The 71,023-nt window shown below is 43.9% G+C and overlaps 5 protein-coding genes and 2 pseudogenes across 6 annotated transcripts; 3 read left to right on the forward strand and 4 right to left on the reverse strand.

The window, feature by feature from the left end:
- Positions 1-20,062: 20,062 nt before the first annotated feature.
- LOC123440940 (glutathione transferase GST 23-like) lies at positions 20,063-21,124 on the forward strand. The gene is made up of 2 exons (XM_045117476.1): positions 20,063-20,474; positions 20,559-21,124. The coding sequence occupies exons 1-2, from the start codon at positions 20,148-20,150 to the stop codon at positions 20,937-20,939; spliced, it is 708 nt and encodes a 235-aa protein (XP_044973411.1). The 5' UTR covers positions 20,063-20,147; the 3' UTR covers positions 20,940-21,124.
- Positions 21,125-28,452: 7,328 nt separating this feature from the next.
- LOC123440941 (probable glucomannan 4-beta-mannosyltransferase 6) lies at positions 28,453-32,174 on the reverse strand. 2 transcript variants are annotated; one of them, XM_045117479.1, is made up of 5 exons: positions 31,677-32,174; positions 31,336-31,434; positions 30,960-31,212; positions 30,495-30,596; positions 28,453-29,297 (listed from the first exon to the last, which is right to left on the reverse strand). In XM_045117479.1, exons 1-5 carry the CDS (start codon positions 32,052-32,054, stop codon positions 28,510-28,512), a joined length of 1,620 nt encoding a protein of 539 aa, XP_044973414.1. In that variant the 5' UTR covers positions 32,055-32,174; the 3' UTR covers positions 28,453-28,509. The 2 variants fall into 2 exon arrangements, with proteins under 2 accessions (XP_044973414.1, XP_044973413.1); XM_045117478.1 differs by having other exon boundaries at positions 30,960-31,434.
- Positions 32,175-39,721: 7,547 nt separating this feature from the next.
- On the reverse strand, positions 39,722-41,653 carry LOC123445497. Its single transcript, XM_045122487.1, has 5 exons — positions 41,478-41,653; positions 40,818-40,932; positions 40,507-40,622; positions 40,282-40,403; positions 39,722-40,183 (listed from the first exon to the last, which is right to left on the reverse strand). Exons 2-5 carry the CDS (start codon positions 40,912-40,914, stop codon positions 39,925-39,927), a joined length of 594 nt encoding a protein of 197 aa, XP_044978422.1. The 5' UTR covers positions 40,915-40,932; positions 41,478-41,653; the 3' UTR covers positions 39,722-39,924.
- Positions 41,654-43,462: 1,809 nt separating this feature from the next.
- On the forward strand, positions 43,463-45,960 carry LOC123445496 (protein COFACTOR ASSEMBLY OF COMPLEX C SUBUNIT B CCB1, chloroplastic). Its single transcript, XM_045122486.1, has 4 exons — positions 43,463-43,860; positions 44,479-44,603; positions 45,233-45,385; positions 45,484-45,960. The coding sequence occupies exons 1-4, from the start codon at positions 43,552-43,554 to the stop codon at positions 45,671-45,673; spliced, it is 777 nt and encodes a 258-aa protein (XP_044978421.1). The 5' UTR covers positions 43,463-43,551; the 3' UTR covers positions 45,674-45,960.
- Positions 45,961-46,678: 718 nt separating this feature from the next.
- On the reverse strand, positions 46,679-51,642 carry LOC123445494 (annotated as a pseudogene).
- A 1,711-nt stretch (positions 51,643-53,353) lies between these two features.
- LOC123445498 lies at positions 53,354-55,119 on the forward strand (annotated as a pseudogene).
- Positions 55,120-55,733: 614 nt separating this feature from the next.
- LOC123445499 (pyridoxal phosphate homeostasis protein-like) lies at positions 55,734-58,227 on the reverse strand. Its single transcript, XM_045122489.1, has 7 exons — positions 57,886-58,227; positions 57,717-57,783; positions 57,053-57,099; positions 56,783-56,870; positions 56,361-56,494; positions 56,177-56,275; positions 55,734-56,021 (listed from the first exon to the last, which is right to left on the reverse strand). The coding sequence occupies exons 1-7, from the start codon at positions 58,114-58,116 to the stop codon at positions 55,941-55,943; spliced, it is 747 nt and encodes a 248-aa protein (XP_044978424.1). The 5' UTR covers positions 58,117-58,227; the 3' UTR covers positions 55,734-55,940.
- Positions 58,228-71,023: the final 12,796 nt, after the last annotated feature.

Here is a 71,023-nt window from a genome sequence, read left to right on the forward strand (position 1 = left end):
GATTTTGAAGAGGCTTTTTTCTAAACTTGCCACATCCAGGAATGTCCTATATATAGAAACAAATGATCAACATAACATGTATGAACTATAATTACCATCGTAATGGAATATTTGTGAACACTCACCTTTCTCGCCTTCTTCCACCACTCATTGTCCATGACAATAACCCCCATCGAACTGTCCCAACCTGTTCCAGTTTGTTTCCTCATTAATTTATTCCAACAAGACCAATCACCCTTTAACTTATCCCACTTGTTCTTCAGTTGCATCTTTGATAAACTAATTCCAGTCATTTGATAGAACCTTTCTGACACTGTATTATAAGCTGAAGGGTTCAAATGAGTGTTGGGACGATTCCCTTGTTCCACTTGTTCGGCCATCAAGGAACAAATGATTTGGACGTACTCGTCGGTCCACTCCATTGAATCACCCTGAACATAATAGTATGATTCAGTATGACTTTGCATCAATTTTGTGTATTCTCAAATTGCATTGCAGTGTTCATGTATCAATTTTTGTGTATTCTCAATTTTCCTCTATTATTTTGCCATACACGCTCATGGATGTCTACTGTGGCCATCTCTACTGTACATACCCATGTAATTTATCTAATCATCTATAACGAATACAACTAAAAAAATTTATATACCTGCTCTTCCTTAGGAGCTGTACGTTTCTTCCTGTTGTTCGTGCCATTCTTGGTGCTGTTCGTGCAGGTGGTGTGCACCGAATCCATGCCGGCAGCAGCAGCAGGTGCGGAATGGGTACTCCCAGAAGAGACGAACGCCACACCGGCCATCCCTGCTGTCGTCGAGGATGGATCGGGCCGGGAGAGGCCGACCCTCACCACGGGCGCCATGGCTGTCCTCGCTGCTGCTGCTGCTGGGGGAAGGCCCGACTGCTGGGGATGGAAGGAGGAATTGGGGGGAGGTGGAGGAGGACCATCAGATCGACTCATTCCGGTGGTCTCCTCACCGCGGTCGTACTCCGGCCGGCCGATCCAGGTCGCGGCAGCGGCGGCTGGAGCTCCTGCGTTCTGTTCTGTTCTGGCGGCTGGAGGTCGTGCGTTGTGGAGAACGAACGAGCTAGGGTGTCGCTGGGCAAAAAAAAATGAAAGGAACGAAACGGTATATGACTTATGGGTGGCAGTGGTGGGTAATTATCTCACAACTTCACGTCTAGTTATCAAACTACAATTTTCGGAATACCCCTTGAGGAGCTTCACAGAAAACACGAAGCTGGCCCTCAGATTCGAGTTTTTTCGTGGAGTTGGACATCGTGGAGTTGACCCGTTTGGCTAGCGATTTTAAGAACAGAGCTGATTTTTCTGAAGTAGAGCAGTCCCAAACAGGCCCTAATCTCCCAACAAATAGGGAATTCCCACTGTAAATGTCGGGTCGCCCAACCAAACCTAGCTTTGGGCAGGGCCCATAAGAAATGCTATATAGATGGAGAATGGTGTTTTGGAACTCGGTCTCTATAGAGGCCAAAAATTTTGAAATTGTTTTTCGAAAATTTTAGTTTCAAAAAGTCTAAGAAAAATATACAACTAAACAAGGATGTGATCCGTGTGTGTGTGTGTAAAATTTCAGGTCAAAATACTTTGAAACGCGACCTGTATAAAAAAGACAAATTCATGGTCTAAAATGATAAATAGTAACATGTGTTAAAAAGTTTCAGATTTGTCTTTTTTGCACAACCCTCATTTCGACGTATTTTGTTCTGAAAATTTAAACACTTGTGTATTATACGTTTATCTATCTATGTATTTTTTCAGAATTTTTTGATATATTAAAATATGAATTTTCACGAAATTTAAAGTCTGAATTTAAAGGCCTCCAAGGAGCTCGAGAGCCAAAAGCAATTTCCGCATATATGTGCATCTATATAGTTCGCCAGGTCTATATGGCACGCAAATATCAAATTAGCGGGTACCCTTTCAAAAGGTTTTTCCGATGGACACATGCAGGAGGGTTCCTGTGTGTCGAGTTGTGCGACCGAGGCCGCCACTTGTCACGTCTTGGTTCACACATGCGGGAGCACAACTTATTTATTTTCTACTCCCTCTGTACTGTAATATAGGTTGCTGGAGCCGTAATATAGGTCGTTGGAGTAGCTAAAGTTTACCTACTCCAGCGACCTATATTACGGTACAAAGGGAGTATATGTGTTTTTGCGATGTTGAATTTTCGTCACCACTAGATTTTTTTTTGAGGGGAGGGGGGGGGGGGGGGTTTGCGGGTTCCACTAGATAAGGTGAGAGTGCCATTGCAAGAGTGTGTTCTAATAATTATTCCCTCTATTCTTAAGTATAAGTTTTTTTGATAGGTTTTACTAAATATAAGTTTTTAGATATCTCACGCGATGCGAGAAAGAGCTGTCTTAAGCGATATAGCAACTGGGCCGGCCTATCAAGTGGGTTTTCTGTGCATGTGGGTAGTGTTTGTTCTTATTTTGCGCATGGGCCTTTCTTCTGACTGATGTGCTTCGCATCTGTTTTATGTCTTTTTTTGTTTTTTTACTCCTTTTGTTTTCTTTTTCTTTTTCTTTTTGCAGTTTGTGTTTCTGTATCGGCTTTTCTCAGTGTTCTTTTTGGGGTTTCTTTACCGGTTTACTTCTTTTTTTTACATTTGCTTCAAAATATGTCTATTTTTTCATATACACTAAACAAATATACATGGGGAAAAAATTCTGTTTCATTTTCTTGATGAAAATTATTCAAGTACATGGTCTGATCATTTTGATGAATATGGGTTAATTATTTTTCAATTGCACGTTGAATACATCGTTTGCATGATACGGAACATTATTTTTGAACTATGTGAACTATTTTTACAATGGACAAAACTTTTTTTAGTATGTCAGGAACATCTTTTTGAAACACGTGGATGTCTTTTAAATGGAAAGCACATTCTTGATTGGTATATTAGACATTTGTGGAAAACAAATGTCCACATGTTTTGAAAACATGGCACGCATATTTGAATGCTCGCACGTTTCGAAAAAAATGTACGTGATATTTTGGAATATTGTTATGCTATGTAAAAAACATTGTGTGATTTAAAAGAAAAGAAAATGTTTCGTACCCCTCAAAAGAAAAATTACGCTCAATTTGAAAATGTTTGAAGAGAAAAGTGTGATTAAAGTGAATGGAATGATTTCATTGATAGTGACTGCAGGTATTTATATGTCCTGAACAGTCGTGAGTACATGCCGGGTACAATAGTTGCGTCGTTTGGAAAAGGCACGACGATGGTTGAGAGACACAGCGTATGGACAAAGACAATATCCTAACTGCTAAATAGAATATTACAAGGAATATGCTAATTGCGTAATTAGCCTAAATCTAAAGATATTTTATTCCTAACACTCCCCCTTGGACAACGCTGTTATTAATCTTCATTGTCTTGAGTGCTGGAAAATCTTGCATTTTCTTGATTGTCTTGATCTTGTAACTTCGAGAATCCTTGATCTTATATTATCTATATTTTCCAAAACAAATCCTGAAAAAATAAGGAAACAAATAGCATTCGATATATACTGTTAGGATAATTAATTATCTCATTCAACACTACATGAGAAATCCGTTGGAAAGCTCATAAGTTTAATTCTAGGAAATTTCTCCCCCTGAATTTTGCAAACTTCGTAGTCGTCTCATACCAATGCCATGAATGCATTTTTCAAATGCTGTTGTAGGTAAAGACTTAGTGAACAAATCTGCAAGATTGTCACAAGATTTTATTTGCAAAATATTAATTTTTCCATCTTTCTGTAACTCGTGAGGGAAAAATAGTTTTGGGGAGATGTGTTTTGTGATATTACTTTTAATATATCCCATATGCATTTGGGCAACACATGCAGCATTATCTTCATAGATAATAGTAGGTGATTCTAATGAACCAATACCACATGATGTCTGAATATGATTTATCATTCTGCGGAGCCATACACATTCTCGTGAAGCTTCAAATATTGCAATTATTTCAGAATGATTAGTGGAAGTTGCTACCAATGTCTGTTTTGTTGACTTCCATGAAATAGCAGTTCCACCATATAAAAATACAAACCCTGTTTGTGACCTGGCATTATGGGGGTCGGAAAGATATCCAGCGTCAGTATAACCAATCAGGGTCATGTCTTGATTTTTCCGATAGAATAAACCAAGATCTTTAGTACCTTGTAAATATCTGAAGATATTCTTTACTCCCGTCCAATGACGTTTTGTTGGAGTTGCACTATGTCGAGCCAGTAAATTTACTTCAAAGGCAATGTCTGGTCTAGTACAATTTGCAAGGTACATTAGTGCCCCTATGGCACTGAGGTATGGAAACTCAGGTCCTAATACCTCCTCGTTATCATCCCTAGGTCTAAAAGGATCCTTATTCATATCAAGGGATCGGACGACCATATGTGTTTTGGACGGATATGATTTATCCATGTTGAATTTTTCCAAAATTTTCTGAATATAAGCGGGTTGATAAACAAGTATTCCTGAGGGAAAATGCTCAAGTTGTAAACCTAAGCAGAATTTGGTTTTCCCCAAATCTTTCATCTCAAACTCCGTCATTAAATGATTGCATGCTACAGATATATCTGTTGCGTTGTCAATGATGTTGAGATCATCAACATATACTGATGCCCTGTTTGGAACCACCCAGATTATTTAATTCAGTTTTTATAATCTATTCTGTCTCCAAACAGGACAGCTTATGGTGTAGATTATAAAAACTAGATGGGTAGATTATTAAAAACTCATAATCTACTCTATACCAGCTAAAATCAGATTATGGATTGTTAATGACTCATTACCCTTGGAAAGTTGGAGATAATTACATTCCTACCACCGCCAGCCTCCTCTTTTTTTTAAAAAAATAGAGGGCTGACAAGTCATTATGCGATGTAAAACCTGGATTACAGTTTATATAATCTGGTTCCCAAACATGTCCACCTAGATTATTTTTATAAACCAGATTATATAATCTATCTTCATAATCCAAATTATCATAATCTATTATGGTTCCAAGCAGGGCCTGAGATGATGCAAAATCCATTTGAGGATTTCTTTATAAATACGCATGGGCAATCATTGTTATTCGAGTATCCTTTACTGAGAAGGAACTCACTAAGTCGGTTATACCACATTTTTTCCGACTGCTTCAAGCCATAAAGTGACTTTTGTAATTTATACAATACATGTTGCGATTTATATTAGGATTCGGAATTTTAAGTCCATCAGGGACTTTCATATAAATTTCTGCATCAAGTGACCCATATAGATAAGCGGTCACTACATCCATTAATTGCATTGATAGATTCATTTGTACCGCCAAAGATATTAAGTATCGAAATGTAATTCCATTCATTACAGGAGAATATGTATCGTCATAGTCGATACCGGGTCTCTGCGTAAACCCCTGAGCAACTAGTCTCGCTTTATATCTCACCACCTCATTGTTTTCGTTCCTTTTTCGAACAAAACACCATTTAGCTCCCACAGGGAAGACTTTATGAGGAGTAGGCATTATTTTAGAAAATACCTCTCTTTTGTTAAGCGAGTGTAATTCTGCCTCAATTGCTTCCTTCCATTTAGGCCAATCCGAGCGCTTGAGGCACTCTTTCATAGATTTTGGCTCTGGATCCAATTGAAGGGTTTCAGCAATTTTTGAGGAGAAATCTGTGTCGATAACTGTAGTGCTTCTATTGTATGTTTCTCCTGAATCAATATAATTTATGGATATTTCATTAATTTCTTCAGGCACCGTGTGATTTCCCATAACAACGGAGTCTGATTGTTTCGATATTCCAACATTATAATTTGTGTGCACATTTATGTTGGGTTCTTGATTTTGAACATCTATTTGTTGTCCAACAACTTGAGGTTGATTTATATTTACTGTCATAGATTTTGATTTTCTCTGTTTCCGCGGAGGCTTTAGAGAAGCCTTTTCCCCTGTGACCAGATTTCTCCCCCTTTTATTTGTAATTGGGAGTTGAGTAGTTTTAGTTGGTACCTCTACTCGTTCTGGTGCATTCACAACGGAGATATAAGATTTAGTGACACCTTTGTGATCAGTAAATGCGTCTGGCAGGTTATTTGTAAAGTGTTGCAAATCTATAATTTTCTGAACTTCAGATTCAGATTCTTTTGTACGTGGATCTAAGGACTGAATGCGTGTAACATTCCAATCTATTTCCAGGCATTCTTTGTGGTTTGTTTCTCCCCCTAATGCCGGGAAATGGTCCTCATCAAAGATTGAGTCAGCGTACCGAGCTGTGAACAGGCCCCCTGTTAGGGGTTCTAAATATTTTATAATTGACAGAGAATTATATCCCACATAGATTCCTGGTTTCCTATGAGGGCCCATAGATGTACGCTGCAGTGGTGATATCGGTACGTATACAGCGCAACCGAATTTTCGCAGATGGGAAATACTTGGTTGATTGCCACGTACTATTTGAAACAGGGAAGTTTCATGATATGCAGTTGGTCTGACTTGCATCAGATCTGCGGCGTGTAAAACTGCATGTCCCCAACAAGAGGTTGGTAAATTGCAATTCTGTAATAGTGGTCTAGCAATTAATTTTACTCTTTTGATTAAAGATTCAGCCATTCCATTTTGAGTATGAACATAGGGTACTGAATGTTCTAGATGGATTCCTAAAGCCATCCAATAATCATTAAATGCGCGTGAACTAAATTCAGCAGCATTATCCATTCTTATTGTTTTTATCCCGTGTTCAAGATGATTCGCTCTCAATTTGATAATTTGAGCAATTAATTTGGCAAAGGCATGGTTACGTGTGGATAATAGACACACATGTGACCATCTAGTAGATGTATCGATTAGCACCATGAAGTACCTAAATGGTCCGGATAGAGGTTGTATTGGACCACATATATCTCCATGAATTCTTTCAAGAAAATTAAGTGACTCATTTTTAACTTTAAGATAAGATGGCTTAGTAATCAATTTCCCGGTAGCACACGCGGTGCATACAAAATCTGATGATTTGGGAAATCTTTTAATTGGTAAATTATGACCAACAGAATTACTTATAATTTTTCTCATCATACCTATTCCGGGATGACCAAGGCGATCATGCCAAGTCTTGAATTTATCTAGATTTTGAAAAAATATTTTGTACGCAACATAAGGTACGGGTTGTTGGGGAACGTCGCATGGGAAACAAAAAATTTCCTACACGCACGAAGACCTATCATGGTGATGTCCATCTACGAGAGGGGATTTCCGATCTACGTACCCTTGTAGATCGCACAGCAGAAGCGTTAGTGAACGCGGTTGATGTAGTGGAACGTCCTCACGTCCCTCTATCCGCCCCGCGAACCGCCCCGCGATCCGTCCCACGATCTAGTGCCGAACGGACGGCACCTCCGCGTTCAGCACACGTACAGCTCGACGATGATCTCGGCCTTCTTGATCCAGCAAGAGAGACGGAGAGGTAGATGAGTTCTCCGGCAGCGTGACGGTGCTCCGGAGGTTGGTGGTGATCTGATCTCAGCAGGGCTCCGCCCGAGCTCCGCAGAAACGCGATCTAGAGGAAAAACCGTGGAGGTATGTGGTCGGGCTGCCGTGGCAAAAGTTGTCTCAAATCAGCCCTAAAACCCCACTATATATAGGAGGGAGAGGGGGGCCTTGCCTTGAGGCTCAAGGAGCCCCAAGGGGGTCGGCCGAGCCAAGGGGGGGGGAGTCCTCCCCTTCCAAACCGAATCCAACTAGGTTTGGAAGGTGGAGTCCTTCTCCCCTTTCCCACCTCCTCTTTTTTTTCTTTTCTCTTTGATTTTCTTCCCATGGCGCATAGGGCCTTCTTGGGCTGTCCCACCAGCCCACCAAGGGCTGGTGCGCCACCCCCAAGGCCTATGGGCTTCCCCGGGGTGGGTTGCCCCCCCCCCCCCCCCCGCCCGGTGAACACCCGGAACCCATTCGTCATTCCCGGTACATTCCCGATAACTCCGAAAACCTTTCGGTAATCAAATGAGGTCATCCTATATATCAATCTTCGTTTCCGGACCATTCCGGAAAACCCTCGTGCCGTCTGTGATCTCATCCGGGACTCCGAACAACATTCGGTAACCAACCATATAACTCAAATACGCATAAAACAACGTCGAACCTTAAGTGTGCAGACCCTGCGGGTTCGAGAACTATGTAGACATGACCCGAGAGACTCCTCGGTCAATATCCAATAGCGGGACCTGGATGCCCATATTAGATCCCACATATTCTACGAAGATCTTATCGTTTGAACCTCAGTGCCAAGGATTCATATAATCCCGTATGTCATTCCCTTTGTCCTTCGGTATGTTACTTTCCCGAGATTCGATCGTCAGTATCCGCATACCTATTTCAATCTCGTTTACCGGCAAGTCTCTTTACTCGTTCCGTAATACAAGATCCCGCAACTTACACTAAGTCACATTGCTTGCAAGGCTTGTGTGTGATGTTGTATTACCGAGTGGGCCCCGAGATACCTCTCCGTCACACGGAGTGACAAATCCCAGTCTCGATCCATACTAACTCAACGAACACCTTCGGAGATACCTGTAGAGCATCTTTATAGTCACCCAGTTACGTTGCGACGTTTGATACACACAAAGCATTCCTCCGGTGTCAGTGAGTTATATGATCTCATGGTCATAGGAACAAATACTTGACACGCAGAAAACAGTAGCAACAAAATGACACGATCAACATGCTACGTCTATTAGTGTGGGTCTAGTCCATCACGTGATTCTCCTAATGATGTGATCCAGTTATCAAGCAACAACACCTTGTTCATAATCAGAAGACCCTGACTATCTTTGATCAACTGGCTAGCCAACTAGAGGCTTGCTAGGGACAGTGTTTTGTCTATGTATCCACACATGTATATAAGTCTTCATTCAATACAATTATAGCATGGATAATAAACGATTATCTCGATACAGGAATTATAATAATAACTATATTTATTATTGCCTCTAGGGAATAATTCCAACAGTCTCCCACTTGCACTAGAGTCAATAATCTAGCCCTCACATCATCATGTGAATTACATTGTAATAAATCTAACACCCATATAGTTCTGGTGTTGATCATGCTTTGCCCGTGGAAGAGGTTTAGTCAGCGGGTCTGCTACATTCATATCCGTGTGCACTTTGCATATATTTACATCCTCCCCTTCGACGTAGTCGCGGATGAGGTTGAAGCGTCGTTTGATGTATCTGGTCTTCTTGTGAAACCGTGGTTCCTTTGCTGAGGCAATGGCACCCATGTTGTCACAGAACAAGGTTATTGGATTCAGTGCGCTTGGCACCACTCCAAGATCCGTCATGAACTGCTTCATCCAGAAACCCTCCTTAGCCGCCTCCGAGGCAGCCATGTACTCCGCTTCACATGTAGAATCTGCTACGACGCTTTGCTTGGAACTGCACCAGCTTACCGCACCCCCATTAAGAATAAATACGTATCCGGTCTGCGACTTAGAGTCGTCCGGATCTGTGTCAAAGCTTGCATCGACATAACCCTTTGCGGCGAGCTCTTCGTCACCTCCATACACGAGAAACATCTCCTTAGTCCTTTTCAGGTACTTCAGGATATTCTTGACCGCCGTCCAGTGATCCACTCCCGGATTACTCTGGAACCTGCCTGCCATACTTATGGCCAGGCTAACGTCCGGTCTAGTGCACAACATTGCATACATGATAGAACCTATGGCTGAACCATAGGGGACGGTGCTCATATGCTCTCTATCCTTATCAGTTGCTGGGCACTGAGTCTTACTCAATCTCGTACCTTGTAAAATTGGCAAGAACCCTTTCTTGGACTGTTCCATTTTGAACCTCTTCAAAACTTTATCAAGGTATGTGCTTTGTGAAAGTCCTATCAGGCGTTTTGATCTATCCCTGTAGATCTTAATGCCTAGAATGTAAGCAGCTTCTCCTAGGTCCTTCATAGAGAAACTTTTATTCAAGTAATCCTTTATGTTCTCCAGAAACTCCACGTTGTTTCCAATCAGCAATATGTCATCCACATATAATATTAGAAACGCTAGAGAGCTCCCACTCACTTTCTTGTAAATACAAGATTCTCCAACCACTTGTATAAAACCAAATGCTTTGATCACCTCATCAAAGCGTTTGTTCCAACTCCGAGATGCTTGCACCAGTCCATAAATGGATTGCTGGAGCTTGCACACCTTGTTAGCATTCTTAGGATCGACAAAACCTTCGGGTTTCATCATATACAACTCTTCCTTAAGGAAACCGTTAAGGAACGCCGTTTTGACATCCATCTGCCAGATTTCATAATCAAAAAATGCAGCTATTGCTAACATGATTCTGACGGACTTAAGCATCGCTATGGGTGAGAATGTCTCATCGTAGTCAACTCCTTGAACTTGTGAAAAACCATTTGCCACAAGTCGAGCTTTATAAACGGTCACATTGCCGTCAGCGTCCGTCTTCTTCTTAAAGATCCATTTGTTCTGAATAGCCTTGCGGCCCTCAGGTAGTACTTCCAAAGTCCACACTTTGTTTTCATACATGGAACCTATCTCGGAATTCATGGTTTCTAGCCATTTGTTGGAATCTGGGCCCACCATTGATTCTTCATAATTTGCAGGTTCATTGTTGTCTAACAACATGATTGACAAAACGGGATTACCGTACCACTCTGGAGCAGCACGTGGTCTCGTCGACCTGTGTGGTTCGACAGGAACTTGAACCGGAGTTTCATGATCATCATCATTAACTTCCTCCTGAACCGACGTCACAACGACAGAGGTTTCCCCTTGCCCTGCGCCACCATCTAGAGGGATGAGAGGTTCGACAACCTCATCAAGTTCTATCTTCCTCCCACTCAATTCTCTCGAGAGAAACTCCTTCTCGAGAAAAGCTCCGTTTTTAGCAACAAACACTTTGCCCTCGGATTTGAGATAGAAGGTGTACCCAACTGTCTCTTTTGGGTATCTTATGAAGATGCACTTTTCCACTTTGGGTTCCAGCTTTTCAGGCTGAAGCTTTTTGACATAAGCATCACATCCCCAAACTTTAAGAAACGACAACTTTGGCCTTTTGCCATACCACAGTTCGTATGGTGTCGTCTGAACGGATTTTGATGGTGCCCTATTTAAAGTGAATGCAGCTGTGTCTAATGCATAACCCCAAAACGATAACGGCAAATCGGTAAGAGACATCATAGATCGCACCATCTCTAATAAAGTACGATTACGACGTTCAGACACACCATTACGCTGTGGTGTTCCAGGCGGTGTCAACTGTGAAACAATTCCACATTGTCTTAAGTGAGCACCAAACTCGAAACTCAGATATTCACCCCCACGATCAGACCGTAGGAACTTGATCTTCTTGTTACGATGATTTTCAAGTTCACTCTGAAATTGCTTGAACTTTTCAAATGTTTCAGACTTGTGCTTCATTAAGTAGACATAACCATATCTACTCAAATCGTCAGTGAAGGTGAGAAAATAACGATATCCGCCGCGTGCCTCTACGCTCATCGGACCGCACACATCGGTATGTATGATTTCCAACAAGTCACTGGCACGCTCCATTGTTCCGGAGAACAGAGTTTTAGTCATCTTGCCCATGAGGCATGGTTCGCATGTGTCAACTGAATCAAAGTCAAGTGACTCCAAAAGTCCATCGGCATGGAGTTTCTTCATGCGCTTTACACCAATATGACCTAAGCGGCAGTGCCACAAAAATATGACGCTATCATTGTTAACTCTAACTCTTTTGGTCTCAATGTTATGTATATGTGTATCACTATCAAGATTCAGTATGAACAATCCTCTCACATTGGGTGCATGACCATAAAAGATGTTACTCATAGAAATAGAACAACCATTTTTCTCTGACTTCAAAGAGTAACCGTCTCGCAATAAACAAGATCCAGATATAATGTTCATGCTTAACGCAGGCACTAAATAACAATTATTCAAGTTCATAACTAATCCTGATGTTAACTGAAGTGAAACTGTGCCGACGGCGATTGCATCAACCTTGGAACCATTTCCTACGCGCATCGTCACTTCATCTTTCGCCAGCCTTCGCCTATTCCGCAGTTCCTGTTTCGAGTTGCAAATATGAGCAACAGAACCGGTATCGAATACCCAGGCACTACTACGAGAGCCCGTTAAGTACACATCAATAACATGTATATCAAATATACCTGATTTTTCTTTGGCCGCCTTCTTATCAGCCAGATACTTGGGGCAGTTGCGCTTCCAGTGACCCATACCCTTGCAATAGTAGCACTCTGTTTCAGGCTTAGGTCCAGCTTTGGGTTTCTTCGTCGGATTGGCAATAGGCTTGCCGCTTTTCTTTGAATTACCCTTCTTGCCTTTGCGGTTTCTCTTGAAACTAGTGGTCTTATTCACCATCAACACTTGATGCTCTTTACGGAGTTCAGACTCTGCGACTTTCAGCATCGCAAACAACTCGCCGGGTGACTTGTTCATCCCTTGCATGTTGTAGTTCAACACAAAGCCCTTATAGCTTGGCGGCAGTGATTGAAGGATTCTGTCAATGCTAGCCTCTTGCGGGAGTTCAATCCCCAGCTCAGCTAGACGGTATGAGTACCCACACATTTTGAGCACATGTTCACTGACAGACGAATTCTCCTCCATCTTGCAAGCATAGAATTTATCGGAGGTCTCATACCTCTCGATCCGGGCGTTCTTCTAAAAGATGAACTTCAACTCCTGGAACATCTCATATGCTCCATGACGCTCAAAGCGACGTTGAAGTCCTAGTTCTAAGCCATACAAGACTGCACATTGAACTACTGAGTAGTCCTCCTTACGTGTTAACCAAGCGTTCTTAACATCCTGGTCAGCCGTAGCGGGTGGTTCATCTCCTAGCGCAGCATTAAGGACATAATCCTTCTTCCCAGCTTGTAGGATTAACTTAAGATTACGAGCCCAGTCTACAAAGTTGCTTCCATCATCTTTCAACTTAGCTTTCTCTAGGAACGTATTAAAATTCAGGGTGACTGTCGCGTGAGCTATGATCTACAACACAAATATATTCAAAGTGGACTTAGACTATGTTCAAGATAATTAGAGTTTAACTTAATCAAATCACTTGCTAAATTCCCACTCAAAAAGTACATCTCTCTAGTCATTTGAGTGGTTCATGACCCACTTACACTAGCTCAAGTCCGATCATCACGTGAGTTGAGTATAGTTTCAGTGGTAAGCATCCCTTATGCTAATCATATCATCTATATGATTCATGATCGACCTTTCGGTCTCATGTGTTCCGAGGCCATGTCTGCACATGCTAGGTTCGTCAAGCTTAACCCGAGTGTTCCGCGTCTGCAACTGTTTTGCACCCGTTGTATGGGAACGTTGAGTCTATCACACCCGATCATCACGTGGTGTCTCGAAACGACGAACTGTAGCAACGGTGCACAGTCGGGGAGAACACAATTTCGTCTTGAAATTTTAGTGAGAGATCACCTCATAATGCTACCGTCGTTCTAAGCAAAATAAGGTGCATAAAAGGATTAACATCACATGCAATTCATAAGTGACATGATATGGCCATCATCACGTGCTCCTTGATCTCCATCACCAAAGCACCGGCACGATCTTCTAGTCACCGGCGCCACACCATGATCTCCATCAACGTGTCGCCATCGGGGTTGTCGTGCTACTCATGCTATTACTACTAAAGCTACATCCTAGCAAAATAGTAAACGCATCTGCAAGCACAAACGTTAGTTTAAAGACAACCCTATGGCTCATGTCGATTGCCGTACCATCGACGTGCAAGTCGATATTATCTATTACAACATGATCATCTCATACATCCAATATATCACATCACATCGTTGGCCATATCACATCACAAGCATACCCTACAAAAACAAGTTAGACGTCCTCTAATTTTGTTGTTGCATGTTTTACGTGGTGACCATGGGTATCTAGTAGGATCGCATCTTACTTACGCAAACACCACAACGGAGATATATGTATTGCTATTTAACCTTATACAAGGACCTCCTCGGTCAAATCCGATTCAACTAAAGTTGGAGAAACCGACACTTGCCAGTCATCTTTGAGCAACGGGGTTACTTGTAGCGATGAAACAAGTCTCTCGTAAGCGTACGAGTAATGTCGGTCCAAGCCGCTTCAATCCAACAATACCGCGGAATCAAGAAAAGACTAAGGAGGGTAGCAAAACGCACATCACCGCCCATAAAAACTTTTGTGTTCTACTCGAGAAGACATCTACGCACGAACCTAGCTCATGATGCCACTGATAGGGAACGTCGCATGGGAAACACAAATTTTCCTACGCGCACGAAGACCTATCATGGTGATGTCCATCTACGAGAGGGGATTTCCGATCTACGTACCCTTGTAGATCGCACAGCAGAAGCGTTAGTGAACGCGGTTGATGTAGTGGAACGTCCTCACGTCCCTCGATCCGCCCCGCGAACCGTCCCGCGATCCGTCCCACGATCTAGTGCCGAACGGACGGCACCTCCGCATTCAGCACACTTACAGCTCGACGATGATCTCGGCCTTCTTGATCCAGCAAGAGAGATAGAGAGGTAGATGAGTTCTCCGGCAGCGTGACGGCGCTCCGGAGGTTGGTGGTGATCTGATCTCGGCAGGGCTCCGCCCGAGCTCCGCAGAAACACGATCTAGAGGAAAAACCGTGGAGGTATGTGGTCGGGCTGCCGTGGCAAAAGTTGTCTCAAATCAGACCTAAAACCCCACTATATATAGGAGGGAGAGGGGGGCCTTGCCTTGATGCTCAAGGAGCCCCAAGGGGGTCGGCCGAGCCAAGGGGGGAGTCCTCCCCTTCCAAACCGAATCCAACTAGGTTTGGAAGGTGGAGTCCTTCTCCCCTTTCCCACCTCCTCCTTTTTTTTCTTTTCTCTTTGATTTTCTTCCTATGGCACATATGGCCTTCTTGTGCTGTCCCACCAGTCCACCAAGGGTTGGTGCACCACCCCCAAGTCCTATGGGCTTCCCCGGGGTGGGTTGCCCCCCCCCCCCCCCCGGTGAACACCCTGAACCCATTCGTCATTCCCGGTACATTCCCGGTAACTCCGAAAACCTTCCGGTAATCAAATGAGGTCATCCTATATATCAATCTTCGTTTCTGGACCATTCCAGAAACCCTCGTGCCATCCGTGATCTCATCCGGGACTCCGAACAACATTCGGTAACCAACCATATAACTCAAATACGCATAAAACAATGTCGAACCTTAAGTGTGCAGACCCTGCGGGTTCGAGAACTATGTAGACATGACCCGAGAGACTCCTCGGTCAATATCCAATAGCGGGACCTGGATGCCCATATTGGATCCCACATATTCTACGAAGATCTTATCGTTTGAACCTCAGTGCCAAGGATTCATATAATCTCGTATGTCATTCCCTTTGTCCTTCGGTATGTTACTTGCCCAAGATTCGATCGTCAGTATCCGCATACCTATTTCAATCTCGTTTACCGGCTAGTCTCTTTACTCGCTCCGTAATACAAGATCCCGCAACTTACACTAAGTCACATTGCTTGCAAGGCTTGTGTGTCATGTTGTATTACCGAGTGGGCCTCGAGATACCTCTCCGTCACACGGAGTGACAAATCCCAGTCTCAATCCATACTAACTCAACGAACACCTTCGGAGATACCTGTAGAGCATCTTTATAGTCACCCAGTTACGTTGCGACGTTTGATACACACAAAGCATTACTCCGGTGTCAGTGAGTTATATGATCTCATGGTCATAGGAACAAATACTTGACACGTAGAAAACAGTAGCAACAAAATGACACGATCAACATGCTACGTCTATTAGTTTGGGTCTAGTCCATCACGTGATTCTCCTAATGACGTGATCCAGTTATCAAGCAACAACACCTTGTTCATAATCAGAAGACCCTGACTATCTTTGATCAACTAGCTAGCCAACTAGAGGCTTGCTAGGGACAGTGTTTTGTCTATGTATCCACACGTGTATATAAGTCTTCATTCAATACAATTATAGCATGGATAATAAACGATTATCTTGATACATGAATTATAATAATAACTATATTTATTATTGCCTCTTGGGCATAATTCCAACACGGGTTTTATGTATGTAAAGTATAATCCGGATGAAAATGAAGGGAATTTTTCAAGAGTTTGTTCCGCATATCCGTTGCTTTTTGTTAAAAGCAAAATTTCTTTGTTATCCACCTCTATTGTTTTTAGATGGAAATTGTTAGATCGGATATCTTTGAAACTTATAAGGGTACGTGTAGATTCAGGATACAAGAGTGCATTCTGAATTACGATAGTAGTACCCATAGGGAGTGTGAATGTGGCTCTTCCTGAACCAATAATTGCTTTGTTACTTCTTGTTATGGTCATAACATTTTCCTTTGTCCTAGTAAGAGTTTGGAAATATTTTGCTTCCCTTAGAATTGTGTTAGTGGTAGCACTATCCACTAAACATAACTCTTCTTCCATCGGATTGTTCCCGTTAAAACTCTATAGATAGAAAAAGAATATTTTAGAATAAATTTATGTTTATTCGTATTCATTAAATTACATACATAATATTTATATTACAATCTTAAATATAAATTTATTACAACATTAAGTCTGATTCACATAATATAATATACATAGTCTTAAAGACTTTATTCTACTTATTGTTATACAATATATAACATCTTGTAGTATTAAATAGCTAAGTGACATCAACTTGTTTATGGAGATTAACTGAGGTCTCCAAAAACATCTCGGGTGTAATCCACAAGCATGTCTTCATCGAGGATGATATCGTCCTTTGGCTTGTATACTTGAATAGCACTTTGAGAAGGACCAGCTTGAGAGTTATCTTGAATAGCGTTGAAGTGAGCTTCAGCTTTATTTCCATGAACTTGTTTGCCTTTTCCTCCATACTTCATGTATAGATCCACAAGGTGCTTAGGAATTCGACATTGGTTAGTACGATGATTCATGCATCCACACCTTTGACAAGTTTGAGAGTTGTCATTTTGATCATTTTTCTTGAAATGACCTTTCCCCTTAGTTTGAGTGTTGGTCTTTTGACCATTGTTCTTTTTTCCATTTCCCTTTGAATTTCTGGAAGTTCCTTTTACGGTTTCCAAATTTACTAGTAAAATGAGCATTAGCATGTGCTTCAGGGATAGGCATGGCACCTGTTGGGGCGAGCATTGTGATTCTTCATGAGAAGTTCATCATGCTTCTCGGCCTCAAGTAATGTGTATATCAGCTCAGAATACTTTGTATATTTCTGTTGACGATACTGTTGTTGCAATATCCTCATCGAGGGATGGAAAGTGCATAAGGTTTTCTCTATTAAGTACGCATCTGAAACTTGTTGATTACAAAATCTCAGTTTGAAGTTAATTTTATGCACGGCAGAATTAGATGCAGCAATAGACTTAAAGTCCTGAAACCTTATAAGAGACCATTCTCTTTGGGCTTCTGGCAACATTACTGCTCTTTGTTGGTCATATCTCTCCTTGAGGGAGTCCCATAAAGCTAATGGGTCCTCCTCCATCAAATATTCAGTTTTTAAATCAGGATGGAGGTGGTGCCTTATGTAGTGCAATGCTGCATACTTTGCCATTTGAGGTATTTCTGGAGCATTTTCGGGGGGTGTGGCAATGCAAGGACCAAGGCTACGTCCACTTAAGAAAATTTTCCTATCCATGGCCCATGATAGATAGTTACTTCCATCTATTTGTAGTTCTTGGAATTCTTTCTTATTGATGTCAGCCATATTTTGTGCATGTATGAGCATGCATTTGATTAATTTTACTTGATAGTAAACTTTATTTTGGTAAACAACAAATATGTTCTAGAGGAACATTTATAATTTGTAAGCCATATATGAGAGAATCATCGAATTTTGATATATTTGGAAGAGCACTTATGGAGGCATAAAGAAAATACCTCTGAATAATAGGCACACTTTAATATACAGTAGAGATGCCATTACTGTGTGATTGCACAAATATAATTCAAAAATAATCTCACATTTTATTTGGCCTTTATCTTATATTAAAAAGAGAATTTTGCAAGAAAAAATATATTTCAAATGCAAAAATAAAATTGTTGTACCGAATAACATGTTATAATATGCTAAAAACAAATATTAATAAACATGTCATATTACATATATTAATAGATATAAGGTTTAAAACATGTATTTACAACACCATACATAGTTAAAAAAACTGGGTGTCCTAAACATAAATTTACAGCACACTTAATATTGCTAAAGGGATAGATTTTCAACTAGAAAATACAATAGTAAATTAACACATCACAAGCTTGATTAGCACATCCCAATCAGAGTGGCCGGTTTGTCCTTTTGTGGCCCATGCATCGTGGCTCATAGCTAGCACCAGCACCGCTGAAGCATCTAGTTAAACAGGAATCGAATGGATAAGGGACAAACCACACCACACATCCATTCTCATTCATTCCAGAATACTACTGCAGGCTCTCCTCCATGGCAGCGCGCAGGGCCGGCTGCTCCTTCAGCGACGGAGCGGCTCATATGTAGAGGAGGAGGGAAGGTCGGCCTCGTGGAGGCGGAGATCCGCGACCCGGCCGGTGAGGCCGAGTGCCTCGGGCGACCAGCTGCCAACGCGGACTCCAGCGGGGCGAGCAGCCATGGCAGATGCAAAGCGGCGCAGTAGCACACGAGCTTCCGGCGAGGGCGTCGGGAGGGCGGATGGCGGTGCTGCTTCGTGGTGTTCCTCCTCCTCCACATCTGATGTTGGGTGGTTGAGATCAGGAAGCATCGGGACAACAACCGTCGGTGCGGCGGCCTCGATCTCCTCTGTCTTCACCTGCGGCAGGAGGTTGATGACGAGCCGGTGCTTGGGCGTGTCCAGAGGGACTGCAGCCGGCAGCGAGGAGAAATCCGGCAGTGCATCATAGCCCGGCGGATTGAAGTGCTCCGTATCTTCGTCGGATGGTGTTGGGGACGGGAGCCTCGACCCGTACCCGTAGGCTGCGCAAGAATACATCAGGGGAGGCGGAGGCGGTGCCGCGAGTTCCTCGTCGGTGAAGGAGCGATCTGGGTCATCAACGAGCCATCCGGCGCTTGGTCCGGCAAGCATCCATTCCATAGGTGCGTACACCGGCGGAGGAGGCGGCAGTTGAGTGGTGATGTTGGAGGCAGATGCCTCATCCTCGTGCTCGATCCTGGCCCTGCAGCGTCATTCGGCACTGCAGCAACCTGTTCGTCGACATCGTTTGGTGTGGCAGCAGCCTCTTGGGGCATGACCGGGACCTCTTCCCTAGGCGCATCCGTCCTGGTACTCGGTCCTGGCGCTCCATGAGGATTACTTCGGTGCACCGAACGGTGACAACTGTGGAGGCGCTGGCGATGAGCATGGCGGCGAAGGAGGCCACCACCAGGACCGTAGCGACGAATAGGAGCATGGTATGGTGCACTGCGGCGGCGGAGGCCACCGTTCCTGTTCAAGTGACGCTGATGGCAACGTCCAAAGTTCCGACGACGAACAACGGCCAGACCAGAAGTCCGGCGAGGAAAACGGAAACGGTGATGCTCCCTGGCCACGAACCTAGCGAAGGCAAAAGCAAGGTCTGATAGCAAATCCATCTCTTCTCACCTTTCTTCTCTCCTGTAGCCTATTCTCTGTGTAAGAGCGATGCGTGCATGATAACGTGAAGAGAAAAGTGTGATTAAAGTGAATGGAGTGATTTCATTGATAGTGACTGCAGGTATTTATATGTCCTGAACAGTCGTGAGTACATATCGGTTACAATAGTTGCGTCGTTTGGAAAATGCACGACGATGGTTGAGAGACACAGTGTATGGACAAAGCCAATATCCTAACTGCTAAATAGAATATTCCAAGGAATATGCTAATTGCCTAATTAGCCTAAATCTAAAGATATTTTATTCCTAACAATGTTCACCATCTCAATAGCATAGGTGATGAAGTGTCACGTAGGATTGCCGTGCAGCACAAGGTCGCCTCCGTGCCGCCCAAGTGACACCGCTCCAGGCCACACGGTGGATGGTCCATTGACCATATTGCTCTGCTCGCTCGTTGTCGGCAGTCGGCACACGGCGACTCGCTGCGGCGGCGGCGAGGGAGGCCATGGGGACGCCTTCCGAGCAGCCGGCGGTGAGGCTCATCGGCTGGCTCAGCCCGTACGTGCACCGCGCCGAGGTGGCCCTGCGCCTCAAGGGCGTCCCCTACGAGCTCCTCAACGACGACATGGCCAGCAAGAGCGAGCTGCTGCTCACCCACAACCCCGTCCACAACAAGGTCCCCGTGCTCCTCCACGGCGACCGCTCCATCCCGGAGTCGCTCGTCATCGTCGAGTACGTCGACGAGGCCTTCCCGGCCGGCCCGCCTCTGCTCCCCGCCGACCCCCTCGCCCGCGCCAACGCCCGCTTCTGGGCACGCTTCCTCGACGACAAGGTCAGAGAACTGTGCGTATTTATTCATCCACTGGCACTGCAATCTTCGGTCCACGAGTTTTGATTTCTCGATGTGCGTGCGCAGTGCTGGAAGGCTCTGTGGGTGGCGCTGTGGGCGGAGCCCGGCGAGGCGCAGGCGGCGGCGGCGAGGGAGGCCAAGGAGGGCCTGGCGCTGCTGGAGGCGCAGCTGCCGGAGGGGAGGAGGTTCTTCGGCGGCGACGCCATCGGCCTCCTCGACATCGCCGCCAGCGGGGTGGCGCGCTGGCTGGGCGTGTTCGAGGAGATGGCCGGGGTGCGGCTGCTCACCGAGGTGGAGCACCCGGCGCTGTGCCGGTGGGCGAGGGAGTACGCGGCCGACGAGACCGTGCGGCAGTGCCTCCCCGACAGGGACCTCGTGCTCGCCGTCCTCACGCCCAGGAGGGACATGTTCGTGTCCACGGCCAAGGCCATGGCCAAGCACAAGTAAAATACAGCGTGTGCACGTTGGAGCTGCCGTGACAGTGGATTCCGATGTGCTATCTGTGAAGGAATCTTGTTGAAAAAATGCACTATAAAGGAATAGCTTATGGGATATGATAACTTACTGTAATGCAGAGGTTGTGGTTTTACTGTAAGATCCAAGCATTTTTGCTGCTCAGTCATTCAACTAAATAATAGAATAGTTTTTTTTTACAAACTTCTCCTCGTTCATTCGCCTAGCAAAATAGTGGCATCGTTTACAAGTAATGGAAGCACCTCATCCAGTGTCGAATCCATCTAGAGAGAAGGAGGAGAAAGCTTAACTAACCTAGCGAGTTTATGAGCTACTTTCTTACTCTCTCCATTACAATAATCACAAATCATATGACTAAGATTTGATGACATAAAATAACAGTCATTAATAATTGCACTTGCTACCGAAGAGGAATTGCCTTCTTTCATAGTGAGAGTGACACTTTCATGTTTTTTTTCTCGAGAAAACACAAAGATTCTTTACGTTTCATTTCATTGGAAAGATGAGGGAGTACAATCCTCCGAGGAGGCTGGTGTTACATGGGTCATGCATCCGATCAATGGACATCCCTGGATGTGGGCAGAACACCCCTGTGCCCGTACAAGTGCCCAACATTTGACTTCATCTCTGATGCTATCCACTAATGCATTGATTGTGGGCCGTGCATTGTTAAAGACGCATTCATTTCGGTGTTTTCAAATCATCCAGGGGACGAGAATGGCGACGGATTGCAAGCCTTTGCGCAACGTCTGGGGTGTATGCTCCTCCGCACTCTGCCACCAGTCCATCATTGTAGGTTCATTGTCTAGGGGTTCTGCTGGTATGCGTGTCCATCCCAGGATAGCATCTAAGTTTGTCGGGCGAACGGGCATGCCAAAAGCAGGTGTTGGATGGTCTATGGGGGCATGCGTGATATTATAACAGAAGTGGTTGTGACATTGGGACAACAAAATAATATGTGAATTATTTCATAAGAATGTTAATTACTTGATAGGATAGGAGTACATGGATCGGGGTTTTTTAGGTCTGCCTTTTCTGTCAATTTCAATATATTGGCACCATTGCAATTAAAGTTGCCATGCCATTGGTAGTTTTTCTTTCACATTTTGCCGTGAAGATGTATAGTATGTATGTGTTTGTATTGAAGGCTATATGTGGGGGACCATCCCAATTCCCGTTTTTGCGATGGTATCATAACATGTGTTTTACTACGACACTTTTGAAACATTTTCAGGAAACAAAGTGCAAGACTTGCTATATTCTCAACTTCTTCCCATGACTCTAAAAAATATATATTTTATCGACGCTAGCCAATACAACCTTTTCCCATATAATATGTAGTACTTTTGCCATCATACATATAGTTGTCTTGAACAATTGAAAATAAATTATAGACTTACCAAGGAAAATATATTAGAGTTACAAGAGCAAATGTAGTAATTTTTTCATGAAAATTTTATTATTTTGATATTGCCTTCATACAAGTACCTTTTTTATCCCACATTTTCCATGATCTACAGAGGTAATTTGCCATGTTTTTTATGGACCATGGCAAATTTGCTTTATGGAGCATGGAAAAATTATTATTTTTGGACATTGGTAATTTTAAGTTATCATGGTTAAACTGGACCATTATAATAAGCTTATGGACCATAGCAATATACTCCCTTCGTCCGGAAATACTTGTCCTAGAAATAGATGTATCTAGACTTATTTTAGTTATAGATACATTCATTTTGTACATTTCTAGGAGAAGTATTTCCGGACGGAGGGAGTATTTCGGTAGATAGACCATGGCAGTTTTATTGTAGGTAGCATGACATTTTCTATTTATTTAAAAATATGGCATTTTATTAATTAAACCATGGCTTTGCCATCTGCACGTCCCCTATATAAGAAAATAATAGTTTAGATGGCATATTTTGCCTTTTTTCCGGTGTGTAAAACGTGGGCAATGTTTTCAATTTGTTACCTAAGTGTCAGATGACAACTTTTAGAAAAACTTTTAGTGATCATACATCAACCGGGGGAGTTTTCTTCTCCGCACATGGAAATTTTTTGGACTTTTTTTCTAATGGTCACATTGCATTTTTTGAACATTCCTTTTACAAAAATTGGCAAATGTTTCTAAAAAGTGTGAACTTAGTTTTATCATACATGGCAAGTCGTGATTTGTTTTCTTAGAGCACGATGGCGAGTCATATGTATGCATCATGAACAGTTTTAGACATTTTTTGGCGGGGTTTCGATCATAATTTTTTTATTAGACATACCATTACAAATATTATAGAGTTATCATGGCAATTTTAGTACAATTAACTAGACAAATTTATTATAATTAGTATGTCATATATATTAATTGGATAATGTCATTTTTATTAATTGTCTATGAGAAATTTATTAGGTAACATATCATCGTAAACTACTTTTATATACTGTCAAATTTATCGACATGGTAAATTTCTATCTTGTCACAAGCACACATTAAATTCTTGGCAAATTTTACATCCATGGCTAGTTTAATTCCAAAATTATGGAAAATCTAGTATATTTTTCCTGGAAAATATATTGAGTTTGTAGGTACTTTTACTAATTGGATCTTGGCATTTTTATTAGTTAAACCATGTAAAAATACTGGAATTACCATGATAAAATAATTTTTATATACTATCGGATTAACAACATGGAATTTCTGTCTACTCACAAGTACTAATTCAATTCCTGCAAGATTACATCCATGGCTAATTTAGTTCCAAAGTTATGGAAAATTGCCTCCTTCTAAAATGGCAATTATTAGTTTACCATGATTTTTTAGCAAATGTTCATTAAATCATGGCAAGCTTTCATTTTTCCCAAGATATATAGATTTTCCAAAGGATCATTTTTGTATGTAAGACAATCATGGCATATCTATAAATTTTGCCAAAGAATTATTGGTCATAAGAATTTGCAGTATTGCTCAAGAATATAAAAAATTGTGAAATCAATGATTTTTGAAATCTAGTCTCATGGCAAATCTATGAATTTTTGAACATGTCACATGTAAAAAAATTAAACTTCTCTTCATGGAAAACCTGTGAATTTTCCAAAGAATTCTTTTTGTCACACGAATTCAAAAGTTTTACAAATTTGTGTATGTCTTTTTTTTTAAATTCTGACCTTGATGTAGAACAACTTTGTAGAAGCATGGCATTTTGTTTGCGTTTGTCATAGCACACTATGTATGTTTTTGAAAAATATGTAGTAGTTTAATTCACTAGAGCATTGCAAAGACGAAAGACAAAAATCTTGTTTCATTTATAATATAGAACTTTTAACATGAACAATGTTATTTGGATGTCTTGGAAAATTTAATTCCAGAGCTATGTTATTTTCTTTGCTCGAGATTTGGCAAATTTTCATATATACAGAAACTCTATTCATCACCCAGGGTGTAGAATAAATTATTCCTCACCCGAGGTAATCTTACGACCATTTCATAAATAAATTAATTTTGACATACAAATAGATACATTTATATTGATTAACTATGAAAAAATTGACACAAGAAAAAACAAAAATATAGGTCATAAGACCAGAAAAATCACATTTTATGTATAATTTACACTATGTTTTTATGCTTGTAATTTTACGTGGAATAAAATATTTTTTCAATCTAGGCACTAATTACCATGGAGCATGCATGACCTTAATCAACCATTAATTGCTGATTTTATCTATCTTGTCTAATCTAGGCATTAAGTATCCATTTGAAGCAATAATTCTTTCCTAATAAAGAGCTAATTGGTTGACCCATTATTGTTAATACTTATTACAGATGCACGCATCTCAATGTAATCCAACGGTTTCTACTCAAGGTGCCCAGGCACCTAGGTCGCGTTATTCGTCACCCTGGGTGAGGAATACTTATTCTTCAACCCCCTCTATTTTCACATTAATACACCATAATTTTACGTTTTTAAATTTTAATTTTATCACATACGTAAAAAGAGACCGTAAAAATAATACATAGTCACCGTAAAAAATATTTTATGTCACATAAAGTTACAAACATGAAAACTTAGTGTAAATTATACAGAAAATGCGAGTTTTCTGGTCTTTATGACCTATATTTTTGTTTTCTTATGTCAAATTTTTCGTAGTTAATCAATATAAATGTATCTATTTGCATTTCAAATTTAATTTATTTATAAAATGATCGTAAAATTAACTCGAGTGAGGAATAATTTATTCTGCACCCTGGATGATGAATAGAGTTTCTATATATACATATAATAAGTCGTTCATCATTCAAATTGCCCTCAAAATTGGCTGGGCTAAGTCATAAAAAACGTTTCACAAAGGACAAATCTCTAGACTGGGCTGGATCATGTAGGAACTTCCTATATTACGCTCTGCACGCTAGGAGAAGTGTAGCACACCAGTTTGGCCGGCCCGTGAACTGGTGACTGTGTTTTTAGTTTCGTTTTTTATTTTTATTTTCAGTTCAATTTTATTCTTCTATTTTAAATAATTTAGAACTTTGAATAACTTTTGAAATTTTCAGAAACTGGGAATTTTCTTAGACAACATATTAAAAAAATTGTGAATTCAAAAACTTCTACGGATTTGTGTAAAAATGTTCGCATATACAAAAAAATGTTTACAATTATGAAAAAAGTTTGTCAAATAAATAAAAGTCCATGATTTTAAACGAAAAGTCCGTGTACTAACAATTATTAATGATATTTAACAAAAAAAATCCTAATGCAAACTAATTTCATGCATTTAAAAAAATATCCTCAAATTTTAAAAACAGTTAGTACCTGTTTTTTAGTTTCGTTTTTCCATTCAATTTTTGTCTGTTTTCTACTTTGAATACTTTAGAACTACAAGAAACTTTTGCAATTTAAAAAACTGGGAAATTTGAAATAAAATGTTGAAGAAAACATAAAATGTTTCTGAATTCAAAAAATGCTCTAGATTTTTGTAAAAATGTTTCATATTAATAAAAATGTTCCTAAATATAAAAAATAGTGTATTGATTCAGAAAATGTTCGTGCATTTCAAAATATGTTCGTGAATTTCAAATCAACATCCACGAACTTTGAAAAATATGCTCGTCTATTCTAGACTTGTTCGCCAATTCAAAAGAAAATACTTAAAAACCTTTCGCAATATTAAAAATATTCTTGATTTTTAAAAATGTTTGTAAGTTCTAAAATATGTTCTCAATTTTAAAATTGTTTCCATATTTCTATAAATGTTCATGCATGATCGAAGGTATGTAGTTAAACAGTAACGCTTCGAGTCTTTGTGACAATATACCCATGTGAATTTTGAAGAATTAACCACCTGGATGGATAGGAATATTATAGTATGTTTTCTAAAAAAAGTTTCTTGAAATTCAGAGTAACTATTTGAATTACCAAGTTTTTTGACAACCATGATATTTTTTCAAAAATGTGAAAATTCCTTCGACTTGTGAATAAATTTAAAAGAAGAAATATTTTCTTGCATTTGTGCAAAAAAATTCAAAATCATACAATGAGATGTGAGCATAATGTGATCATCATCATTGGGAATTATGATTTTTGTTTTCTTCCGTTGCAAGGAATGATCCCTTTTGCTACTGGTTTTTAAAGAGTTGTTTAAGTGGTGCTGATGTCAGTCCTTTTTGGGGCCCATTTTCTTCGCCCCATGCTGTTTTGTATAGCGTCAAAAGATCCAAGATTTATTTAGGGAGCACATATCCATCATATGTTTGAACCTTTCAGACGTGAAGCCTGAACAAGCAAGGCCTAAGCTTCCGGGAAATAAACTGTCCTAAGTGATTTCGTACCGATTTTGGCCTCACTAGTTAGCTGATGTTGACACACTCTCAACCCCTTGGACCGGTGTCCTCGATCTCTACGTTCCAACGGAACACTATCTTGTTCGCATGTTGGCGAGTGAAGGGTTCACATGTTGATGGATGAAGGGGGACGCTACGAAGGCATTATGGCTTCACTCGAAGGTTTGCGCCAGTGTTCCTAGGCTTCGAGGGACGGTGTTGCTCAAACCGGCCACCATTATGTGTCCCAGTTTAGCGGTCTTCATCATTATCGTTCCGGTCTGGTAGGTCGGGATGAGGACCCCTAAATCGGTTCCGACCATAGGCCGTGTTGTGCGGCCAATGAGAGAACACATGAGAACTCTGGAAGCCTTGACATTTAATACAGAGACTTTGTATGTGTGCAGGACTACCCTCAAGCGACATTCAGGTCTTCAACCTCCCGAGGCAGCCACCTTTGGACTCGACGCTAACTGTCGACCTTAATCCCCACAGCCGTTTGATGCTACCATGTGCCACCTCATCGCCCCGCCCTCCCCTGAGTGTCCCCACCATCCCAACCATCCCTCTAAGCCCATCCACTCCCCCTGTTTTGCAAAAACTCTGACAACTCCCGCATACCTGTTAAGAACAACTCCAACGGGCGTGCCGTAGAAAAGAACCTTTTAATGCACGCGGACCCAAGTTGGACGCTCCAGCACGCGCCTAAAAATTACACGCAAGGTAAACTCAATCAAGCATGCGGACCAAAACGGCACCGCGTGCCGTGTATTTGCTGCGCCTGCTCATGCTCCTGCGCGCTGAACCGCGACTTGCCCCAACCGCCAGATCTCACCTCCAGGCACTGGCGCCGCAACCCAGATATTGCCCCCTTTGCTCCGATGACCCATTGGCACTTCCTCCGCCTATCCCCACGCGTCGTCATTGCTTCCTCCACCTCCCCCGCTCGTTGCCGCCCCTCGAATGCACCATCCTTCTCACGGACAGCGCCCAATGGCAGTTTGTAGTTTGGCGCCTACAAGGTGTTTGACAAAACGCTTGCAAGGTATGTACTCCCTCCGTTCCAACATAAGTGTCTTAACTTTGTACTAGGTCTAGTATAAAATTACACTAAGCTTGAGACGTTTATTTTAGGACGGAGGGAGTATACCTCAACTTTATATTTTATAGATGAAGTTGATGCATGTTGTTCATAGTTCTAAACTAGTTTAAATACAAAATTGTAGATGAGTTCGTCTTACGATTCTTTCTATGAAGAATTTAATATGCAAGAGGAGGAATGGTGGGCATGGCATGGTCGTCTAAATTAGTTTGATGTTGTATTGTTAAACTATTTATTTGAATTGTAGTAAATAATTGCACTATTTATTATTGATTTTTTTCTCTGTTTGATCTTCTTGATTTTATTATGATGAGAAATGTTGTTTGACTAGACGCGATGCTGTAAATTTAGCGCGTCTGCTGAAGCGAGTTAAAAAGGCTTATTTCTACGTTGTAAAAGAATTATAGTGTGTCTCTTGGAGTTGCTCGCCTCCGCGACCGCAGCTCGCTACCGCTCGGAGCGTCATGACCGTCTCCGGTGAGGTCCTGGATTGGCCTCGCCATGGCCAACGCTCGTTGGTGCGCTCCTCACATTGCGGTGCCCCTGCCTTCGATCTCAGGCGGAGCTGAAAATTGACTGAAGCGCATTTTTCTTTCAGCCACCCCTAAAGATTATCAAACACGTTTATTCTACGAAGTGTGATGGACGCCCAAGAGATCGAACCCAATGGCAAAGTACATCATGGACTGGGGCAGCGCGAACAGGTAGAAATAGCCGTGCCCGTGCACGCAGTCGTAGCACCCGGACGCCAGAAGAAGCGCGCCGACCAGCAGCTCCAGCCAATGGAGCTCGCGCCGCCGTTTCAGGCCCGGCGGCGTCGGTCTGCTGTTCCCGGACTTGCGGGTGACGATCCACTCGTTGGCCCGGCCGGCCTCGAAGAGCCCGATGAGGATGGCCTTGAACCGGTGCAGCGCCATGGCGTTCTCGAACGCGATCCACGGCACCACCAGGTGCGCCGACCGGCGCCACGGCGTGCCCGCCGAGTTGAGCAGCGTCGTCGCCGTCGGGACGCACACCATCTGCCACGCCGGGATGCGGACCTGCGGGAACAGCGCCTTCGCCGGCAGCAGCACGCTGAAGAAGAAGAAGGTGAAGAAGGTCGACACCACCCTCCGGGTCACGAAGAAGTTGTACACGATGTAGAGCTTCTTCCACGCAGAAACTCGCTCGGCGGCGAGGATCTCCCGGAGCATCTTCTTGAACAGGAGCGCCGGCCCGCACGACCACCGGTGCTGCTGGGACCGGTACGCCCTCACAGAGCTCGGCAGCTCGCTCTTCACCTTGATGTCGCCGACGTAGACAAATTCCCAGCCGAGGAGCGCTGCTCGGAGCGCCAGGTCCATGTCTTCCGCCGTGGTCCGGTCATCCCACCCACCCGATTCCTCGATGGCTTCTCTTCTCCATACTCCGGCGCTTCCTGATTAATAAGTGTACAAAATGTCATACCCATGCCAAGAATAACTAATACGGACTTCCTTCATTCTTAAACATTTGTATTTTTAAAGATTCAACTACGGACTACATACGAAGCAAAATGAATGAATTTACACTCTAAGTTATGTCTATATACATTCGTATGTAGTCCGTAATAAAATTTCTAAAAAACAAATATTTAAAAATGGAGGAAGAACATATTTCAGTGATGCATAAATCCGTTTGAACGGCAATTAATATCAAAAAAGGAGCATGTAGGAGTACGTTGAAATCATTTACACTTTATTAGACTCATTTGAAATGTCAATTTGTAAGGTTCCTTGCTTTGAAAATAGGCGGCAACAAAATAAAAACACATTAAATTATATCTAATGGGTTTTGATGTAAAACCAACTAATCGGAAGAAAAAGAGTCGACCATCCATTATGCATCGCATGGGTCTATTTTGAAGTACAAATGCATATCCATATTTCCCCATGAGCTTGAGATTTTGAATGAACTGACTGATACGTACAGTTATACATGGTAACAGAGCTAAAAGGTTGTAAATCCATATTCAATCTTTACTCATCACATTGAGCTTTTGGATGAACCGGATCCCTGGGTTATATTAATTTTTCTAATGGCTGGATAAAATCTCAAGTCGAAAAGATATTCTTTTTCTAATTTAATGCACTATATTTTATTTACTCACTGGAGGAAAGAAACTTAAAAATCATATTGAAAAAAAATATTATTATCATATTAAAAGCACAAAGTTTTAGTCAACTAAAAATTAGGCAACAGCAAATCCCAAAAATCATTTGCATGTTTTCAAAATGTCCAACTATTGTATAATTATTATAGTGCAACTGGCTAAATAAAGCTGTAAAAATAAAAAGGAAATATGTTAACATATCTAGTAGTATAGAAAATATTTTGCAAATGTTTTTACACACTTTGAACATTTTCAAAGTGCAATAATGCAATATTTTTCAAAAAACAAAAGGTACAGGTAAAAGACCCCAAAAATATAGTTGCACATTGTTTAATGTACAATTGGTGTATATTAAAAAGTTCAATTGCAAAAGGAAAAAAAATAATTTCTCCAAAAGAGAGTTAGGAAAGAAAGAATCGACTGAAATTACTAAAAATATGTGCAATTATTTTCAATTACTAAAAAATTGTCTAGAGTACATACCGTTATATCCGAAGAAGCTGCAGAGTGAGGACCCAGCTTGCTGCTCCACCTTGAAATGGTAATCCATGGACATCTCTTGCATCCTCGTCAGCATACACTCGTCTGCGTTCACTACATATAGTTATAACAAAACAAAACAACAGCTCAAAATTACTTCTCTTCAGCAACTAACCAACCACCACTCCGGCCAGGCCACAAGTGGACATGTGATCTAGGGATAACAATAAAAACATGCCTATAATGAGCTATTTCTTAGCATTCTCTACAATAACTAGATATGTTTTTAAATGTGATGAGACATATTATGTTAAAAGATGATTTCTTAAATAAAAAAAAGACAAGTATTTCTCTTACCTATTCCTGTTCATTCATCTCATCATTTATTCTATATATATATATGTCACTTCTAAGATAGCAGCATTGTACATGCTTGAACAGGTTACCTACGTACGCTACCGAACGTACCGAACTCCCAGCGCGCCTGGACGAGCGCGATGCCGGGGTCGCGGACGAGGAGCGGCACGGTGCGGGCGAGGAAGTCCGACGAGGGCTGGAATTCGGCGTCGAAGATGGCGACGAACTCGCAGCGGCGGGCGTAGGCGTGGCGCATCCCCTCGGTGAGGTTGCCGGCCTTGTGGCCGGCGTTGTCCTTCCGGGCCTCGTACCTCACGTCCACGCCGCCGCTGGCCCACCGCGAGCACTCCTCCCTCACCAGCTCCTGTGTTTTGCATTTGCATGTAGCTACGTAAACTTCAATGCCTGCATTGCAATGGCAAGCAACTTGCAAGTCGATGCGAGAGGTTGGTGGTGGATCGAACGAGAAGAACGTCGGGGCATGCACCTTGATGGCGGCGTCGGTGGAGTCGTCCAGGACCTGCACAATTAATCGGTCTGCCGGCCACGTGAGCCTGCAGGCCGCCCCGATCGATAGCTGGTACACCTGTTTTTTTTTACATTACGATTTTGTCAGCCGGGTGACGTGCGTGCATGCATGCATGCATGCTAGGTTAACTGCTCCGTCCTATGTTAAGTTAATTCCTAGCTACCACGCACGCACTGCCTCTTCAAAGTTTATCAGCTAGCTAGCTCGACCAAGCTCGATCCATCGTCTAGAGTTCAATCTCACAAGAACAGATTAAGTTATTCATCATATAACTAACTAAGACATCGTAGGAAACATACCTCTCTCTCATTGTACATGGGGATCTGGACGAGCACCATGGGGAAGAAGCAGGCCGAGGAGCCTCCACCAGCCTCGACGTCAGGTTGGACGGGGACGTCGTGCGTCGCCGGCCGTCTCTGCCGCCGGCGGAGCACATTGGCAGCGGCGCTGACCGTGCCGAGGAGGACCTTCTCGGCGAGCACCATGAGCGACATGCCCATGCACAGCATCACGGCGCCTCTGAGCAGCGGCACGGAGAGCGCGCTCCACGCCCGGAGCAGCCGCCGCAGGAAGGCGACCACCGCCGGCGACAAGGAGACAGTCAGCCGGTCGAACGACTCCGCAGCGCCGGCCAGCATCGCCGTCAGCCGGTGACGGCCTGCATGATGCTGATGCATGCTCTCTCCTGGCTACTCTGCTTGATGTGTGGATGCTGCCTTGTTGCATGGCTGGGCGTCGAAATGTCGCCCGCTTCGCTGTAGTGCCGGTACAGCACAGAGCTTTGTTGACGACCGATGGAGGCGGTGTAGTCTTGCCGGAGCCGCTGGCAAGTCTTTTTTTTTAATATTAAATAAATAATCGTGGACGCCCAAGTTGACTGACTCCATTGCCCCACTTGTTCTTAGGCGGTTGGCCCACCACAGCCCATTAAACACTACCAACCCAACCCCAACTTCTCGATCGCATATTCGCATCTCCACCCCTGCCCTTCGGCGACAACGTTTTTTTTTTTTTTTTAAAATCGGCGACAACGGTTCTTTAAAACGGACTAGCAAAAGGACACGTGCGTTGTAACGGAAGTAAGAAAACTACATATTGGGCACTTATCTCTTCCTACTAATAATAGAGCAACGATGACTTATGTCGTTCGTGCGTTGCAGCGGGAGACATCATTATCCATCTTATGCGTTCAATTATTTTCGTTTATCTCATCCTACTATCATTCTTCTCTCTCAAATGCCTTTGGATTTGTACAGTTGGTAATAATAGCTACATTTTGGCATATTTGAATGCAACCTAGTATCTTGAATTTGTTTCAACAAAGCCTTCTTTCTTTCTAGGATCTCCTTGGTTCATTTTTTTTCTTTAACTACAGATGATTACCTCCGGATTTCTTTTGCACGATTTTAGGCTAACGATGACAGTGCACCTTGTCCTCTTGGCTTTCCTAGGCCGGTTGCGGTGTCGAGCTTTGGCTTCTATTGTTTGCGAACACCATTGTCAGCATCCACGGCATCACTGGCGTGCAAAGGAAGGTGAGAGTGCTGCACTTCCAGTGAGTGCTTACCGGCCTTGCATTTTGTCGAACACCTGCGGAGCATCCTCCTGCTCCCGCGCGGTTGCCGCGGTCCGACGACCCCCCAACACAGGTTCGAGCCCATCGCTTTCGTCCAAGGATCAAAGCCGGAGCCCTGCGTCAAGTTCTTGTCCCCCAGCCGTCGTTGCCGAACGACTTGACGCCGATCTTGGAGGCGTTCTTGGACGCACAAAACTTTGTCTGTCGCTTGGACACCAACGATGGCGATGCCACCGACTCCAAGTTGTACCACGAAAGCATCCTAGTTACGCCTGGTGGCAACGACGTCCGCCACGAAGGCATCCCCCGCTCGGCGCGCTCCTGCTCGCCGTCGGCCCGGACGTCGAGGGGCAGTTCATGCGGTCACTCGGCTACTTGTTGGCCAAGTGGTGCCTGTTGCTCGAGATGCAATCGGCGCCCAAGCCGCCGGCCAAGCCGACGTCGCGTGCTTGTCGTACGCCACGGAGGTGCACGACTTCTGGGTGCTGAAAGGGTACGCGTCGATGCTCGCCGTTCCCCGCGTAGCTGGCGCAACGTCGACGGCGACGATCACGGCCTTGCCCCATGAGCTGCCGGAGGAGCCGGCGCTGCGGTACGGACTGGTGCACGAGCAGCTGGAAGCCGTGGCACAGGTGGTCTGTGCGGTGAGCGTGCGCGGCGATAGCTTCATCGTTGTCGGCGTGCGCGTCGACAACATACGGGTGCGCGTCGTGCGGCTCGGGTATCGCAAGAAGGGCGACGTTGGAGCTGTCGACGAAGACCATGTGTTGGACGGCGGGACTGCGGGTTAGTTTGGATTAAATATAGGGGGTTTTGTGTAAAATGTAAAAAACGATTTGTTTTCTGACTTAAATCCGAACTGCGGGTTGATTTCAGGAAACGTCAGGGTTTTTTTTTTGCAAAAACGTCACGACGGACGACAGAAGCGCTCCGCGCTTTATTATTATTAGAGGAGAAAACGACACCAGAGGACAGAGGTTGGTAGGAGCAAACAATATACTACTACTCTAGTATTTATTTATTTTTGTGGGAAAGGAGCAAATAAATATGCTTCCACTCCACCAAGATTCTAAACGTGTGATGAAATTAAAGTGAGATTTGCATTCGAAGAAAATTATAGTGAGATTTCCTTAATCTTGGTGAGTACTGAAGTGTTTTCATATAATCTTTTTTTGAGTACATCTATTAAAATGAGTCATAATTTGTTTTTTTAATGCACTTAAATATGTGCAATCGCTCCAAAACAATATATAAGAACCATGAAAATTTGCTTGAAATATTTTTGTTTTTGGAAATTTGAATCACGGTTTGGATGGACGAGCGATGATTTATGTTGTCAGATTATTTGTACCCCTTATTCGTTGGTCCTCCTGTTGATGCTAAAACCGACGTATCTCAGGTAGCGGTGTTCGAAGTTGGTGATCTAAACAAGATGGTAACACGAACAAGAAGGATACCGTACTTATCCAGGTTCGGACTTTTTGAAGAGGCAAAGCCCTACATCATTCTTTTGTTATGTTGATTGTGGATGGGTTATGAAGTACAATATGCTCTATGAGATCATGTGAATGAGTCCTAAGCTCTCAATCTTCTAATTCTCCCTCTACGGACTAAACCCCTCGACTTATATAGGCACGAGGGTATATCCGGGGTTTACACATGATCGGTTACAATCTAGGATAAACATGCCAAACATTCAAATATGGCCCGAAGTGTACGCCAAGTCTTTAGAGGACTCCATCTTGATCACATCGAGGACCATGGCACTTTAGGCCCATTCTTCGGTTACTGGTAGGTCCTTGGCCCGGTCCATGACTGGTGGGCCAACTCGGTGTGCACTAACTAATCCAGGACATCGTCACCTCCCTCGGATGAACATTCATAATACCACAACTACATTCATATCCAGAGTTTCTAGAACAATGTCTTGATTGAATTGAAATTCTGTATGCAAATCAAACTTTAAAATTGACATTGCGGTATTAAAGAGGGAACGACATCACCTGCCACTCACCACAATCAAACACAACTTCCCCCATAAGATACCATTTAGGACTTTCCTTGTACTTATACATGGACGATACCTATTCGCCTTTTTGAGATGATTATAGAATCTCCCGTGTGGTGACCGGGAGGGAAACCCTATACGTCGGCTCCAAGCCCCCCACCGTCCTCCCTTCCCTCCCTCGCCGTCGTCGAACCACGCTGCCGGGCAAAGCCCGTCGACGCTGGTGGTGGCGGGGCTCCTCTTCATCCCGCTCGGAGGCTCTTGGCGCGGGGCGACATCGTTCGGTGGTGCTTCGCGGTGGTAAAGGGTGCGGAGGCACGATGGAGGGCTCTGACGACGGGGTAGCGAGGGCTTAGTGGTGGTGCGGTGGGCTTCACGGGGCGGCTCACATTCGTGGTTGCGGTGGCGGCCAGATCTGGCAGTCCTGCGGGTGCGGGCGCTTCTGTTGCTGCGTGCAGCGCGGTGGTTGGGCTCGGGGCGGTCGCGCGTGCTGGTGGTGGGTGCTGGCCGAGCTCCAATCGGTCCTCTCCTATTCCGGCCCCTGGACGACGACGAGCGGCGCGGGGTGGCTCTCCGGTGAGTGCTCTTAGCTACGGGTGAGGGGTGGCTGGGCGGGCTATCGCTGGCGGCCTCACGTCGAGTTGCGTCGGCCGCCATGGTGAGGCAACATAGGGTTGTGTTCGGTGGGGAGTTCGCACGAGGGATGGAAGGCCTTGATGTGGGGCCACCCGTCAATGGTGCGAGGTGCACCGGTCCGAACACGTCTCCTACTCCCCCTTTCCTCGGTCGTGTGCCCTCTGGTGAGGTTCTGGTGATGTTCGAGGCAGGGCGACAGCTTGCTGCTCCATCGATGGGTGCTGCCAGCCAGGTCAAAGCCAAGCCCTTTGGGCATTCACGGAGTTGCTTGGATGCAGGGCGGCGGCCCTGGTGGTGTGAGGCGCGGTGTTCATGGACGGAGCGTGCGTCTTGGGTGTGGACGGGCAATCATGGTCACGCGAGTGGCGTGGTCATTGATGTTTTGCGTAGCATGGTGGTTTGGCGGAGGGATAACACCAAAGTGCATAACTTGCCCAGTCCTCTCCGGCCGACGATGGCGGCGACCACGGGCATCATTTCCTTCATGAAGACCCCGTCGTGGTGTCCTCGGCTCTCCACGGTTGCTCCGGGCGAAAACTTGATCCTCGCGATCGGGCGGTGGTGACTATCAATGTCGTGCCCTTCTTGAAGGCACCGCCTTGGAGTCCATGCTTCATCACTGTCCCGCTTCACTTCTCGGTGGCTAGGTGTCGGGAGGTCCTCGTCGGCTCCAAGTAGTTCCTTTTGTCTCATCTGTAGTGTGCTTGGTGGTCGATTGTGTAGTGTTGTGGTGCATCGGCACCCTTGTATCTTGCCTTGGCTGTGTGTGTTGTGTGGGGTTGTGACGCGTTGTATCCGAATGTGTGTGTCTCTGGTTGTTGCTTTATATAAAAAACGGGGTGAACGCCTTTTTCGACGAGAATCATAATGGATCAATGTTTACATGTTAAAATGTGATCGATACAAGTCACAACAATCTGATTTAGTCTGATTGATTATGCATGTTAAAATTCCCTCACAATATCAACCAATGCACAGGTACCATGTCAACACCATCTTGGAAGAGGCTTGGTGAGTGCATAACTTGATCAACCGTGGAGATGAATCATACTTCTAGATCTCTCATGGCCACCTTCTCTCGCGCAAGATGAAATTAACCTTCATTATTTTGTGCGAGCATGAAACACGAGGTTGGTAGTGAGGCATGTCGCACCGAGATTGTCACACCATAGGACATGCACATGAGGTTGAGGAACTCATAGTTCCCTTAGCAAAACTGAACCAGGTTACCTCAGTCATCTCATTTGCCAGGGCCTTGTACTCCGCTTCCATCAAAACCGTGACATTGTCGACTGCTTCCGCACACTATACAACATTGTCAGTGCATGTAGATCAAATTTATGTTAGAATGATCTTTATTTTGGACTCAGGTTTTCTTTTTCTTGATAACTTCGGTGTTAGTTAGAAACATGATTTCTACGGCTTGGGAGAGGCATGATGAATGCATCCAAGTTGATCCTCCAAGGAGATGAATCGTACTTCAAGAGCTCCCGTGGTCCTCTTCTCTGATGCAAAATCAAAGCCATCCTCCTTGTGTTTTGCTACATCACGAAACACATGGTTAATAGTGAGATATGTCACGTCGAGATTGCCACTCATATTTCCCTTAGCTAAGACTGCAACTCGGTTACCTCGCGCGGTTGTGTCATTCACCAACGCCTTGCGCTCCGCTTCCGAATAGAAGACCACCACAATGTCGATTGCTTCCATGCACTCCACACCAACATATTTACATTTTAGAAGATAAATCCACGTATACCAATTAAAATCATCCAAGGAACTCACATTATATTTAAACCCATAAAAGTAATTGCGGGACCCCATACATGGAAGTAAGTTCGAGTGGCATCCGATCGAGTAACATTAGTGGGATCTGGAAACGGCATTTGATGACCTTTACATGTTGGCATGCATCACACACACTAGAGTCGAGAGAAGGTGCACAAGTCAATTTATAATACATGGGTGATACTTGATTGCCAATCAAGCAAACTTGGTCCCAGTGGCCAGTGTAAATGGAGAAAAGAGAATCAAGAGGTAGCAGGAGATAAGTTGAGAGAGCATTTTTTGAAAAGTCAAGAGTTTAAAACAGTCTTGTATTTTCGTTGTGTCGGGCATGTTTGACTACTCCCTCCGTTTCTAAATAAAAGTCTTTTCTAAAGATTTCACTACGGACTACATACAGAGTAAAATGAGTAAATCTACATTAAATAAAATATATCTATATACATACATCCGTATGTAGCTCGTAGTGAAATCTCTAACAATATTTATATTTAGGAAGGGAGGAAGTATATGGCAGAGGGCGGACATTCCTCCAATGCAATTATATCACTTCAATATATTTTTGGAAATGTAATGAAATGCCTTGGGAAAAACATGCGCCGACTGTATGTATATATATACAAAACCATGCATACATGGCCCTGTTTTGGCACACCCTGACACAGGTAGCACGCACGCTGCTACTGGTGTGCCGTGTGCGGCCATGGCCTCGGCAATTGACACGAATAAATTCATTTCCTTCCTCGCCGCGAGCAGGCGGCCGGGCCCTGTCTGCCCTATACTCCCTCGCCTTCCTCGGTCAGAAGCCTCATCTGCCCAGGCCATCTCCTTCAAACACCCCCATCCAGTACGCGAGCGCCCCTCACCAGCGTCAGCTTCTCCTTCGTCTCCGTCCACAGCGCCATCCACAGAGAGAGACTTCTTGCACTGCACGCGTGTATGGTGAAGGCTCGGAGTCGGTCGCTCAACCGATGAATCCGGCACCGGTTCAGAGCAGCAGCAGAGCAACCCTGCTTCAAGGCTGGAGAATATCGCTTGGTACTCTTCTGATGCATCCACTGAACCATACCTGTGCTTCAGCCCCTCTCTTCTCCACGGAACCATACCTATGCCTAACTTCAAGTACACCTTTCTTCTTTGTCCCAAAGTCATGGCGCGCCATCTTCAAAGCAGCTACGAGCTTTTCATCTTCATCGCTCAACTCACTCCGGTCCAAGGTCTACTAGTGTTACCACTTACCAATGCAACAAACTCTTGGTTGCTGACTTGCTGGCCTAATTTGATGCCTAACTGAGAGTCTGAGACAGTAGAACAGATGGTACAGACCTGCTGGGGTATAACAATGCGGAACAGACGGCACAAGAATTTTCGAATGTTCGACAATTTGCTCCACAGTTTTCTGTGCATACCAAAAAAAAAAGGTGCTTCATTCATCTCAGGTGCAACAAATAAAAAATCTCAGATAAATGGAACCTAATAGAAACAACAAATAACGCTCCAAACGGATATGACAATAAATGGTACTCCCTCCGTCCCAAAATAACTGTCTTGACTTTGTACTAGCTCTAATGCAAAATTATACTAAGCTTAAGACAGTTATTTTGGGACGGAGGGAGTACTAAACAGGAACAACAAGAAACATTCCAAACGGATACGAGAAGAAGGCAGATGGATCAAGCATGAATCATCATGAATCAGCTTTGATGGTCACAAGCCACGACGGGTACAAGGTTTGATGCTCTCACCAACATGAAGAGTGGATGCTCATGATCAGCTTGATGCTCCAACCACGCCAACCCCCTGTAACTGAAACAGAAGCAGACAATTTACTGACATGGTGTGCAGTCCAACAACTATCATGGACCATCAAAGGATATATCAGCATGCTGCAGTTAACATCACATTAACAGCAGTAGGGCATAGCAGCTTTGAGAAGTCGATCCGGCCCTCCAATTGAGCAGATTTGAATGCCTTTGCTGAACCAGCTGATGCAAAACTATCTATCATTTTCTGTCTGCACAGATCATGAAAAAGGAAAAAAGTGTAAATGCTACACAGATGTGAAAAACAAACGGAGATGAGAGGTTTCATCAAATATGCACTACTTCATCTTCATTGTTAACCATATATGCTTACGGCTTACTGTATTGTCAGTATTACCAAATGCCAGAATGTTCCAAAAATTGGAACTAGCATAGCAAAAGTACAAAATATCTAGTGCTATCTGCACTGGGTATGCAAATTGTCCAGACTTCACCAAGAATATCAGAACAGGTCAAATCAGTGGAAATATCAAAGGCTCGAGCAAACCAGAAAATGGTAAAGGAACAACAGGAAGATGCAAAACTCACGAGATATTACTATTGTCATTCATACTGTGAAATTTACAGGTGTTCATAGCAAAGAAAGGGTGACACCATAAAGACAATCTTAATAGTTAATATCACAGGATTTACAGTTACATCCTTCAGAAGAACTCAGCCTAAGCTATTCAGCCAGACTTAGAAACCAGGGGTGATTGCAATTACATTTGCTAACTTGCTTACGGAACTCGTTTCAACTCTTCACTAACTTGAACATCTGGGCATTCCTGCAACAAAAGCAGAAGGTCCTTTGGAATAGTTTGGAGCTTGCTTTCCTCTGCTTGATGATTATCCTGAAGAATACTCTCGTGAAACAGCCGCAATGCACCCTCTGCTGAAATTTCTTTCACAGATTTGTGCAAATCTTCTAGTTTTCCTCTACGCTGGGCATCGAACAGCAACTTTTCTTTTTGAGTATCAGGAAGACTAGCTAATGCACTGCTTGAAGGACAACAAAACAGAAAAAATGTAATAAATGAGAATGAGGAACTTCATACAAGAAAACTGTTATTTGCATGATCAGAAATGCAATTTACCTAGTAATTCCCCGAACAAGACCCCACTTGTATCCGGCATGCACAGATTGTCTATGACCAAGGTTGAACCCTTCTTGAGCAATATCCTTCTGCCCTTCGGTTATACCATCTCTATAGCCCATCTACAGAGAAACCAAAAGCCTTACTTTCAAACTTTTTGGACATCAAAACAAAGTCATGATTCATGATTAATCAATAACCATGGGAGTCAAAATAATCATGCACCTTATGGAACTGCTCCTGCCTGTGCTCCCATTCTCTTTTTAAATTGGAATCATGCCCTGGAGAATCCGAGGCATCACCCCAGACATCATCATCCGCAGCAGCAGCAGCAGCATTGCCTGAATCAAAATAGGTGGAGAACAACTAGTTGTGAACATGTGATGACATGGAATGCTGGTATTCAAGTTCAAACAAAACCTACATTGTTTAATTACACAGAAACTTGTATCCGAGTAGCATATGTGGCAACAATAGACAGATAAAAAGGTTGTAAAATCTTGTGATACTACAACAGAACAAGGACAGGGCACTACCATGCCCATTGGTTACTTCCTCCCTCGACGGTGATGCATCCACGTGTAGCTCTCCCAGGGATGCTGCCAAACCCCTCACGTCCTCGGACCCGGCCATCACGAAATCAGTCTGCACCTGAAACATGGAGTGCCAAGGAGAATGGTCAGTCGAGAGGCAGGAACTAGTTCTTCTGTTTGGCTCATTGGTCCCATATATGCCAATGATTAACTTGCCCTGCCTCTCTCACTCACTAAGACATAATCACTGAAATGAGATATGCCCTCTTTCTTCCTCAACCACAAGCTGCTCCTAGTCGCGGCCGGCAACCAAGCATAATAGCCCTCAGGTAGCCGCAGAGCAGCGCTTCTTTGTAACAATTTTCTCCAAAAATAAACACGCGTAGCGCTGTACTTGAGACTACAAAATTTTGATCCACATCTTTTTTTTCTACTCAACAGTAGAATGCTCTAATTGATCCGAGAAGAGCGAAATTATAATACATCTCATGGTCGTACAAATACGCACTAATTTCGCATCCACAGTCATGGAAGAGCGCATCACAGTTCACATCAAACCTTCCCCTCGCCCCCCATCCATACTGCAACCTGGCTAGGGCTCGAAGGAATCGCAGAACTCGTGCAGCGGAAGAAGAAGAAAAACGGAAGAGGATGGAACCTTACCTGGCTGCTCGACAGGGACGGCGAGGCCGGGAGCGGAGGGGGGCGTGTGAGATCTACTGGGAAGGCGGCGGCCGGTTAGGTCGGCGGGGTGCCGGAGAAATCCGACGGCGGGGATACGCGGGGCGGGGGCGGCGGCGGCGGGAAGAGTGGAGAAGAGAACCAGCGGCGAGGGGATAGGAGAGTCGTGGACCAGTCGGCGTTGCAGAGAGACCGATGGTGCCCTCCTCTCCTCCTGTCAACCGTCCATCGCATATCCAACGGCCGCGGCCGTCCAGGATTTACCTTTCCTTTTTTTTCCGTCTCTCTCTCGATTATGTGAAAGCATTTTGTGAGACAAGAGAAAGTGCATACCACTACTCCACTAGCCAATAGTCCAAAAAAATAGTACTCGTACCATATAATTCGTGGAATTATTAACCAATAAAAAGGTTCAGAATATGGATATTATTTATTATCTATTTATTCTAATTTTCTTTTGGTTCTACCTTCAATCCAAAGCAACTATGATCGTCACGCCAATTAAAATGAATAGTTGACAAGCACATCGCCTAGAAATGTTACTTGACAAAACTGCATAGTCCCTATAAGAAAAACATAAAATGCTTGCTATTGCGGAGGTATTTTTTCTGTAGCAAGCAAAACCGAGTTGCGTCAATCACTTAACTTATTTCGCAAAAATAGATGAGTTGCAACAAGATATAAAATGATGTATAATCCAGCTTACTAGGGTCACCCAAACAATTTAACTTGAACTCAAAAAAGGCTCCCTCTACCATCACACAAACACAAAAGCCGACCTTCAGAAAAAGAGACTAACCTGCAGGTAAATGAACACATTTTCTCTCCACGGGCTTTGAGTCAGACCCGTTAACAACCTTCTTTGTTAAGGAAGCTTATCATTCCTCACACCAACACGAAAGACACTGATCCGTCGAAAGACGAAGATGATTGCTCATGTATACAGACTCACAATCATCTAAAAGATTGAATATGAGCACCACCGTCGCATGCAATCCATCATGAAAAACTTCATCAATGATCACATATCTACACACAATGAAACAACCGCACGACAAAAGGAATATGTCAGTAGACTTGGCACTTTTGTGAAATACCAACCCCTATTACGTTTTAGCTTGGTCACGCCAGCGCTAACTTGCCTGGCATGTGTCACAACCTATAAAACTCAAAGAATAGAACGATGGTGTCGTCAAAAAGGGTTAGGTCATGATTTTTTACAAATTATTAGTACAATTTCTAAATTAAAAACGCTAACAATCAGTCGGCTGATCCCTCGGCCGCATTTGTCGTCTGCTCCACTTGCCATGTGCCTTCCTGGTACGCACACTCAATAAATTCCCCTAGTAAGAGAAGCATCATGTGTTTGCTGATGTGAAATGCTTTTGCAATAAGTGGTGTGTTACACTGATGTTCATACAAGAGAAGATATGTTGCAAGAAGAATTGTATAAAAAAATGTTTGATTTTTTCGATGACATTGCGAAAAAAAGGCAAAACATGACTTTTTTGTAAAAAGTTTCGCAACACAGTCATTGTTTGTAAGAATGAGGTTGGGCTCTTGGTTGGACAAAATCTCTGGGGGTGTTGAGGCCAGTCTTTAAAGAAAGTTCGCCGGCCGACGTGTAGCGTGCTCCTTTTCATATATGGTAAAATATGTGATTTTGACCTAGAAACATCATCAATGCCCATCAACCTATGGTTGGATGGTTAGATGTACAGTGTGGTCTCCGATCCATTAAGATTCAAATTCTGGTATTTGCATTATTCTTGAATTTATTTCAAGATCTTCGACAACACATTTTCAGTATAAGGAGACGTTTTCGTCAATGACGAAACACCTACGAAGGCGTTCATGAAAATAGAGTGTGCGTATATGCATTCATAAAGACGAATACATCAAGGCGTATATGAGTCTGTATTGTGTTTAAAAAGCAGCACCAATGCCTAATTCGTCCCTCATCAATCAAACAGAAAAGAAAGAAGAAGAAAAAGGGCGCGACGCACGTCAGAGGAGGAGGAGGAACCGGTTCCCCCGGTCTTATCCGCCCACCGAAATGGAAGCCTGCGCCTCCACCAGCCGCGTCCTCCTCCCTTTCCCTCCCCGCGCCGCGCGCCCGGCGGCCGCCTGCTCCCGGCGCCGCCCAGCGGTGGGAGCCGGCCGCCGGAGAAGAGGGGTCCGGCTAGCCCCGGCCCGGGCGTCGCTCGACAGCGCGGCGGTGCTCCTCGACGCCGCCGCCGCCGTCGGGGCGGTGGAGGCGACGGGGACGGGGTACTCGCAGGCCAGCTACTACACCTCGCTGGGGCTCTTCGTGCTCTCCGTCCCGGGGCTCTGGTCGCTCATCAAGCGCTCCGTCAAGTCCAAGGTCTCTCCCTTATCCATACCTGCTTTGCTTCCTTGCTCGCCCTCTGTTTCTGATTAATTCCAGGACTAGCTGTGATTCTGATTCTCTCCATCGTTTAGTTAGCTCTCATTCAGTCCAACCAAGTTAGGCAGTATAATTAAGTTCCACGCAATCGGCCGGCACATAAGTCCGCAGACAATCAATCAGTCAAATTAGTTGGCTTTCCCGAGCTTAAAAATAGTAATCCCTCCGTCTCAAAATAAGTGTCTTCAGCTTAGTACAAGTTTGTAGCTAGTACAAAGTTGAGACAGTTATTTTGGGACGGAGGTAGTAGTATGTCATGTGGTGCTTGTGGGTTCGTTCCTCAGTTTTTCATCTGCTGGGTGTAATACTTTAGGTAGGTTGGTAGCATAGCAGCCATGGTGCCGGAGGGCGCTGGCTCTTTTATTCATGTATGTCAGCCGGGGAGGCTGGACTTGTTTTATCAGTTTCATGATGAAATGAAACTGGTCCTTAATTCGAAAGACACATATGCTATTATCAATCAGGTTCATGTGTTTTTCTTGGACGTATATATTGTTTGGTTCTTGGACAATGATACTAACTCAGTTGTCGTCTACTCTGAATGGCCCAACCCAGATTGTGCAGAAGACGTTCGTCAGGGAGGAAGGACAGCCGACAGCGCCGAGCCTGGTGGCCGGGGAGATCCTGTCCTTCTTCACGCGCAACAGTTTTTCCGTCTCTGACCGTGGTGAGGTCATCACGTAAGTAGCACACGCTGGCTTTCGGCATTAGTGTCTTACATCGCTCTGCAAGTGTTCAAAATGGAACCGTCAAACTATATATACCTCAGCATTGTTTGGCAATTGCTTTACTTGCGTTGTTGAGGTCCTGGGTCCTGAAAGCATCAGAGTCTTAGGGCCCGCTTGGAATCGGTGTAAACTTATACACCCGGATTTAATTTACAGGTGTATATTACCGGCCATAGTGTGATTTACGCCTGAAATAAAAACGATGGCTCGAGGTCTGTATCAATTACACCGGCATTTAGGACTCATCCGACAATCCAATCGTGGCCTTAGGATAATCTGAATTCCACTTTAGTATTGGACAATGGACATGTATTTTGGTGTTTCAGAGTTAAAACACTCGAATTGGCTGTGTGACCATACTAATAATGGTTGTCACTTGGAGTACTTTGCATCAGATTTACGTACATTTGATGGCGCTAGTTAAGTATGGCACAGTTGATCCTTACTGGTCAGCTGTTGAGCAATAGGAGTAGTTACTATGGCAGCTGTATATGTTGTTCATGTAATCTGGCACAGGCTTATGGATACAATTTTTAAGTTTGACTACATTGTAAACTGTGGCACTTTTCGTTTCCAAACAGCTTCGAGGGCACAATGACACCAAGCAGCTCTCAGGCAGCACTGCTGACCTTCTGCACCGTCATTAGCCTGGGGAGCGTCGGGCTTGTTCTGTCAATCGCGGTCCCAGAAGGCGGCAACAACTGGTTCTGGCTTATGACCTTAAGCCCCTTGGCGTACGTCCCTACGAGCAAACTCTACTAGCCGAAATCCCAAATGAAACTTACGATACAGGTGTAGTAACCGTCTGTCTGTTTTTGATGGATGTTTCCAGGGGAGTGTACTACTGGACAAAAGCGTCGAGGAAAGAGGAGATCAAGGTGAAGATGGTCTTGTCCGATGACGGGAACAATGTGTCCGAGATTCTGGTGCGGGGCGACGATGTGCAGGTCGAGCAGATGAGGAGGGAGCTCAAGATGAGCGAGAAGGGGATGATATACGTGAAGGGGATATTCGAGACATGACCAGTAGCTTTGATGTCTGGAGTGTAGTGACCAAGCAAGCAGTTCAAACCAGGCTTTCATGTGATGCGATGCAAAGTGAAGGTGAGAGGGGAGTTGAGGGTGGGTTTCAGTATCCACGGGCAAATCTGTGTCTTGGCTTTGAGAAAAAGAGATGTTTTTTGTCGGGAATTCGATATGGCTCCTAGGTCCAAATGATTCCAGTATCTGTACCCTGTTTGTATATGAATTACACTCACAATGATACATTTACATAGTATGTGATCTAACAGAGAACCTTGCTTGTGTTCCCGGCTGGTCGATCCTTTAAACCCTAGACCATCTCTAGCCTCATTGAAAGGCGCCATAGCCACAAACACATTCTTGAGTATGGTCGTCGTCTTCAGAATTGTCATAATCGGGTAAAGAATGTGTGTAAAGTGTGGTATGCATCTGTGTAAAGTGTGGTATACCTGAAGGTGAAAGTCCTGCCAGCAGGTTTTGATCTCATTGGTGCACTTTCAGATTGTCAGGAGCATCCCAAATCCACCTATTAACATATGTGTTTTAAACCATTTAGTGTGTTTTAAATTTAGTAACATACAGTTGCTACATAAATCCACCAATCATACCTGTCAAGATGGTTCTTAGCACTTCAACAGCAACGCAGCCAAACCAATGAAGAATAGATACAGTTCATCAGCAAATGGCGAAGAATTTTTTTCTTTTTCAAAACGAGGCAAAGATTGCCTTATCTATTAAATAAGTAGAATAGAATTGTCCAGTTAATTATGAAAAATCGGGCAAAAACCAGAAAAACAAGGGTCAAACCCACTTTCATAGACATAAACACTCATGTTGACCAGTGACCAAACAACGCAACTCCGAGTCTGACGGAGAACTCAGAAGAACAAAACCAGACACAGCTGGCGTTACGGATCACCTGCAGCCAGTCATCAGCAAATGGCAAAGAGTTAAGCAAACCAGAGAAACATTTGGTAAAGGAACCACAAGAATATGCAAACCTCAGGTAGAAAATGAAGTAATATTGTCATTGATAGTGCGAAATTACAGGAGTTTCATATCATGGAACGGGTAACATGATAAAGAAAATCTTAGTATCAACACATTTACATCCTGCAGAATGACTCGGTCTAAGTGATTTCTACCAGGCTTCGAAATCAGTAGAGATTTACAGTTCCATTTACGGCCTTGCTTAAGGAACTCGTGTCAGCTCTTCAGGAACTCGAACATCTGGGCATTCTTGCAGCACCAGCAGAAAGTCGTTTGGAATAGTTTTTGGAGCCTGCTTTCCCGTGGTGGAGTGGACCATCATCCCGAAGAATACTCTCATGAAACATCTGCAGCGCACCCGCAGCCTAAATTTCTCGCACGGAGCTGTGCAAATCTTCAAGTTCGCTTCTGCCATGGGCATCGAGCAACAACTTTTTCTTTCCAGCTGTTGGGAAGGCCTGCCAATGCACTGTTTTTTGGAGGGACGACAAAAGGAAAATACAATAAATGAGAATGATAAAAGAGGGGGCCTATACCGCAGGCCGACTTTCAACCGCTAGCGTGGATCTCCTCTTCAGGGACGCCTTGCCTCTCCTCCTCCTCCACCACCATCTTTTCATCATCCCATGTTCGGAATTCCACCGCAGGGCGGTTCGGAAGGAGACGGGCTGCACCTCTGATGGCCTCCTCCAACGCCTCTACGTCCCGAGCGGTCGCGCCGACGCAAATGATCTCGACGGCAAGATGCGTGAGGGAAGAGAGGTGCTGGATGCCAAAATCAAGACCGCTGCCTGCGTCAAACGGAACCCACAGCTTCTCGAGCCTCGGCATGGCCCCGGCCTCAAACATCAGTCCTTGCCCATTGCTCCAGCAGGTGAAGTGGAGCTCCTTCAGACGCACAAACATGCTGCTGCTTACGACGAGCCGCTGTTTCGGAGCAGCCGATTTCGACGTCAGCCAGAGAAACAGCAAAGAAGGCAATTCTCCAAGGATCTCCAGTGCTTCCTCTTCTACTGGATCGATATTGATATCTAGGTATGTGAGCTTGTCCAGCGACGCGATCCAAGGAGGAACTCTGGGGAAGTTGTAGTACGCGCCCATATGAAACTTTTGCATGAGATGAGGGGAGGGGAACCAGGAGTCCAGTAAGAACTCCATGGTATAGCCATGATAACTACGAATGCATATGGATCGAAGGCTGGATCTGCCCAGTTTGCGCAGCGAGGATACCAAGTTAACCACAAAAGTGTCTTCGTTACCGTGTGTACTGACAATTGACCAGCGTAGCCCAAGGATTTTCAGTTTGGTCAGACTGCCCAGCTCCAACAAACAAGACGCCGTGCTGTGCCGGTTGACTTTGATATCTGATAGCTCCTGCAGAGCTTGCAGATTCCCAATCCCTTCAGGTAATTCCAAATTACTGACGCGCAAACATGTCAAATGTTGCAGCTGAACAATGCTTTTGGGCATTTTTGTGATCTTTGTCCAGCCCATATCCAGAGTCCTCAAATGCTGTAGTTCTCCTAACTGCTCAGGGAGTGCAGAAATACTTCTAACGTGGAGTCGCAAATACCTCAACTGGAAAAGCTTCCTTAGATGCTCAAAACAGTTGCTCTCCATCTCCTCGCCATTCTCAATATCAAGTACTCGCAGAACACGAAACTTCGAAAGAGAAGGCATCTTTTCAGCATACCCGACAATACTGAGCGAGCAGCAATGAGAAATGATCGCTGTTGATGGAAGCATGGTGTGCTCTTGGGCATAATAATTGAGAGATAGCCTACGGATCTTATGCCGAAGGACTAATATCTCATTTTGGTTACCAGAGAAGGTGGCAAAGTTTTCTTCAATTGACTTAGATGCAAGGAGATCCAGAATCATATCATGCACTCGGCATGAAACGACTTGACCGTCATATTGGATTTTCACTGGCTCAAGCATACTTCTATTGATAAGATCATTAAAATAACACTCTCCTATTTCCTCCAAATCTCGTCCATCATCTGTATCAATGAATCCTTCAGCGATCCACCTCCTTATCAATCGATCCCTCTCAATCTCATAGTCCTCCGGAAATATACTCAGATACAATAAACATGTCTTCAAATGGTGAGGAAGATCATCGTAGCTAAGAGATAGTATCTTTCTCATCTCTTCTACACCGGGGTCCTTTCCCAGTGTCGAACCGATCGAATTATACACCCACTTCCATTCTTCATTTGTGCTATCTTTATTAGCCAATAAACTTGCTATTGTAAGAATCGCTAATGGTGAACCACCACATTTTTTTAATATTTCCGAGGAGATTTCTTCCAATTGAGGACATATATCTTCTGAGCCAAATATTCTTTAAAAAATAAACCCTTAGAGTTGGCTGTCGTGAGAGGCATTATTTCATAGACACGATCATGGCGCCGAGAGCAACATGACTTGGCTATATCAATACTACGTGTTGTCGTCATTATTCTGCTTCCCAGATCATTCAGAAACAAAGAACATTTGATAATCTTCCATGCTTGAGTACTCCATATATCATCAATAACAACTAAGTACCTGCAAAGTGCATGTTTTGCAAATCTCATGAATAAGGAAAATATGTGAACAAATAAATAAAATGGCATGTTTCCTTGTCGTCAAATGTTAGTAAATCATGAGAATGATATAGGGCTTCAAGTTTCTTGAAATTCACTGTTTATGGGGACAGAATCATTTCTCTTCTATATATTACTATTACAGACAGCCATTATCCCCATCCCCAATGGTTTGGCCACACTACAAAAAGTTGAATTTATCATTGGGGGTTACGATATCTAAAGGAAGTCTTTTGAGTCCTTTAGATAGATAACCTCATGAACTGTGAATCAAAGCACTATTCACAATTGCATATATATGCTTAAAATGAAACAAAATCATCTATATTTAATTTAATTTAATTAAACAACAGTAGACTATAGTAGAATGGCTAGGCTACTAAATAAGCATCAATGCTGAAAAAAAATGATGCAGTACCAACAGCCAACTAATTCAAAGTTGGTGAACGTACCTCTTGTTCTTTAAAACTTCTCTGATTGCGTCAATGAGTTTTCCCTCGTCCTGTACACTTGTGCTAGGAAGCTCTTGCTGGCAGATTTGAGAGAGTATATTTCTTAAGATCTTATTCACATCTGGTTGCTGTGACAAGGAAACAAAAGCTCGACACTGGAACTGGCCTTCTAGTTTACGGTACACCTCATTGGCAAGTGCAGTTTTACCGAGACCCCCAGGACCCACAATAGATAATACCTTTTGCTGCTGCACTGATGCACCCATCCCCTCCATTAGGCACTTAATGAGCTCGTCTCTTGGCTTGTCAATACCGACAAGCCTATCTGACTCAGCATAGAGTGAAGGCAAACGAGGGTCGATAGCCCTTGAGATGCTAGGCTCGAAGGTGTGCTCATCAAGCTTATACCTTATACGTCGCTTGCTTGCATCTTCAACACGTGCCTTGAGCCCCTGAATTTTGCTGGATATTTGATGGCGCGCCCTCAGCGCCTTGAGCTGCTGGACCACACTTTGCACAAGCCCTGCTGTCTGAGCACTGTCAGTTTGGCCAAGGCTTTTCATAAAGTCGTCTATGCAATCCTCAATGTCGTAAGACATCTCCCGAACTTGGTCCCTCCATTCCTTCGTCTGCACATCAAGATCACGGTCCGCCTCTGCCAGCCTCTGAAGGAGCGCGTTCATGCTGCTCAGCTCATCTTTCATGAACTCCACCTCCCTGTGCACACCTTTCAGCTTTGCGTACTCCTCCCCGAGCAGGGCGGTGAGCTTGCCGATGACAGAGGTCATCACCCCTGCCAAGGCGCTCACCATCTGTTGGATGCTTTATGAGCGTAGCTACCAAAATGCCCAGTTTTGCAGAAAATGACCCCAAGCTTCAGCACGACAAAGCAAACACCTGCCAATATATGTATGTATCACTAAGAGAGGTAGGTATCATACTGAATAAGAACCATAATTACAATCATAACTTTATAATTTAGTAAAAAGAGAAAACCACTCACACACATCACATGCCACAGAAAATTCAAGATGGACATGCAAACCTGTAATTTTTATCAGAATCCAATCGCTCTCTGAATGACACAGATGTAGTAAAGAAGGAGAAATGAACTCCTGGCCTGGTACTGTGGGCACATAGACACGCCAATAAATGACGACCATGCTATTTATCCAATTTTACCAGCTTCAGTCGAATCGCTGCTACAATAAAGAACTGGAACTACAAGGTTTAAGTATATTTGAGTTGCTACACTAACTAAGTGTGCTTGAACTGGAATTATGAGTCCAGTCGCATGATTTATGGAGTAAATGTATGCCTTTTGAAAGCACCAGTTTGCCAGTTTGTGCAAAAGAAACAGAAACTGGCAGGGCCCCAAATTTCAGGACGCACTAATCGACATGCATCGTTCATTGCCTCCAATCCATTACCAAGATTAACTAAGATTGTTATTGTCATCTTCATTTCAGTAAGATCTACGATGTCAACTATGACTGGTTAAGTACGATGGCAGATCTAGCGGGTAAACAATTGTTTTTATTGTTAGTACCGCCTAAGCTTATCCAGCAAGATCTATGTGAAGGAACACATCACTTACTACGCCGCGGCGCCCGCCACCACACTCACAATACGGAGTACTTGTAAAACATCAACAAATTTCACCGGAGAAGATGATAAGAAGAGCAAAGCAAGGTGTCTCACAGTCCGTACCTATTGGACGGAAGCCAGGCCAGCGGCGCCGCCGACGAGATCAACAAATCGGTAGCGGCGATTGCGAGAGACCCAGCCGGAGCGGAGGGCAGGGGCCGCTCGTTTCTGCGATGGGCGCAGAAGTCGTGGCGGCGACGGCGGCGGCTGGGAGCGGCGACCGTGGAAGCGTGGGCAGAGGGCGCGTGTAGCTGAGGCACCGTGAGAAACTGAGAAGAATGAGTGGCCCAGATTGCTGACTCATCCACGGCTCAGCCAACTTTGACTTTAATTTTTTTTTCCCGATAGAAAAATTAGGCCAGTGCCATCTCAATAGTAGGATTTACTCCTCTGGCAACCATCTTGAGCATTAGCTTGACTTAACTGAATTTCTTCCTCTCCAACTAGATTATCAGCAAACCCTGAATGGTAATCCCGAATTAGACACAACTTGGACCTGCACATTACTAGGAACGACAACATCATGCTTATGAGCAAAAACAACAACAATTATAGTAGGGTCAACAATAAATTGGAGCAGAGGCAACAACAATTAGGTCACGTGCAACAACAATTGGAGCAAGGGCAACAACAATTAGAGCGGGAGCAACAACTATTGAAGATTAAACACCAACAAATGCTCCATTGACAGCTACAACCGCTCCATACTCACCAACAACTGCTCAATGATCAGCAACAAATGGAGATAATTTTATAAACAAACGAGGTCTCTTGTAACAATGCAATTCAAAAGTGTTCCATTTCTTCAACCACTTTACCAACCGTAGTTTGATATGTTTGTTCAATCATTTTCATCCCCATGCCAATTTGACCCAACTTGTTCAACCTGCTTTTATAGTAAATCATTTCTGCTTAACTCTAGTTGCACCAACTCATGCGTCAAGTTGTCAAAAGTAATTGTGACTGGATGCCAAGCCATAAGACAAGGTTGGACAACACATTGTATATGCACTGGTGCACGACGAACCTAAGCAACCACCATTGATCCATCTACAAAAACAAAAATGCCTCTAATCATTGACAAAAATAACTGTTTTTTTGCTGAACTTTCACACCTATAACTACAATTATAACTGAACTTTAACACCTATAATTGATTTTTTTGAACAACTATAACTGAACTTTGACACCTATACTTGGATTTTTTTGGACACCTATAAACGAGCTTTGACAGAAATAATTGGGCTTTTTTTAGACCTTAACTGAACTTTGACCGTAATCACAAGTTTTACTGCTTGAGTCCTAAACCCTAACTCTCATCTATTACAAATCATTCCATTTCCATCAAGATTCTTTAAACACACGTCAAATCCAGCAGCAAAATACATGAGTAACTCTTCAAAGCTCTGACTTTATCTCTTCTTAAATCCTATCTTCGTACATGTAGGAGATGGAGGAGAAAGAGGAGACAACGACATGTACATGGAGCAGATCCAACACATGGAGACAAAGCAAATCCAACACCAGGACATGGACATGGAGTAGAAGAAATAGAACCATGATAGGGAGATGAAGGACATGTAGACTATACGCATACCATACATGAAAAATGTGAAAGAAATATTTAAATTCATGGCAAAAATGTGCCTAATTGATTGAGGGGTTGTTTTGTCAAAGAAACAACATTCAATGTAGAGTATACACATACCATGTACCTTTTTTTACGCTCATTTTTTAGGGGTGTTTTTTTACGCTCATACACACTCCCTCTGTACCTATACCTAAATAATTATAGTTGGAGAAAACTAGAATAATTATTTAGGTACAAAGGGAATACTACCAACAGGGTAGTTTTTTTTAAGATATCTTTTTTTAGGTGCGTCTTCTTTTTTGCGCGGAAATTTTTGTTTTTGAGATGTCACCTCGTCAACTTTTAAAACTAGACGACCCAAGCCCATTACATGATTAGCCCAGCCCTGGACCATGAACGGGCCTCCTAAGCATCTAACCCTAAGCATTCACCGTCCCCCCCTCCGGTGCAGAAGCGGCGGCGAGGAATGGCTTCCTCAAAGAAGCGCCGGGCGAGCACCCCGCCGTCGGCCGCCACCACCTGCCCCTCTTCGTCCACAAACGCCGCACAAACCGCCTCGCCTTCGCTGCCGTACTTCCTACCGGAGCTGATCCCGTTCATCGCGAGCCGCCTGACGACCCTCCAGGACTTCTTCGCCCTCCGCGCCGCCTGCCGCACCTACCGGGATCTCCTCCCGCCGTCGCCAGCCAACCTCGCCTCCCAGGGTCCGCTCCTCCTCTTCCGCCGCTTGTCCTCCGCCTCGGGGGCCCTCTTTCACGTCCCCCTCCGCCGCATCCTCCGCTTCCGCCTCCCCCCCCACCGACCCCAGCGGCCTCACCGAGTTCTACTCCTTCGGCTGCCGCGTCGCCATCCAGGACCGCGACGGCCATGACATTGACGCCCGCCGCGAGCTCCGCATCCGCCACCTCCTCACAGGCGAGCGAGCCCGCCTGCCCGATTCCCTGGAGCCGCGCTACTCTGAAGAAGGAGTCGTCTTTTCCGGCGACCTCGTCGTCACCTTCAGGAAGCAATGCCGCGTCCTCTACTACTGCCACATTGGGGATCTCCACTGGCGAGAAGCTCGGTGCGATAAAGGCCACCTGCTTTACGATCTCATTTTCGTCAAAGGCACCCTCTATGCGCTCATTTACAATCACCCACATTACCGCCTCGCCGTCGTCGAGCTCGACAAGAGTTCCGTGGTATTGTCGTTTCTTGGAGATAAATTGAGTGTGCCGGAAGATAATTGCCCAAGGTTCTGGCTAGCGGAGTGTCGTGGTGAGTTGTTGCTCATTGTCAGGGTGCGGTTCAATCCATGGGTGTACCATGTTTTCCGTCTGCAATCGGGGGAGGGGAAGTGGGCAAGAACTACTAGCCTTGGTGGCTGCAGCTTGTTCTTTAATTGGCATGAGTTTGCCGGTTGCCTTGGTCCGGATCATCCGGCAGTTCGAAGGGACTGCTTGTACTTCACTGGGTACTCTGGAAAGTGGAGCGAGTATTCTTTGGTTGATGGATCTTATCATGAATTCGTTATCGACCACCCAGGGCGAACAGAGGATTACGGATCTCCGGTTTGGGTCCTGCCAAGCATTTGCTGATGCAGTGCAATGGGGTATCATAACTGTCCAGAGGTTCTCAAGGTACATTTTCCTCCCTAGTGGCTAGTTACAGTCGTTTAGTTTGACATTTTCTGTTTGTTAATCAAAAATTTCAAATGACTGTTTAGCAGCAAATCCAGAAGGATGGGTACACCTACTCCCCTTGCAATGCTTTGGTGTCTGGTCTCTTATCTCTCTATCCAGAAAAAAAGTCTAGTGTTTGTTATGATATGGTGGGGTGTTCTCGAAGTGTTTGATGCAAGTAATTCATGGTGTCGTGCGTCTGACAGGCCTGAAAACAATGGCATGTGCAGAGGTGGTTGGACAAGGATGTTTGGGCAAGTGAGTACTAGTAGCGTGAGACTCGGACTGTATCGAGGTCGATCAAAGTTGCTATTTGCCGCAATCTTGGACATTCTAGTATATGCTTTGTGTCTGGTCTGTAACATGATGATGAAGAGAATTGTGGTATTTTGGTTGGCTAGTAGTAGTGCTTCGTTCAGCTGCTGGCCTGGTAGCACCTGCACACGTTTTTCTGTAAAATGAACAACTATGTGTCTATGAAATGAATTTGGCTGCAATGAGCTCATCTAGCTAATTCCACCCCTAAGGGCTTGCTCGGTTAATCCCACCAAGCAGGGGATTGGAGAGGATTGAAGGGGACTGAGGTGAAATTTGATTTGTAGGGGATTTAATGCCTCCCAATCCCCTCCAAACCCCTTCAATTCTAAAAGAACCGAACAAGGCCTAAAGAAGTTTAGCGCATTGAGCTACCCTAGGTTGTATTAATGACTAAACTGCACAAATGTAAAAACCAAAATCTGCAGCTGTAAAGTATTGGCATATAGTACATCTTTTTCAAAATATAAGGTGTATTAGTTTGTTTTGAAGTCAAAGGTGTGCATGTTTGATCAAGTTCTAGGAAAGAAATATCAATATCTACAATCCCAAATTTATATCACTTGACCCATCATGAAAAGTATTTTCATATTTTATCTATCAGGTATTGGAGATGGTGATATTTTCTTCTATAATCTTGGTCAAACATACAATCGGTTGACTTGCACGAAAACCAATGCACATTATGTTCTCGAATGGAGAGAGTAGGAGGTAAAATGCCATTAGAAATGCTAAAAAATCTTGGAAGGAAATTTGCTCGCATAGCCTTCACTCTTAGGAATGCAATACCAGGGTGCATCCCAAATAGGATGATTCGGGGAAAATGATGCCCTTAGTAATGGATCTATATCTCAATTTTTACTTCCAGTCTCCTTTATGGAAATCTATGTTTCTAAACATCAGATATTTACATGTACATTTACATGCCATCATACGTGCAATGTACATTTCTTTTGAGACAACATACAATGTACATAGGTGATAAGAACTGTATCGAGGAGCACACGAAACAGAAGTTCTTTAATTCTGCTTTTGGTTCGGATACTCCCTTGGTCCGAATATTGTTGACCCAACCCTCACATTTGTGCTGCCCAGTTCTATCTGAACAAAGAAAGCAAAACAGGAAACGTCAAATTTGTTCCGAGGATTAATAGAGGTCCAATAATTGTATCCCGTTTGCACCAAAACTCTGGTTTTGATTGCATGTCCCACAGGCCAAAACCCCAGATAAACATGAAAGATCAATGTTTTCTTACCGCTTGCTCAAAGTCACCAGACATTCCCATGGACAGTTCAAACTGTTCTGTCGGTATACCGAGGGCCTTGCAAACCTCAAGCTTACAGTTTACCAGTGCCTGCATTCAGATCAAACAAAACAGCAGCTTGTGAAAGTGTCAACACAGAAAGATTATTCATGATGTGGTCATAATAGAAAGCCACCTTAAAATTCTCTGGTGTTGAGGAGTAATCTTTCATTCCTATTGTCATGAGTCCTGACAGTATTAAGTTTGGGCAAGCTAGTTTCACATGCTTAGCAAGCTCCACGCATTTAGAAGGATCAATACCAGATTTTGCTGAATCAAAACCGAAGTGTTATGTCAGTGAATTCATCATAACATAATCATAGTGAAAGGAAATCAATCTATAACAGCATGGCAGCGACTTGAATCAGGAGAAAAGTTTGAAGATATCTTATGGCATGGCTTCTGAAATGATGGAACAAATTTATAGCTATATCAAGATATTTTATTTAAAGATTGTAGCTTAAATGCAGTTAACAACTGAATACTTGAAGCACGTGGGAAGATATATCCTAAAACTAATAGTAATATACTGGATCAGTTTAAGATATCTGTACTCACATTCTTCTCCACTAGTGTTTACTTGCACCATAACTTTTAAAGGCTCCCTGCCCAAGCTAACGACAGCACGATCGAGATGATTGGCAATCTGAAAGCATGACGACATTATGTAATATAATCAAGGGGAGCAGATAAGGATGGACAAATATGCTGTAATCAGTATTCTCCTCCTTCTGTGCAGACATGTCACATATAAATTCATACTAGCTCTATACGGTTCAGATGCATTCAACTGTCAAACATAACGTATGTTTGTTGCTGTTTGCTTACCTTTTCATTACCGACACCCTCAACCATGTCAAGATTTGGAACGGCAGCTGCAAAACGGCAGAAATAGGTAATTAAGTCCAAGCAGCATAGCGCCTTGATGGTTAGTTGTTTAGCAAAATAGTATAAGTTAGTATATATAGTTGTGTTGTAGCCTAATCTAGTCACTAGCATAGCCCGCATGGTGAAGACTGAAGAACCCACAATTCAATTGGCCGGAAGACTGGACTATCATGTGGTGACTAGTGACTAGAGACACTATATGATTTGAATTGCTTGAATCATTTAATTTGGCTCCACCACTGGGAGTATGAGTTTTTAACTTATAACTCTCTTACTTATGTAGCATTTGTGAAATAAAAGATGCACGAACCAAAGAATAAACAGACTGATATATATATATATAACATATTACAAGAGGCAGAGTTGAAATACTTAGATATTCATAAATCACTTTATTATGTCATTGAGAACAAGATTTGTAATATCACTAACTAATTATTATGTAACCTTGCGGTTCCCCTACTTTGATAGCATAAAAAGAATCATCTATATATGTGAGATGTGGTGTTATGGGCAAAGAACAACAATCCTTCCACAACCATTTGTCAAATCCTCCATGAAAACATACGCGGGTTGCCGGGAGAAGGCGGTTTCTTAACCATACCTAGTAGCGATTTCACCTTGTTGCTCTGCAAGTGGCCGACGAAATGCCACCGGATATCTTCAGGAAGCTGCAGAGAGCAGAGGACGGCAGCACAGGATCAATCAGCCAGCAAACAGATGGAGGAGCTCGAGCCACCCAATCCAATCTAAACCGTAGGAGGTGGCCTCACCTGCGGCGCCTTGGTGACGAACTCCTGGACGTAGTTCTCGCCGAAGGATCGGTGGCCGGCGTCGTAGAGCTGCCGCAGCAGGGACACCGGCTTGGTCTTCCCAATCGCCACCACCCGCACCGCCTCCGCCGCCCGCCCGGACCGCTCCGCCGCGCGCCCCGCCCGCGCCAGCACCGCCCGCATAGCCGCCGCAACCGGCGCCGCCGACGCCTCCGCCGCGGCCGCTGCCATCCTGCTCGTTGCTTCTCAGGCGTCCGCTACTTTATCTTCCTGGTGCTGGTGGTTGCCTCCCTCCCTCCCACACAAAGCAAAAGCTTAGCCGGAGCGCGAGACGGGCCGAATGGGCCAGGCCGTAAAGGGCAACTCTCTTCTTTGATGAAATATTATTACTAGCAAAAGGGCCCATGTGTTGCAACGAGAGAAAGAAATATCACACGACACACGCTCTTAATTTATAAAAAAATGTCTATAATTTAAGAATTTATAGTTACGATATAAATAAAGATGGTCTTATCCTACAAAAATGCAGTTCAAAATTTCACAGGTCTTCTATTTTAACACGGCTTGCATGTAGATTTAATACGTACAAATAATCAGTCAAGTGACCTTCAGTTTCATCTCCAATCCTGATTTTGTTGACGTGTTCATCCCCAACCCGGATGAGTACTGGTATGAAAGAAAGACGAATAATGACTTATTTATTAAGATTGCACCCTAGATAGTATTTTTATTGAACGTTTAACAGATAAAATAATATCATATTTAAATTCTACATATTTTTCTAATCAAATTCCATATATAATATGTTAAATTTGAAGTTACGGTTTAAAAGATATGAGTATTTTTTAAAACATTTAATATATACTACGAGTTTAATATCATTTATGAACTGGTGCAAGCATCTTGGAGTTGGAACAAACGCTTTGATGAGGTGATCAAAGCATTTAGGTTTATACAAGTGGTTGGAGAATCTTGTATTTACAAGAAAGTGAGTGGGAGCTCTGTGCCGTTTCTAATATTATATGTGGATGACATATTGCTGATTGGAAACAACGTGGAGTTTTTAGAGAGCATAAAGGATTACTTGAATAATAGTTTCTCTATGAAGGACCTAGGAGAAGCTGCTTACATTCTAGGCATTAAGATCTATAGGGATAGATCAAAACGCCTGATAGGACTTTCACAAAGCACATACCTTGATAAAGTTTTGAAGAGGTTCAAAATGGAACAGTCCAAGAAAGAGTTCTTGCCAGTTTTACAAGGTACGAGATTGAGTAAGACTCAGTGCCTAGCAACTGATGAAGATAGAGAGCATATGCGCTCCGTCCCCTATGCTTTAGCCACAGGTTCTATCATGTATGCAATGCTGTGCACTAGACCGGATGTTAGCCTTGCCATAAGTATGGCAGGTAGGTTCCAGAGTAATCCAGGAGTGGATCATTGGACAGCGGTCAAGAATATCCTGAAGTACCTGAAAAGGACTAAGGAGATGTTTCTCGTGTATGGAGGTGACGAAGAGCTCGCCGTAAAAGGTTACGTCGATGCAAGCTTTGACACAGATCCGGACGACTCTAAGTCGCAAACCGGATACGTATTTATTCTTAATGGGGGTGCGGTAAGCTGGTGCAGTTCCAAGCAAAGCGTCGTAGCAGATTCTACATGTGAAGCAGAGTACATGGCTGCCTCGGAGGCGGCTAAGGAGGGTGTCTGGATGAAGCAGTTCATGACGGATCTTGGAGTGGTGCCAAGCGCACTGAATCCAATAACCTTGTTTTGTGACAACACGGGTGACGTTGCCTTAGCAAAGGAACCACGGTTTCACAAGAAGACCAAACACATCAAACGATGCTTCAACCTCATCCGCGACTACGTCGAGGGAGAGGACGTAAATATATGCAAAGTGCACACGGATCTGAATGTAGCAGACCCGCTGACTAAACCTCTTCCACGGGCAAAGCATGATCAACACCAGAACTGTATGGGTGTTAGATTTATTACAATGTAATTCGCATGATGATGTGAGAGCTAGATTATTGACTCTAGTGCAAGTGGGAGACTGTTGGAATTATGCCCTAGAGGCAATAATAAATATAGTTATTATTATAATTTCTGTATCAAGATAATCGTTTATTATCCATGCTATAATTGTATTGAATGAAGACTCATTTACATGTGTGGATATATAGACAAAACACCGTCCCTAGCAAGCCTCTAGTTGGCTAGCCAGTTGATCAAAGATAGTCAGTGTCTTCTGATTATGAACAAAGTGTTGTTGCTTGATAACTGGATCACGTCATTAGGAAAATCACGTGATGGACTAGACCCAAACTAATAGACGTAGCATGTTGATCGTGTCATTTTGTTGCTACTGTTTTCTGCGTGTCAAGTATTTGTTCCTATGACCATGAGATCATATAACTCACTGACACCGGAAGAATGCTTTGTGTGTATCAAACGTTGCAACGTGACTGGGTGACTATAAAGATGCTCTACAGGTATCTCCGAAGGTGTTAGTTGAGTTAGTATGGATCAAGACTGGGATTTGTCACTCGTGTGACGGAGAGGTATCTCGAGGCCCACTCGGTAATACAACATCACACACAAGCCTTGCAAGCAATGTAACTTAGTGTAAGTTGTGGGATCTTGTATTACGGAATGAGTAAAGAGACTTGCCGGTAAACGAGATTGAAATAGGTATGCGGATACTGACGATCGAATCTCGGGCAAGTAACATACCGAAGGACAAAGGGAATGACATACGGGATTATATGAATCCTTGGCACTGAGGTTCAAATGATAAGATCTTCGTAGAATATGTAGGATCCAATATGGGCATCCAGGTCTCGCTATTGGATATTGACCGAGGAGTCTCTCGGGTCATGTCTACATAGTTCTCGAACCCGCAGGGTCTGCACACTTAAGGTTCGACGTTGTTTTATGCGTATTTGAGTTATATGGTTGGTTACCGAATGTTGTTCGGAGTCCCGGATGAGATCACGGACGTCACGAGGGTTTCCGGAATGGTCCAGAAACGAAGATTGATATATATGATGACCTCATTTGATTACCGGAAGGTTTTCGGAGTTACCGGGAATGACGAATGGGTTCCGGAAGTTCATCGGGGGGGGGGGGCAACCCACCCCGGGGAAGCCCATAGGAGGGTGGTGCACCAGCCCTTAGTGGGCTGGTGGGACAGCCCAAAAGGGCCCTATGCGACTAGGAAAGAAAATCAAAGAGAAAAGAAAAAAAAGGAGGTGGGAAGGGAAGGAAGGACTCCCACCCACCAAACCAAGTCCAACTCGGTTTGGGGGGGAGCCTTCCCCCTTGGACTCGGCCGACCCCCTTGGGGCTCCTTGAGCCCCAAGGCAAGGTCCCCTCCCTCCCACCTATATATACGGAGGTTTTAGGGCTGATTTGAGACGACTTTTCCACGGCAGCCCGACCACATACCTCCACGATTTTTCCTCTAGATCGCGTTTCTGCGGAGCTCGGGCGGAGCCCTGCTGAGACAAGGTCATCACCAACCTCCGGAGCGCCGTCACGCTGCCGGAGAACTCTTCTACCTCTCCATCTCTCTTGCTGGATCAAGAAGGCCGAGATCATCGTCGAGCTGTACGTGTGCTGAACGCGGAGGTGCCGTCCGTTCGGTACTAGATCGTGGGACTGATCGCGGGATTGTTCGCGGGGCGGATCGAGGGACGTGAGGACGTTCCACTACATCAACCGCGTTCAGTAACGCTTCTGCTGTATGATCTACAAGGGTACGTAGATCACTCATCCCCTCTCGTAGATGGACATCACCATGATAGGTCTTCGTGCGCGTAGGAAAATTTTTGTTTCCCATGCGACGTTCCCCAACACTCGTCCCACGAATCAGCGGTCGTACCATATGCAAGCATCCAATGTGCGGTCGTGCACTTCTGGTAACCAGGGAACCCAATTGTTCCCACAACGTCCTTCTTCAGGATGAAATAGTCATCATAGCACCGAACGCCACGATACAAAAGATCAAAGACAATCTTGCGCATTCGAAAGCTCCGCAGAAAATGGTCAGCGAAGAGTGCATTCGGGGCAAAGTAGTCGTCCCATCAATGTCAAATCGCCGCACGCCTTGTTGTAGTTGTCGACTCGATGACCGTTGATCGATCCCTTGAAATTGAGAACATGCTCCTCCGCACGCTCCACCTCTTCAAGGACCGCCTGCATCATCATCATCTCATCGGAGTACTCCTCCTCATCGAATGAGTCGTCGAACGACTCAACACAATGCTCATATACGTACTCCAAATCAGAATACATTGAACTATTTTTGGCTCTGACGATTCATCGAACAGTTGCAGGGCATAGTAAGTATAGTAGTAGTGGATGGTACCTAACGGGACGGTCGTAGGACAGGGGTTGAATGACGACGGAGGAGAAGCAGGGTGGAGCCTTGTCGGAGCACTGGAGGTGACGAAGACGTAGAGTTCCCACAGGGGTGTGACGTGGCGGCCGGGGTCGTGGAGTGGCAGCGAAGACAAGAGAAAAAAATAAAGAAGAAAAAATAAAAAGGATGAAGGCGCGGGGTCTGGAAAGGTTTTGGGTGGGCTCGGGGTGTGAGAGTCCTACGTGTATGGTGTCCAGACTTCCACAAAACCCCCCACACGGTTATCTCAGGTTTGCAAGAGAAAACGCGTCCAGACCGGCCCACCAACCGGTTATTAGATGGTTTTGGTGGTCCGGACGGATGCGAACGGTTTACGGGCCCATCTTAAAAATGCCCTTAGCTTTCATATATTTGAGGATTTCCATCGACTTTCTAATTTTCTTGGAAAATTTGCATCCTGCTTTTATCGTGCTAGACCAATCCGAGATTACTTTGTATTGCTTGAAAAAGGACATGTATGTCCATTTATTGTAAAAATTACCGACACCTGCAGTTCACCGTGCTTGATTCTCATATGCTTTTCATTTTTCTTTTTCTTCATACAATACAAACACAGAAGTTCATAAACACATATACACTTATTTGAATGCATTTTTATCTTTTATGCCACTGATTGTATCTCATTACTCAGTTTTGCCATTAGGAATTTAAACTGCTTAAAATACCATCGTTTCGTTAGGCGCATGCTAAAAAATGCCATTGGGCACCATTACTGTCAGCCCAAATCTCGTTTGCCATGTCATAATGACCAAAATACCTATAGACCAACATGTCATATCTCCCTCTATTTCACTATCAAAAAGTGTGAGTCCGACTTGATCCCAACAACGTTCTTATTTTACTTTAAAATTATTCGTTTGCTTACACCTTACTAGTGGGGTTCACACTTATCATTGCGAGGTAGAGAGAACTGACATGTGGGTATAAAGGTATTTTTTATCATATAACATGGTCAACGAATTTAACCTGACAATAATGATGTCTAATGGCATTTTTAAACAAACATCTAATGAACGATGGCATTTCTGAGACATCTAATGGCATTTTTGAACAAGCATCTGATGGCGTTTTTGAGCAATTGTAATTTTTAATGGTAAAACTGAGTAGCGAGACACAACTAATATCATAAATTATAAAACATCTATTTTAATAAAAACACACACATCCTATGAATACCTTTGAGATATTGAATCGACATATTTTAAGATTGTCGAAGTCGGACGAGCACCTCATGCAGATCTGGTCTCCGGCTGTCGGTGGTCTCCGCGTGGTGCGGTTGACTGTGACGGATCCTGGTGCTTCTTCGTCGATGGGTAGCTTCGATGGTGGTGATGTTTGGTGGGCTTGTCGACACCAATGCAAGATGATGTGCGGTTGAGGTGGTGTGAAGCTGGATGAAAACCATGTCTTCGCCTTGTGCCTTGACCAGCGATGGCGGCGGCTGTGGCCGTCGTTGACCTTTTTGGAGGCATCATTACTTCGTTCTCCCACCCCTCCCGCGTGGATCTGGTCAGTTCGGCCTCTTCGAGGAAAACCTTGATCTGTGATCGGACGATGACGACACTTTGGTGTCGTATTCCCTGTTGAGGGCTTCATCTTGGGAGCTTGGCGTCGGCGAGTGGGACCCGTGGATGGCGGTTGGCGGCGGGTGTGGCGTCGAGGCTTCTGTGGCAATGATGATGATGGGAGTGATGTGGGCGACGCGAGAATGGTTGCGGTAGTCGGCTCTTCTTCGACGTGTCGACATTTTTGTCTCGGTTTGTTGTTGCTATGGAGTCGAAGCTACGGCGGCGGCCCCCTGTGGTATATGATGACTGGCTACAGGTAGACCGTTCGGCGATTTCCCGTGGCGCCAGTCATGCCTGATTTTGTCCTGCAGAACTCTTCGCAAGAGTCGGAGTTGCGTCGTTTGGGCACTGGTGGTTGAGTTTTTGGCATAGATCTTCATGCAGCTTCACGTGTCCTTTTCAGTGTGGGTCGAGTCGACGATCGCCTACGGCAGAGTCGGAGTCGTTTGCTCAAAGTAGGGGTGGCGAGGATGCCTCTAGGGGAGGAGTGATGACGATGACGCCTACGTACTGTCTCGCCGAGACCCTTTTTTAAGTGGTGTGCGCGGGCTCTTTTTGTGTGCTGCTCAACGATTGTAACGGATTTTGCCTGATTTTTCATAATTAACTGGGTAACCTGGTTTTCACTTGGTTTTTCCTACTTAACTGAGCAACTTTTTTCTTCTTAATGAAGTAGCCATTTCAAACAAAAAATAATGCCTTAAAATAAATAAATAAAACTAGCAAAAGGGTCCGTGCGTTGCAACGGGAGAAAAAAACACCACACGCTTTTTATCTTTTTATAATTATTTTGATTTATTAAAATAATAAGCTAACTAACTAATGTAGTCAGTCCTATCCTATTTTGTTGAGAAATCAACCCGTCCATTGTTAATTCCACCATGATGAGAAATTGAGCGGGACAAGCAAAGCAAAACAAAGAGGCTACGTTAATTGATCAATGGACTGTTATCTTATTACACTCATGGGGTAGAAAATGTGGGATCAGATGACAAACTGAAGGTGGTGTTTCATTCTCTATCTCTACAACAATACAATCTTACATTCAATACATTCATTCATCAGCAAACAAATCCTCACAAAACAAATTTTCTTGCTGGTGCTTGGCACACGATTGGAGGCATGGGTAGGGGATCTCAACAGATGATGAGTTCCTGCCGGAGGAGGGGATACGATAAGGGAGCAAGGGTTAGGCACCTCTATCTGGCCATAAGCAGTCGCCGTTGCGGCGCCATAACCTCCGAGTTCCCCGTGTGAGCCATGGAGGCCCGCCTCCAACTGCAAGTACTTCGCTCCGTCACGCCTTATCCGCGCGCCGCCGCGGTTCTGCATCGAGCAGACGCATCATCCCCAATCGTTGTAGCTGTCGCGTTGATTTAATCCAGAAGCTGTGCTTGAGCGCCGGAACGGGGGCAGCAATCGGGCAGAGTTATGGCCGCAGAGGCGGGTGGGTTGAGATCGACAACAATGGTGGTTGAGGTCGGCCGCAGCGGCGAGTGGTGTGGCAGCAGCCTGGGCACAAGCCAGGGTGGACTAGGGTCGACGCTGTTAGAGCATATATCTCCATATGTGGTTTTGGTAATTGATGACAATTCCTATGGACTAATGGTTGCCTTAAGTTATATTTATAGGATTTGTCCATAGGCACTTCTTGAAGTCCATCTGTTGGGTTCAAGGAGTTTATATGATGACCAAGATGTTATTCAAGGTATTATCCAAAGAATGGTCATAGAGACACTAGGTTGATCAAGATCTCAGACAAAGAGTAAATCAAGATGATCAACACACAAAGCGTATAAGATGTACCGGGAGGGATCAAGTGATCCCATGGTATGGTAAGCATTGTCCATTAAGTGTTTGTGTACTAACCCATGGTCTTTGTGAGACTCCTATGTGGGGGTTAGGTGTGCTTCCATTGGGCTTGCGTCAAAAGGAAGATCTCATACAACTCATGAAGGATGACGTCAAGTGGTGATCGTCATCAAGATTGTGGTGTGCAAGTTCAAGTGGATCAGCACGAATATATCATTGAAACTATTGTCAATGATCATGTGTTGATAAGGACAACCTCATGTGCTAACAAGGACAAGATCAAGATAAGCATTCCTGAGCACTACATGCTTGATTCTTGTGGATGTTCACATGGTGGACAAATGAAGATGAATACATAAGCTAGGCTTTCCACATTGTGTATGGGAGAGCTACTTGAAGACTTCATCATGTCTTGCTTTCAACTTGAGCCAAGAAGGAACAACAACATCAAGCTCAAGTGGAAGGGCTAACTCAAAGGTATCAATTCCTTTGACGTTAGTTGTGCGGAGTGATGATTAGCGAATAAAAGTATACACTCAAGTATGGATCATCAGTACCCCTTTTTATGATTCTTGAGTCTTTAGGGATCCCGCACTATTAAGAGGGGATCACAGGTTTTGTGATGAACTTGCTCAAACTACATCTCCACTGTTCTGCTCAGACCACATCTCCACTGCTCTACTGTTATCTGAAAATAGAACCAGTGCCTCGGACATCCGGCTTCCTCCGGACGTCCGAGGGCCGGACGACCGACTGCTTCGGAAATCCGGAATCCTATACCAGAGAAATCAGAGCCACGTAACTCGGACTTCTGGCTCCCTCCGGACGTCCGAGGCCCGGATATCCGACCAGCTTCGGAATTCCGGAACTATGCACCAGAGAAACTTGAGCCATATAACTCGGACTTCCGGCTCCCTCCGGACGTCCGAGGGCCGGTCAAGGGTCGGACGACCGACAGGCTTCGGAAATCCGGAGCCCTGCACCAGAATAACTTGAGCTCTATAACTCGGATTTCCGGCTCCCTCCGGACGTCCGAGGGCCGGACGTCCGTCTCCTTCGGAAATCCGGAACCTACCACCAGAAGAAGTTGAGTCGTATAACTCGGATTTCCGGTCCTCTCCGGACGTCCGGTCGCTGTTCAATTCAAAATAGTTTCAGTCATATCTACAGGCCTCGGACGACCGACCCCTGTCGCACGTACGACCCCTCATGGACGCCCGGACTTCCGGCAACTGTCGGACGTCCGGACCCTGTGTGACTTAAAGTATCCCCAACGGCTGTATTTCACTCCCCACTATAAATACCCCCCTTCCACTTCGTGAGAGGGTTGCCCAACACAGCCTTATCCTCATAAGAACACACTTCTACCTCACACACATTTGATCACACCAAATCTTAGATCCCAAGAGCATTTGTGAGCGCCTTTGAGAGTTGTTTTAATCAAAAGATAGATCGTCTCCCTCTCCTCTTCTCAACCCAAGCTATTTGAGATTTGAGCAAGTTTTGAGCATTCCCCGTGATCTTGTTACTCTTGGAGGTTGGAGACTCCTAGGCAGTAGGAGTTCTTCGGAGAGGAATCAATCCGTGTGATTACCCCCCAGAAAAGTTTGTGAGGGTTTGGAAGCCACCTCAAAGGCGCACTAGTGGTTGAGAAACGCCTTCGTGGTGTTATCTCAAAGGGAGAATAGGGTGATCCTTCGTGGCGTTGGTGTGCCTTCGTGGTAACATCCACCTCTGTAACGGTGACTAGCTTCCCTCTAAGGAAGTGAACATCGGGATACATCCTCGTCTCAGTGACCTTGGTTATCCTTAACCCTAACTCCTTACTTGTGGTTTACTTGTGTTACTTGACCATACATACATTGCATATTGTTTGTGCTCATTATATTGTGTTGGCTATTTCTTGTACAAGATTAATCATTTAAGAATACCCTCTATATCCACACGTACATACTTGCAGCCCTTGATATATCGTGTGATATAGTGTGATCTAGTATCTTGTGTTGTTCACCTACTTGTCGTGTGATATAGCTCAAGTAAGTTTGTGTAACTTACTTGTGCTTGTTAGTAACTGCATTGTGTCCATCTTGGTAGATCGTGTTGTTGATACACGTTGAAGTGCCTAGTGCATTTAGGATTTGTACTTGACAAGTACCCTCTTAGTTTATTTCCGCATTAGGTTCAAGCCAAATCTGAAGAATTTTTTAAATAGCCTATTCACCCCCCCCTCTAGGCGTCATCGAGGTCTTTTCAATTGGTATCAGAGCTAGGTCTCTCTTTAATTAGGTTTCACGACCTAGAGAGTATCGATGTCGACTATTGGATTAGTGCACAATGGCATCTTTGACTTTGATGGCACAAATTATACCCTATGGAGAATTCGTATGCTTCATCACTTTCGGGCCATGGGCCCAAATACTTAACGAATTGTTCTTGTAGGGATTGCCGACAAAAAGGATGATGCATCTTCATCTACTAATGAGATGTATCTTGATTGTGAGGCTTTTCTTGCCATTCATCGAACCATAAGTCCTGAAGTGTTTAAGTCTATCTCGACTTGCAAGTCAGCTCATGAAGTTTGGACTAAACTTGAAGATATATATGGTGGGTCCAATCTTGATGAAGACGATATTATGATGAAGGAGTTGGTGCATGAGCCCTTCACTCTTTTCGATCTTAAAGAGTCCACCACTACTTCCCCATCCGATTGCTTGCACACCTCAGCATCTTCAATCTCACAAGGTAATGACATGGTGAGTGAAGAAATATATGTTGATGAAAATGTCATAGCCTCTATGGACACGAGCATATCTAGCACCACACATAGTGTAAATTATTGTGTTGATAGGTCATGCATTTCACCTAAAGATCCCTCGATAAATGTCTGTGGTGATATGCCTGCCTCCTCGTGTCCTCTTGATCAAAATATCTTGTTTCTCCCTAGTTGCTCTATGACTAATCATCTAGGGGAAATCAAGAAATATGAAGTACCTTTGACTAATGAAGAATCTGATTCACCAAAAGAATCATCATCAACTCCTCCAGTTCACATGTGCCTCATGGCAAAAGGTAATAATGAGGTATCATCTTCCCTGTGCAATAACGATGATATTTGCGATGAGGATGATGATGATGATTTGACCGCAAATATCTATGTGATCAGTAAAATTCTTCATAAAGCTAAAAATAACGCTCTTCAAAGATTCCAAGATGTTCTCGCTTACTTTGAAAATTGTAATGATTCACTTAATCATGAACAAGCTAAAAGTGAACAACTTGAACATGAACTTGAGAAGAGTCATCAAGCATGTAGAGACTTAAGATCTTCAAAAGGAGAGATTGAAGTTGCTCATGATAAACTTAAAAAGGATTTTGAGGTCCTTCTCCTTGAACGCAATAATTCAAGGGAGAGCTCATCAAAACCTCTAAGATCTATGAGGAGCTTCAATCTACTCATGAGAAGTCTCTATTTGCTACTTACTCCTCTCATATTGTTGATGATACTTGTACATCTAACTCTACCTCATTTGAAGTATCAACATTGAAGGAGAATATTGAGCTACGTGCTCAACTTGATTTACTAACTAGCAATTATGGGAAGTTGGAAGAAAACCATGTAATGCTCACAAGCTCTCATGCCGATCTTCTAACATCCTATAATGTGCAAAGGTTAGCTCATGAGGCTATCATCACCAAGGTAAAATCAAGTGAGCCTCATGTGGACAATGGCACTACTTCTAGTCAAAGTACTATATTTCCATGTGCTAGTCCTCATAATTCGTCTACTCATAATATTGCTACCTCGTGTGATGAATTACTCTCCTTGCATTGTTGCTCTAACATTGAAGCTTACACTTCCTCTAGTACTTGCATTGATACTAACCGTGCATAGGAAATCGAAGAGTTCAAGGCCCAAGTCACTTCTTTGAAGAAAGACTTGGAACAGTGTCATGAAGGGATGTCCACACTCAACAATGTCCTGTGTGAGCAAACGTCTCCGAATGACAAAAATGATGTTGGAGTAAACTCAAACAAGAACAAGAGGGGCCTAGAACAAGTCAAGAATTTGGCCAAAATCATTTTCTTCAAGTGCAAAGTTAAAGGGCACCATGTTAGATCTTGCCCTCTGAAGACGAAGTCTCAAAGTCACAAGCAACAAGGGAAGCGGTCAAAAACTCAATCACATATTCAACTACAAGTTGAAGGAAGGCCTCTTCCCAATAAGACCCAAGCCAACACTCCCCGAGGTGAGAAATCAACTGGGAAGAAAGCAAAGGGTAGATGTTGCTACTTATGTCGTGAGAAGGGTCACGTCGCTTCGTCTTGCACAAGAGGTAACTTATCCAACCCAATCACTATTGATGATATCTATTCCCTTGGGAAGGATAAGGTTGGCAATGTGTTTGCCAAGTTTGTTGGTACTTATAATGGTGTCAAGAAAAGAACCATTTGGGTTGCCAAGCCTATTCTGATTAACCTCTTAGGACCCAACGTAGTTGGGGACCAACAAGTTCAAACTTGATCAATAGGTGACTATGGAGGACATTAAAGACTTGGATACATAATGAATAATTAAGGGGTCTTCATCATTCATATTATCTCAAGCCAAGTCATTTGGATTATCGAGTTCGTATCTTATATCCAATGTGCCTCCTTACGGTAACCTATACTTAAACTGTTTACAATGTTAGGTGCTTTCCCCTTTGCATGTTGTGGTTTTGTACCTTGCATGTGTTTGTATGCTTCCAACTTGCTTATCTTGAGTAATTGAGTATGTGTATGTTGGTTTGCATATCAAGTACATGTGAGTCTTGTATTGAGCCTTTTCGCGTCTTGTTTGTATTTTTGTTGGCTCTTGTGAGAGATTAATGGATTATCCCATTGTGGGGGAGTGATGTGCTTTGCACACCTCACAATCCTATAAATGTGTATACATGGGGAATACCACTAAGTTTTGATATTTCAAAATTATCTAGTTTCTATGTGGTATGTCTTACTCATGAGAAATTCAAATTCTATATGGTCCATTAATTATCTCTTGTTGGTTACAATTTTCCACTTGTTAATATTGTTGGTTTATCACATTATGGGGGAGTAATATGCTATGTGCATATTACAAACCTAGAAAATGTGTACATTTGAGGTGTTGCCACTTAGTGTTGATATTGTAAATTATCCTGTTCCTAGGTGGCATGTTATCTCTACAAGTGTCATTTGCTTGCGTTTTATGGGTAAAAATGATCTTGGATATATTTGCGATCTACCAATGAGTATCACTTCCAAAATACTTCTTGTCCTTGACAATTGGTATTCTCATCATGTGATAGGAATT

This window comes from Hordeum vulgare, chromosome 3H, assembly GCF_904849725.1.
Source record: "Hordeum vulgare subsp. vulgare chromosome 3H, MorexV3_pseudomolecules_assembly, whole genome shotgun sequence".
In the NCBI taxonomy this organism is placed as follows: Eukaryota; Viridiplantae; Streptophyta; class Magnoliopsida; order Poales; family Poaceae; genus Hordeum; species Hordeum vulgare.

What these genes read in the sequence shown, in the direction of transcription:
- LOC123440941 (XM_045117478.1), bottom strand. Translation starts at nt 32,054, where the DNA reads ATGCATCAGCATCATGCAGGCCGTCACCGGCTGACGGCGATGCTGGCC. An exon ending in CCATGTACAATGAGAGAGAG is followed by an intron (nt 31,435 to 31,676) that starts GTATGTTTCCTA and finishes AAAAAAAAACAG; the next exon opens with GTGTACCAGCTATCGATCGG. An exon ending in CCAGGCGCGCTGGGAGTTCG is followed by an intron (nt 30,597 to 30,959) that starts GTACGTTCGGTA and finishes TAGTGAACGCAG; the next exon opens with ACGAGTGTATGCTGACGAGG.
- LOC123440940 (XM_045117476.1), top strand. Translation starts at nt 20,148, where the DNA reads ATGGGGACGCCTTCCGAGCAGCCGGCGGTGAGGCTCATCGGCTGGCTC. An exon ending in CACGCTTCCTCGACGACAAG is followed by an intron (nt 20,475 to 20,558) that starts GTCAGAGAACTG and finishes GTGCGTGCGCAG; the next exon opens with TGCTGGAAGGCTCTGTGGGT.
- LOC123445499 (XM_045122489.1), bottom strand. Translation starts at nt 58,116, where the DNA reads ATGGCAGCGGCCGCGGCGGAGGCGTCGGCGGCGCCGGTTGCGGCGGCT. An exon ending in AGGGTGTCGGTAATGAAAAG is followed by an intron (nt 56,871 to 57,052) that starts GTAAGCAAACAG and finishes TCATGCTTTCAG; the next exon opens with ATTGCCAATCATCTCGATCG. An exon ending in CAACACCAGAGAATTTTAAG is followed by an intron (nt 56,276 to 56,360) that starts GTGGCTTTCTAT and finishes ATCTGAATGCAG; the next exon opens with GCACTGGTAAACTGTAAGCT.
- LOC123445497 (XM_045122487.1), bottom strand. Translation starts at nt 40,914, where the DNA reads ATGGCCGGGTCCGAGGACGTGAGGGGTTTGGCAGCATCCCTGGGAGAG. An exon ending in GGCAGGAGCAGTTCCATAAG is followed by an intron (nt 40,404 to 40,506) that starts GTGCATGATTAT and finishes GTTTCTCTGTAG; the next exon opens with ATGGGCTATAGAGATGGTAT. An exon ending in CTTGTTCGGGGAATTACTAG is followed by an intron (nt 40,184 to 40,281) that starts GTAAATTGCATT and finishes TCCTTCAAGCAG; the next exon opens with TGCATTAGCTAGTCTTCCTG.
- LOC123445496 (XM_045122486.1), top strand. Translation starts at nt 43,552, where the DNA reads ATGGAAGCCTGCGCCTCCACCAGCCGCGTCCTCCTCCCTTTCCCTCCC. An exon ending in AGCGCTCCGTCAAGTCCAAG is followed by an intron (nt 43,861 to 44,478) that starts GTCTCTCCCTTA and finishes GGCCCAACCCAG; the next exon opens with ATTGTGCAGAAGACGTTCGT. An exon ending in ATGACCTTAAGCCCCTTGGC is followed by an intron (nt 45,386 to 45,483) that starts GTACGTCCCTAC and finishes GGATGTTTCCAG; the next exon opens with GGGAGTGTACTACTGGACAA.